Source organism: Crassostrea angulata, unplaced genomic scaffold, assembly GCF_025612915.1.
Source record: "Crassostrea angulata isolate pt1a10 unplaced genomic scaffold, ASM2561291v2 HiC_scaffold_127, whole genome shotgun sequence".
NCBI lineage: Eukaryota > Metazoa > Mollusca > Bivalvia > Ostreida > Ostreidae > Magallana > Magallana angulata.
In genome coordinates, this window is record NW_026441682.1 from 5,725 (window position 1) to 66,672 (window position 60,948).

The window sequence follows — 60,948 nt, forward strand, 5'->3', positions numbered from 1 at the left end:
ACCAGTAAAGATTGTCAATATAAGCAAATCTAACAGATTCTAAACACACAAAAACTGTAATCCACAAAAGAAGTGTTCGTATATTTTTGTATTAATAAAACTAATAAAAGATTTCGCAAAAAATAGTACACATATCAGCAGTTAAAAAAACCCAACGAAGTACGATTTTGTCAAACGTAGTAAAGAACATGTACAAATGATGAACTAATTTGTTTTTATATCAGAAGCAATCTGGCTGAAAGGTGGTTGTTACAGATACCCTATTTATCATATGCATGTGACAACCACATGCAATGAAATACACCTGCCAAAAATGCCTTCTTATACCTATCTCAACTTGATACTTTTTAATAGATACAATAATTACATAACCAAAAGATAATACGTTTGCGATGGATTATTTTTACCTCTGTTTATTGCAATTTTGGCAAAATCCCGAATTCAAATATCAAAAACTTGTCGCATCCTTGTTTACAAAATGATCGATAATTTATGTTTTCATAATAAAGCAGGATCTACACAGCTGTTATAGACTCTCGTTCAAATAACTGTAAGCAATACACTGAATCCGGATTCAGACGTGAACTTTGAGAAAGATGAAGAGTTGAATCGCATCGACACATATAAACAACGGCTATGATTAAAGTTTTACAACGGATAAACGTAGAAAAACCGACAGCATGAGTTTAGCGATCCTTTATTTCGTATTTGTGGTTCCAGCATCGGTAAGCTATTAAAACGTGTCATCATGTCTTATCATGTGTATTCTTTCTATTCATAAACGTAATACCTAAAGTATAGCGTTTCTTAAGGGAAAAACAACAGCAACAAATTAACCCCAGTGAATTACGTTATTTTTAAAAAAGCAGGAAAAATCTTTGAACTAAAAATAATGTCATTATACAATAAATGGTATGCATGAAATAAAGATGTATTTTTATCGAAGGTACATGCCATTTGGTTTCCCCGCATTACCCCAACTCCTTCATTTTCAACACCAGGTAAATTTTAAACTTGCAACATTGATCATTGAAGTTTTAATATGTCATAATACTTGCAACTTAGTCCTCAATATTTTGTTTTTGTTTGAAACTGTGTGACTTATGAACATGTTTAATACTTTTTTTTTTATTTGAAAAAAAATATATGTAAGTAAATCACAATCAGAATTTTCAGGAATTGTAAACCTTTATCGGTGGTGAATAAAAGATTGGGAATGATTATTTGCTTTGTCAGTTATGCACATAAATGAAAACATTGGCATGCAACGAAAGTATATTCTTTTCAGCTCCCCCAAATGAACCATGTGGACTTGCACCAGAAACAGGACGATGCAAAGCTCTCAAACCCATGTATTATTTCGATGCCAGTGTCGACATGTGTAAATCGTTCAATTATGGTGGTTGTGGTGGCAATGCCAACAAATTTGAAACTAAAGGTCTATGTGAATATGTCTGCAAAGAACACAGTAGGTTGAACCACTCTTTTTTTTTCTGCGGAATCGCTCAGTAATTGAGTTGTATTTGTTTTTCAGATACTCTTGAATAAGAAAGTATACAAACATTTACGATTTACAGTTATTTTCATTATATGACTCTATTGAAGAAAAAAAACCACTGTCGCTAATCAAGTTAAGATCGTTGTTTTGCAGTAAATTATTTTAAAAGTTTATGCACAATAAATTGTTGTTTATCTTTTTAATGAATTATTATTATTTTAACAGCCAATATATAGATGTCACAGTGGTTTCCATATGCCGCTTTATAGGCTAGTGATAATTTGTGCCCATTTTTTGCTAATGAAGTCGGGAAAGAAAAAAAAATAGATTTTTTATTTAATGAATCTCCAACATTTTAGAGACCACAGTATTTGCCACTCGTGAATATTTTTTTAATCAAGGTTTGATAAAACCTGTCGCAATATTAGCCTAAGCAAGCGTAACCAAAAACTTATTCTCCAATAGGAACTAAGCCAACAGCGATTTTGTGAATCCAATTTCATTTTAATATATCTATTTTGTAGGCAATTAAGCATATGATCCGTTTTGATAATATTACATTTGCATTGTTGAAAAACTCGGCATATATCCATTTTTTTCACTGTCATATGAATAAGGAGTAAGAAGCGTTAAAACTTTTTCTCTGTGTAAACAATATACTCTAAATAATTCAACGCTGTAAGTCTTTGAATTAGATGTATAGCTTTATTTTTTGGCAATATTGAAACTAAAGAAATTAATGATGTAAAGAAAAAACAATGACATTTATAACATTTTGTTGACAAGCGTTACCGTTAACAAGCGTTGTTATCTTTAATTTTTGATATTGATATTTTGCTAATCGTGAATTTATAAATAAACAGACATCCATGACATATATTACATAACATATACACACAAATAATAGCGTGTTTTCGACATTCCACAAAATTGAGTACATGTATATACAAATCATTAAAAAAACATCCCTTTGAAGTTATATATTTTTGGGGGGGGGGGGTAAAATATGCAATAAGTATTTTTTTTTTACTAAGAAAGTATACAACATTTTTGTAAACAACCCATCAATAAAATAAATAAATATATTTCTAAGAAGAATTACAACAGGCGCACTAGCAATCCTATTTCAAGGAGATTTGATGGTCAATATACTGCCCATCATAATTGCCTAAATTGTACAGTATGATTTGCTTAGATCGTTGTATAAACTATCATGCAGTAACAAAATAATGCATTTTACGTTTTGCAGTTGGGCACTTTTTTGCATTTTTAGGAAGAGAGCCGTTCTTCTTTAAGGGATCAATACAGTAAAAAAAATAGCTATGACAATTGAGCCCTCTTAAACAAATTTATGTTTCAGGCTGTTTGAAACTTGGCTGTTACAGGAAAGCATGTACAACTCAAACCTGTCCTAACCATCCTAAAGCGATTTGCTTGTAAGTATAAATAGAGTATTGTTGAGAAACATTTGATAAATAATACATTTTAGAGTTTTATAAAATCATAACACAGGGTTACCCTTCTTTTTTTTTTACCGAAAATACTATATTATAATAAATTAGATATGAACATAAGTGTAATATAATCATGACTCAAGTTTTCTTATTTTAAAATAACATAATAGCTAAGAATGCAATCCATTTGATATCATTTAAAATGCTTTTGCTCCCCTTTTCTATCTGTTTTCTCTTTTTAAAGACAATACATTTTAGAGAAAAATAATATTTGACTTCCAAATGAAAGCTTTTTCATATGATTAAAAAAAGTCTAATGCTTTACTTAGATTTTAAAACCAATTGTAGAAAAACAATAGTTATTCCTTTTTACATAATACACCATGATATCGAATGGTTATGTCTTACTACCTAATATATGTTTCCTCCTATACAGCGCCGTTTGTGAATGCTGGTCCGTGTGGATTCTCGATGGAGAAGACGTTTCAAATACATGTTACAGTAACAGCAGCTAGACTGCCCTAAATGTAATAAAGACATAGAAACAAGTATTATTAATAAACCTTCTAAATAAGTAGGCGAAGCCTTTTAAGTTATTTTATCATTTGAAAGTTTAACTGAAACTGCATGTTAAACTAAAACAAAGACAGTAAAAGGAAAATATATGCAATATATACGACTGTGTTCTCAAGCAATTGCACTAAACGCCTACAACAAAACTTTATGATAAACGCGATGATGTAAATTTTTCTATAGTCAACTTTCCTTACTTATGTAGCAATATACCTTCATCACCTGCATATGATTTTTTTGTCTCTCAGTTAATTCGATACGAAAGGGCATGCTCTTCGTATGAACATTTTCTAAGACGAGGCACGCTACTGACAAACAAGTTGATAAAACAGGACTATCAACAGTCTCGTTTGAAATCATTTTTTCGTAAGTTCTATGGTCGATAAAACGACCTCATCAGCAAAAACAATCTTCCATTGGGTCGCATGCTGACTGACGTTTTTCACACTAAGTGTTTAACCATAATTAATCACCAAATTGTCTACGGACTTTTCCGGGGTTTTGTCCCCGATTGTGACAAAGAGCACACGGCGGATGTGACCGGTCAGCAGAGGATGCTCACTCCTCTATGGCACCTGATCCTACCTCTATTTTTTGAAGTCCGTGTTGCTCTGCTTTGAATTTGTATTTTGTTTTATGGATTTTCGAGATGATTGATGGTTTGTTAGTGTCCTTTTTTCACTACATCATATGCACATTGTTTGTTCCTACTGGGCGCAAGGTGGGAAGGGAGTGTTATCGTATACATCATACTGCTCGTCAATCTATATGTTCCCAGTTCCTTTTCCATATTTGTTTTTCTCTTGTGGATTATCAAATTAATGTAAACTGTGTTTAGCTTTAAAATGAGGCCCTACCGATAAAGTATAACCTTTGCTGCTTTATTTAGGCACATGTCCGTTACTAATTTCTATATTATGCATCTTTAATTTTTAATTAGAGTATGATCAGTGCTCCAATAAATGAAGGCGAGAAAAGAAAAGACTAGTCTTTATGATTTAGATACTATTGTACAATTCCACAAAACAGCAATGATCACACCCTGAGCTAGTCCCAATTTAGTAGTCGTATACATTATTGAGTCAATTCTACGCCGGTACGTCGATTAACCGCAATGAACCCAAATAAACCTAAATAAACTCGTATAGGATGTGTAATTAATCGATTTTTTTTACCTAATTAACATATGAAATGACAACTGCTTTTTTTAAATCGAGGGTGCCCATAGGGAACATTTATAGTTCTATATATTGCTCTAATAATGCTTGTAGAAATAATTTCGATTGGGTAATCATAAGCCCAACTTTTGAATATACCTGGCCTTGTTTAGTACATATCGATGCAAGTACATATGTAAGCTACGGGAGAGACGTGACATTTATTCAACACGACGGAAAAGAAGGATTTATTGTACATACACTTCACACCTTTGTGATACTTTCTAGCCTTAAAAAGGTAGAATCAGCAGGAGTTTATATGTAGAGGCCTTTTATTTTTTTTTTCAAACAACATCATTACGGAAATATACTTAAAGATAAAAAAAAAAAGTAAAAACATATCGTATCCAAGAAAAAAAAGTAATTTATTATATTTTCTTCAGTTTCATACTGACTGTTAGACCATCATTAATCACCTAATTATGAACGGACTTTACCGTTTTTCCCGATTACGACAAAGAGCACACGGCAGGTGTGACCGGTCAGCAGAGGATGCTCACTCCTTCATGGGACCTGATTCTACCTCTATATCTTTAAGACCTCCGTGTTCGCTCTGCCGCTGTTCTGTAATTTTCCTTAAGACTTTTCAATTTGAACACTGATGTCAACACAACCCATTTTTTTATAGAACGATTCCTAACGTATAACATGTATACAAAACAATCTGTATTAAGACGTACCATTCAATGTAAGTATGTTTTATTATTATCAAGTTAAAACAATTGGTAATAAGCTTTCATAAATTCAGTCACCAGTCGTAAGTTCTTATGTAAAACGCAGCCCAGATATGCTCATCGATATTATAATTTCAAAAATGAAGATAAAAAAATAAAATAAATATACACACAAAAAAAAACCAGTTATGGCAAAGACAATACACAAATTTTTGTTTATTATTTTCTTTAAAAAACACAAAACAAGAAAAATATTAGAATGGACACGCTCAAAGTCTAAACAATCATAACGATCTTTCTTAAATTTCGAATATGATAGCTTAAGCTATAACTTATTATTAAGTAAAGAACAAGTCTTTATATTTTTAGATTTGGGCATTTTCCTTATATTTTTATACAGAGCTCTCCTTTTAAACTAGATCAATAAAGTATCAAAATGGCCATGACCATCGGGCCCTCTTAATATGTCTTTATACGTTTATTTTATAGTAAAATAAAGCGACCATTCGAGGGTTGTCGCAAAATTAGTCAACTGGGAGCGATACTAAAATTCTGTTTTTTGCAATTTCGTCCAACAACTGTATTCTGATCATTCACCCTTCTTTAAAATAGTAACCAAAAATGTATATGCGTACTTAGTATATTCTATGAAAGAAAAGATATATTTGGATGTTGCTAGGCAGTGCAATGTACGACGACGAAAATAGCCAGCCTGTATGCCTTTTTAAACCTTTTACACCGTTCACGGTAAGTATGTAATAATTCCAGAGGTGCTCGAATAAAAGTTCATGAGACTTCCCCGATATTTTTTAAGTTCCTGTGAAATTTCAAGCGGAAGTATTAGTGTTCGGATAATATTCTCAAATTATGTAAGTACTGGTCGTTTTTCTTATCATATTCTACTTTGATTTATTTTCAAACATGAAAATCTATCAAGGTATATGTCGTATTTCATCATCTAGCGGTTATCTAAACTAAACGATGGTATTCAGAACAGAGTTATTGCTTGAAAAAATCATAGCCATGTTTGAGGCTTTTGGTGTGCAAGACCATGGTTTAAAAAAAGAAAATAGAACCTCTAACATTTAAAGTATTAGTTACACAAATGTATAACAAATGTGCAGCCGAATATAAGACAGATAATGAATGGACAATGCGCATGTAAAAAACAAAAATAATGAAAGAAAAGAAAAAGCTAAAAATGAGAACATGTAAAATATAAAATGTATTTACAAGTTTAACAAGGTGAAAAAAATAACAATATTTGATTACAGATCTAGAAAAACACTGTCAATTGACAAACATAATGAATATGAAAAATAAATGAATATTTCTTGGTTGAATTGCGGAGATGGCATTTTGTTTTGTGTATATGGATTTTTGTACAGTTCATGTATTCTTACTTTTAATTTAATATAGTCATAAGCATGTCGACATATCACTATTTTTGCAACATAATTATTTCGACCATGTGCTTCGGAGGGGGGGAGGGGGGGGGGGAGTGCGGGGGCAACATAGGATTTCCATTTTGTTCAATATTTTTTTGAGAAAATGTTGATTGAAATTGATAATCCAGAAAATCAACGAAAACAGCAAACAATAAACCGCAAGATAAAGACATACTATAACATTTAAGGCATTTACAGTAATATTAAGCAAAAAATACACCCATTACATAACTAAAGGACAATTCCTTTGTATAAAGTAATGTTCATCGATGTACAATTACCCAACGCAGTTTTTCCACTGCAAGTGTAATTTAAAAAAACCTCCTACATGTAATAAGTTTGTTTTTAATTACGCGGGTATGATAAGGCAACTAACAGCGATCAAATTCCTCTGATCGATATGACGTCACAATAAGCAGCATGATGTCATATTTTACTCAGAAACATGTCGATTTTAACTTTATCGCTGGTTTATATTATAAAAATTACAGACATAAAATATCACTAGAAACTCTTCTAACTAAATATATCTTCGATTTCTCTCTATTACGTATAATTATCATTGATGACGTCACAAGCATGTTTAAAAGAGAAGATCATGTCGGGAGACAAATTATCGGAATGCAGTGTAAACAATGCCGAAATAAGACTTATATAATACAGATAACTAAGATTTAGATGAGTGTCAGTTCGAATATAATCAGGATAATACAGGCATGGATATTTTGTTTAATCAGCGAGTGTTATAAGGTAAGCGGATCGACATTTATATGGCTTGACCAGCCTTTCCTCTGTCAGTGTGTACAAAAAATGGCAAAAGTGTAACACTACCCTGGATATTAGGAAAGATGAGTTTGGTACATATCAACGGTATATGACCTAAACTACATGAAAAGTGCTGCTAGAATCCTGTGCTTTGTTGTTTTAAACGAAAAATACGTAGTATTTTCAATGAAATTTTAGAAGTTGAGAGGGTTTCCGATAAATATTTACAATATTTATTTTATGCGATGTACAATAGGATTCTAGCAGTAATACTAATAAACATGAACTAATTTCCAATCGAATTATTGTAGAAAACATACAAATGAACTTCGGGGTAGTGTTACACTTTTTGATTTTCTGTTAAGGTAAAAAAGTGATCTATTTTTAACTGTCACGTGATACCATGGCACGGCAGCTTCAAAGATTGAGTCGATTCCGAAGTAGAAAAATAATATCTTGGTGAACTCTTTCACTTGGTATTAATATCCAACGCTGTTTTCATAAAACTAAACATCATTTAAATTGATCATAATTTTGACGGTCATTAAACTATGAGTTGCCTTAACCTACCCGCGTAATGTTAATATAAATCTTCACGTATATATACAAAGTCAAACAATAACGTTAATTTATCTTATTGAAAACTGACATTTTTTAATGACAAATAGTTTGAGTAAGGAAATGTAAATTTAAAAAAAAATGATAATGATAAGTAAATAATAAAATATCAATCACACCGATGCTTTTTACAAAAAAAAATATTTAAAGAAAAGGTCAGTTTAATTTAAATTGTTTGAAACACTTCTATAATTACAGTTTAGAATGCTAAACAATTTTAATCAAACATTTAGACATACATTATACAACATATGTAAAGGGTAAACAGTTTTAAGTCGTGAGACTTTGTTCTGATTTGAATGAAAACAGTATTGATCTTTGTTTGTGCAAATGAATGTACATGTATACTCCTAGAATAAAAAAGGAACAAAAACTACAAAAGACGTCATTCCATTCATCTAAGTGATTCCTTTGTACAATATCAATGCTGAGTATAAGGCCAGGAATTATAATGAGTTTTCAGTGGTTGGATATTCATGTTCATCTTCACAAGGAATCTTCGTATGCAGGATTCTACAAATATATCACGTCCATGGATGATTAAAATATTAAAAAAAATATTAAGTATAAATAATATCAAATTTAGTATGTATTGCATTTTTAAACAATTTTAATAAGCATAGTTGTCATACAATATTTAAGTAGATTATCAATGAAAATATGTCAAGGAAAATTGAATTATAAATGTTTTGGATATTAAATCACGAGCATTAAAATATAACATAGACTTTGAGATTAAATTTCTTTATTTCAAAATATGAAATGTATTAAATTCATTACAAATATGATTAATTAATTAGTTTTCTTAAAATTTCATAAAATTTACAAACTGTTCTTGAGACATATGTGCAAACTGGTTCATCGTTCTCTCGGTAATAATAGAAAAATGCTCCTGAGGCACGGGTGGCGACTACATTGCTAGACCTTTCATCCAGTTCGTTGCAATGTTGGTCATTAAGCAACAACTTTCTTTTCGACAAACAGAAACATGAAAAATGAATTTAAAAAAAATAAACAGAGAAAACTATTACTTGTACGTGAACTACAAGTCAAAGTAGAATAAAAAGCAGATCGGTCAATATTTACCGAGTCGATATCATACGTAGTGCATATATTCCAACGATTATGACAAGGCCGAAAAAGGCGAGGACAAAAAGGAGACCGTAAAACAAAACTAGCCAGCTATCAACCCCAGTTGTTATTGTTGATACTAAAATGAACAAGAGGCCCATGGCCACATATCGCTCATCTGAACAAAATTTCTTCTATCATTTCATTTCGAAAGTGTTTATTGTGAATTGAACTCTAAAGAGGTAAAATATTGTACAACTCTCATATATTTCAAGATTTTGCCGTACATTAAACAATTCATAAAAAGAAGCCTTCTTTTTGGGACATCATATCATAAGATCTGAGATATCTCAACTGACCAATCTAAACAACCTAGGCCCCAATGTATTAAAGATAACACAATTCTAAAGAAAGATGGTTATGGATGATGATGTGACCCTTAAGCGGGGATATGAATATGTCAACTAAGTAAATTAACTAAGGAGAGCATTGTAATTTTTGAATACATTATTTTAAAAGATTTCCGAATATATTTCTATGAACTTTGAGTAATTTTTGTAAAATTTCAATAAACAAGAGGCCCATGGGCCACATCGCTCACCTGAGGAACAATGGGTATGATAAAATCAGCTTAATGAAGTCATAATACAAACAATCTGGACAATGTACAATAATACATGTAGATCCTGTAAAAATAAAATCCATTTTTCCCCCTGGATATTCTTATGTTTATAATCATTAGTCCCTTTTCTAACAGGATGATTTTATAGTCATATCACATGTTGAGTATTGCAGTCCTCAAAAAGATCCTTTACAATTGTTTATATATGGGATATTAAGCTACATCAAACTCTGAACCTTCTTGTGAGGCCAAATAATTGTCCTGGAGCCAAAGTCTTAACAATTATAAATAATCATCTGGCTGATTAGTTTCTGTGAAGAAGATTTTAAAAGATTTACTCTATATATTCCTTTGTAAACTTTAACACCCCCCCCCCCAATGTGGCCTCACCCTACACCCAGGGATCATGATTTTCACAACTTTGAATCTACACTACCTGAGGATACTTCCACACAAGTTTCAGCTTTCCTGGCTGATAAGTTTCTGAGAAGAAGATTTATAAAAATTTACTCTATATATTCTTATGTAAAACTTCGACCCCCCATTTTGCCCCACCCTTCCCCCAGGGGTCATGAATTTCACAACTTTGAATCTACACTACCTGAGGATACTTCCACACAAGTTTCAGCTTTCCTGGCTGATTAGTTTCTGAGAAGAAGATTTTCAAAAATTTACTCTATATATTCCTATGTAAAACTTCGACCCCCCCCCATTGTGGCCCCATCCTACCCCTGGGGGTCATGATTTTCACCACTTTGAATCTACACTACCTGAGGATACTTCCACACAAGTTTCAGCTTTCCTGGCTGATTAGTTTCTGAGAAGAAGATTTTTAAAGATTCACTCTATATATAAATTCCTATGTAAAACTTCGACCCCCATTGTGGCCCCACCCTACCCCTGGGGGTCATGAATTTCACAACTTTGAATCTATACTACCTGAGGATGCTTCCACACAAGTTTCAGCTTTCCTGGCTGATTAGTTTCTGAGAAAAATATTTTTAAAGATTTACTCTATATATTCCTATGTAAAAATTCGACCACCCCATTGTGGCCCCACCCTACATCTAGGGGTCATGAATTTCACAACTTTGAATTTACACTACCTGAGGATACTTCAACACAAGTTTCAGCTTTCCTGGCTGATTAGTTTCTGAGAAGAAGATTTTTAAATATTTACTCTATATATTCTTATGTAAAACTTCGACCCCCCATTGTGCCCCACCCTTCCCCCAGGGATCATGAATTTCACAACTTTGAATCTACACTGCCTGAGGATACTTCCACACAAGTTTCAGCTTTCCTGGCTGATTAGTTTCTGAGAAGAAGATTTTCAAAGATTTACTCTATATATTCCTATGTAAAACTTCGACTGACCCCCCATTGTGGCCCCATCCTACCCCTGGGGGTCATGATTTTCACCACTTTGAATCTACACTACCTGAGGATATTTCCACACAAGTTTCAGCTTTCCTGGCTAATTAGTTTCTGAGAAAAAGATTTTTAAAGATTCACTCTATATATAAATTCCTATGTAAAACTTCGACCCCCCATTGTGGCCCCACCCTACCCCCTGGGGGTCATGAATTTCACAACTTTGAATTTATACTACCTGAGGATACTTCCACACAAGTTTCAGCTTTTCTGGCTGATTAGTTTCTGAGAAGAAGATTTTTAAAGATTTACTCTATATATTCCTATGTAAAAATTCGACCACCCCATTGTGGCCCCACCCTACATCCAGGGGTCATGAATTTCACAACTTTGAATCTACACTACCTGAGGATACTTCCACACAAGTTTCAGCTTTCCTGGCTGATTAGTTTCTGAAAAGAAGATTTTTAAAGATTCACTCTATATATTCCAATGTAAAACTTCGAACACCCCATTGTGGCCCCACCCTACCCCCGGGGGTCATGATTTTCACAACTTTGAATCTACACTACCTGAGGATACTTCCACACAAGTTTCAGCTTTCCTGGTTGATTAGTTTCTGAGAAGAAGATTTTCAAAGATTTACTCGATATATTCCTATGTAAAACATCGACCCCCAATTGTGGCCCCACCCTACCCCCAAGGATCATGAATTTCACAACTTTGAGTATACACTACCTGAGGATGCTTCCACAGAAGTTTCAGCTTTCCTGGCTGATTAGTTTCTGAGAAGAAGATTTTCAAAGATTTACTATATATATTCCTACGTAAAACTTTGACCCCCCATTGTGGCCCCACCCTACCCCCGGGGGTCATGAATTTCACAATTTTGAATCTACACTACCTGAGGATACTTCCACACAAGTTTCAGCTTTCCTGGCTTTCTGGTTCTTGAGAAGAAGATTTTTGAAAATTTCTCGAAATTTTTCATTAATTACTAATTATCTCCCCTTGAAAACAAGTGTGGCCCTTAATTTTCACAACTTTGAATCCCCTTTGCCTAAGGATGATTTGTGCCAAGTTTGTTTGAAATTGGCCCAGTAGTTCTTGAGATGTTGAAAATGTGAAAAGTTTATGGACAGACGGACAGACGGACGGACGGACAGACGGACGACAGACAAAATATGATCAGAATAGCTCACTTGAGCTTTCAGCTCAGGTGAGCTAAAAACTTCTGATCGGGATTACTTCATTTTCAATTAGGATTAACTCAAAGAAGAAGGTGCATTTTATTTTAATATTTCCCTTAATTTCATTTTTTTATATAAATATGCACAAATACCATCTTGAATATGTGTGTATATATGTTTTAGAAACCAAGTTATACACTTTTATCTTGATTCAAAACATCATTATGACTTCGACATTTTTGCATATTTCTAAGATTTAGTAAAAAATGATGAAAAATGGCTCGTTTTTTAGTAGTTTTTTTAAGAGGAAAATTTGTCTCAGCCGTTGCCTACGACGAAATTAATATATTTTATGTGATATCACATGCTAAAGTTATAATATGAGTTTCATTGTGGGCGACAGATTCGGACATAGTTTTCTATTAAAAGAAATAATGAAGAATTGGTATATTCTGCTCAGTTTTATGAAAATTACAGGAAATTGCACCGTTTATGACGTCATAATTACCCTTGTGAAAAGTCTTATTATGTAACTATAATAGATTATTAGTTTATTGGTATTTTTGTGTAAATAAATATTGCATTTCCATTTTGTGTGATTTTTTTAAAAATCACTCTAAAATAGGGCAACATGTGACTGAAACCGTACCTAGTTAAGAAAAAAACTAGTTAAAAAAAACTGTTTGCATTTTTGTTTATTTAAAATTCTTTTCCAGATATCATTGTTAATAAGTGTTATATGTGAATATCTGTTATTCTTTGGATTTTATACGTAAATTTAAGAATATAAAAGAAAAACAATTTAAACTGTCAGAAACATTTTTTTTTCAAAACAGATTATATCGTTGGCATGTTGTTACATGTATTCATAGTTATTTTGTACATCAAATAAGACTGAATTTTTGAGATCTAAAATACCCTATTTGCAGTCAAAACAGTTTTTTTTATATTACACTGCAAAAATAGAGAATAATTGAAAGTTGATACTGATCTTTGATTTGTTTTCCATTAAAAGATCATTTATCGATCTAGTTTTGGTTTGTTCAGGACATATATCTTGCATTCTCATCGGTTTAAGGTGATTTTAATTGTTTTATAAAGCTGAAAATGAACTAAATATGAAAATTCTATATAAAGTTGATATATTCTATCAATGATTCCTCCTTCTTTTTTCCATACTTAACTTCCCAAGAACTGAGATCCACACCTTTAAAGTTGTTTGAATTTAGAGATCATTGATCCCGATTACTTTGATCCCGGAAAGTGTTACTAATTGATGTCGGCTTCGAAATTTGAGAGAGAAAAAAACAAACTAGTTAATAAACTAATTTCCAGATTATTTCACTATGATAAACTAATCACCTATATTAATTTATTTCTATTTTTAGAGACCTCTTTAAAAAAAACGATTTTAACATCTACACTACCTTAAAATAATTGTATAGTAGTCTCGCAAAGTGTAGCATTGTAATTTTTAAGACAAAGAATTTTAAACATTTTCACATGATATGTTTATGTTAAACTTTAAATATCTATTGGGGCTACATGCATTATTACTCCGAGGTCACGTTTTCAAAATTTAGAATCTACACGATATAAGCGTACTTGGATTGTAATCTCACTAATAGTAGCCTTGTGGTCCTTGAAAATTGTTTTTAAAATTTCACTCTATATTTCTATATTTAACTTTGAACCCATCTTTGGGCCCCAGTATTAGTCTGGGGATCACGATTTTAACTATATTTAGAATCTTCACTGTACACACATTTTGATGTAATGTTGGCATTTATGAGCGTTTTCTTTTGGAACTCGAGTTCGGTATCTAGTCGCGAGTTTTTGAGATAAACAGCGACAGTTTAAACCCGAGTTTACCTCAAGTCCGACTCTCAATCTATGGATGGTCAGGACTCTCCAACATGGCGGACACGGATGCATCAGACGGCCTTCAAGATTTTAAATTTACGTAATATATCGATGAGTACATATCATAAAAATAACCATTTTTGATGTGCATAGTTAAAGAATAAATTGAAACAAATATCTTATATTTACCATGTTTGTTTTACAACGAATTTCATATAAAAATCTTTCAAAAACAGTGCACATGCAGAAACCAATGTTTCAATATGTCCGATTTATATAAAAGTTATTGATTCTTTAAAAAATTGTTAAAACTTTTTATATTAAAATTAATTTTAATTTAAACCTATTAATTCTTTATTTTAATTATTAAAGTTTTGTTTATTACCGATACCTGATATTTCTTTCTTTAAATGTAAAACAGGGGGAAACTTTCAAATATTATATTGCAAGAATTAGTGTAAAGACAACAATATGAAGTAATATATAAAAAAAATGTTTCTTAAGGAAAAATTCGTGGAAAAGTACCTACGCATCTCATTTTAATTCCAAATTTTAAATTTCTAGCTTACGGTGTATAATTTTATTGACAACCTCCATTTTGGAGAGTACATGGAGTTAATTTTTCTGTTCGTCTTAATTTGTGCGTGCGCCACAAGAGGTTGGTATCTAGAGTCAAAACTCAAGTTTCAGAAGAAAACGCTCTATGGTGCAAAAGAAGATTTTAAAGACATCTACACGATTTTCAATGTCGTAATTTTTTCCCTTTTAAAAAAAGATTTTGCCCTCCTTTTAACAATTTAGATTCCTCTTTCAATGAATATGAATTGTTCCACATTGAGTAAAATTTGGCCCAGTGGTTCTAGACAAGAAGTCAAAAATGTGAAAACTTTACACACGGACGGACTGATGGACGGACGGACAACAGGTGATCAGAAAACCTTACTTGAACCTTCGGTTCACGTCGGCTAAATACAGTCTTTTTAAAACTAATTACTTTACATATCTTGATTTCATTGAAAAAATATATGTATGGCAAAACTACTTGCAAAAAAGAGTGTAAGTTAAAATAATTAAAAAAAGGGGTAATCGATAACAATACACAATAGTTCTAGTGATATATATTATGAAAAATCGATTTAAAAAAATCCTTACTTTCTAAACATTCATGGCCTTTCCAACCATTTTTACATCCCATGTTGCAATGTCCAGAAACAGGATTGCAGTCATGTGATATTTTGCAAAATATGCTGCATTTCTGTTGACACCCTCTTCCGTAGTATCCGATATCACATGCTTGAAAAAAAAGATGTTGCTATAATTTATACATACATAATCTGATCATAACAATGCATGTTTCATTTTTCCCAAAACAATAAAATAATAGCTGTACAAATGATTAAAAGTTGGCTTTGCATTATTACTAAATGCACGCATTAGACTATAAGAAAAGAAGCAAACGTAAGCAAAATAGGTAGTTGTGTTACCCCATGTGATATAATCATTCTTTACGTCAACTCAAACTACAAGTTAAAATTCTGAGAACATAAAAATGTTCCATGGCACGTACAATAAAACACAGGGTCTCAACTTCAGTTCTGCTATTAATATAAGTTATGTTCAATCGCTATCAGATTTCATTTGACCTTACATTGTAAGAAATATTTTCTTTTTTGTTTGATTCATACATACATTTGTTACACAAGTCCCCCAGATAACCAGCAGCACATCCAGTTAAGCACGTTCCATTGATATGGAAGCATTCATCTATATCAATGCAATGTCCACAAGTCTCGTTACAGTCGTTGCCGTACAATCCCCTGTCACAAGCTGTGAAGTTATAAGTAATATTATTGTGTATTACGATCAATCTTATTTAACACCATATTAATCATACTTACCATCTAAAAAAATAATTTTCTTACGTGATTTGCATAACTCCTCTTGGTACCCGGGTTTACACCCAGTTAAACAGCTTCCATTGCCATTAAAACATTGGGTTATGTTCTTACAATGGCCACAAGTTTCATTGCAGTTTACACCATACAATCCGCCTTCACAAGCTATCAATTAAGAATATTTTATCATAAAATTATCTTTGATATTATTCAGGGCAAATTTTTATTATTTTGGTTATGTTCTCACAATGGCCACAAGTTTTATTGAAGTTTACACCATACATTCCGCTTTCACAAGCTATCAATTAAGAATATTTTATCATAAAATTATCTTTAATATTATTCAGGACAAATTTATATTTTTTGGTCTGCTTTTCTTTTATATAAAGTGATTGTATTTTTTATGTAACAAAATAACGTTTCAGAAACCAAGTGCCAATATCCATGAATGATAATGTCACTCAAAATACTAGGTTTTTTTTAAATCACTACTCAAAAGTAAAATCAAAATAAAATATCGGCGATATGAGCAATCAATATTAGGTACAGCGTCATTTTAAAACACTAAACATACAGTACAGATCAGACCCAACCTAACTCCAGAGTAAACCCCAACTAAACCCGGGTTTACTTTTACTTTGGGTTTACTTGGAAAATGCTTATGAGGTCAACTGTTTGCACTGAAGTGTGACGCAGACCCGTTATTTTACCATCCTACTGCTTGTAATCCTAAAATCCGAGACTAATAATAAAGCTTGCGTCTGCTTTCAGTTATACGTACGATGGATACACTTATCCCCTTGAAAACCATTATCACATCCTGTTAAACATGAACCGTTAATGTAGAAACACTGGTTTAGGTCACGACAGTGTCCACATGTTTCATTGCAGTCAACACCATAGGATCCACTGTCACAAGCTATTATAAGAAAGAAAGAAAACAATCGATCAGCTTTGAACCATTTTTTTAGAACTAATATCAGAATTTCTGAGTTTGTACCATGTTTACTCTACTTTGCTTCAATTGTATAACATTAAACTTTCTATCTTTCTAAACTATCTATCTAAATAAACTGTTTGTCTGTCTGTCTGTGTCCGTCTGTCTGCTCGTCCGTCTGTCTGTATAAATGTATCTAAAATGTCTTTGAATTTAACAAAAAATCGCCGTGGTTCGCAACGTTTATTCTGAAAGCCGGATTCACAACCAATAAAATGTGTCCCATTGACGTGTCCCATTGACATGTAAACACTAATATAAATTACGACAATGTCCACATGGCTCGTTACAGTCAAAACCATACCAACCTTCTTGGCATTGAATAACAAAGATGTTCTTTTCAGTTAATTTTCCGCCTTTTTATGAATGTTGGTGCTTTTTAGCTCACCTGAACCGAAGGTTCAAGTGAGCTTTTCTGATCACCCGTTGTCCGTCGTCCGTCTGTCTGTCCGTCCGTCTGTAAACTTTTCACATTTTTGACTTCTTCTCAAAAACCTCTGGGCCAAATTTAACCAAACTTGGTACAAAGCATCCTTATGAAAAGGGGATTCTAAATTGTTAAAATAAAGGGAACAACCCTTCTTAAAGGGGAGATAATTACGAAACAGTGAAAATAGGGTGTCTGTCTTTAAAAATCCTCTTCTCAAGAACCACTGCACCAGAAATGCCAACATTTACAAAAAAGCTTGTATATATAGTGAAAATTCTAAATTGTAAAAATCGTGACCCCCAGACCAAAACTGGGGCCCCAGGCGGGGTTCAAAATTATCATGGAAATACATTGGAAAAATGTTTAAAAATCTTCTTCTCACGAACAACTGCACCAGAAATGCCAACATTTACTCAAAAGCTTGTATATATAGTGAAGATTCTAAATTGTAAAATTCGTGACCACCGGACCAAAACTGGGGCCCAATTCGGGGTTAAAAGTTTAACATGAAAATACATTGTAAAAATGTTTTAAAATCTTCATATCAAGAGCCACTGCACCAGAAATGCCAACATTTACACAAAAGCTTGTATATATAGTGAAGATTCTTAATTGTAAAAATCGTGACCCCGGACCAAAACTGGGGCCCCAGGCAGGGTTCAAAATTTAACATGGAAATACGTAGGACAAATGTTTAAAAATCTTCATATCAAGAACCACTGCACCAGAAATGCCAACATTTACACAAAAGCTTGTATATATAGTGAAGATTCTAAATTATAAAAATCGTGACTCCCGGACCAAAACTGGGGCCCCAGGCGGGGTTCAAAGTTTAACATAGAAATCCATTGGATAAATGTTTAAAAATCCTCATATCAAGAACCACTGCACCAGAAAAGCCAATATTCACACAAAAGCTTTAATTTATATACATGTATAGTGAAAATTCTAAATTGTAAAAATCGTGACCCCCGGACCAAAACTAGGGCCCCAGGCGGGGTTCAAAGTTTAACATAGAAATCCATTGGATAAATGTTTTAAAGTCTTCATATCAAGAACCACTGCACCAGAAATGCCAACATTTACACAAAAGCTTGTATATATAGTGAAGATTCTAAATTGTTAAAACAGTGACCCCCGGACCAAAATTGGGGCCCCAGGCGGGCCGGGCTACATCTTAAACATAGAAATATGTAGGAAAATTGTTTAAAAATCTTCTTCTCAAGAACTACAGTGCAACAATTTGTAAGATTACTATGCAAGCATCATTGGCTTTTGTAGATTCTAAATTGGTAAAATCGTGACCCCCGGACTAATACTGGGGCCCCAAGACCAATACTGAGGCCCTAAGTGGGGTTCAAAGTTTAACATAGAAATATATATGGAAAATGTTTAAAAAATTTCTTCTTGAGAACTACAATGCTACAGTTTGTGAGATTACAATGCAAGGATCCTCAAATAGTGTATTTGTTAAAGCCAACCATAAACCCCGGACCAATACTGGGGCCCCAGAAAGGGGTTCAAAGTTTAAAATAGAAATAGCATATGCTATGAAATAGAATGTTACAAGGAACTATTGTTCAGGTGAGCGATGTGGCCCATGGGCCTCTTGTTTCTGTTTTTCCCCTAGCGTTTTGTTTTAATCCAAAATATGAATAAATTGAAATTGCTTGTTTTTCAAGACGTATATATTTGATCATCAATTAATACGATTAAACAATACACTAGAGAAGAAAAGCATTGTATTTTAGAAAAGATAATTCTAATGTCTGAAATTCACGTAAAAATTCTTGTTGATCTTAAACAAGCATAATTCAAAAGAAAATGATTTTCTATAAAAATATTTTGAATGAATCTAACTTTTTTAAACGGATTTACCGCTCCCAGTCCTACACCCTTCAAACAGGCCGCTCCACAGCTAATTTGGTAAATGACCAACGATATATATTTATATGTGTCTACCAAAATCAACATTATAGTATAGAGAGTAAGCACATATAGATAGAAATCGTTCGTCATTCACAAAATTAGCTGGGGACGCGTCTATGCCTTCGAATGAAATATATCTATATGTAACATTTAAGAATATTCATATTTATTGAATTCACTGGGCATTTAAAGGTTCTTTCAATTTGTAACTTGTCAATATCAATGTCTATAAGGCTGTTTTTTCTGCACCACTGACGTTTAATGTACGGCATCTTTCATCATTTCGATGATTTATAAAAAGGCTGGAAGATCACGTGACGAAAAAAAACCAACTTTCGATAGCACGATATTCCAAGGGTTCGTGAGGAGCTGTGCGGGTCAGAAACCGTTGGCTAGCAAAGATGTTACATAACACTTTCCGGGAAAAAAATTGAGAAAAGACAACACTTCTTCACATTTATGGAAAACGTTTTTCAACGTGGCACTGCAAAAATTGCTAAAATACTAGAAGAGCGACAAGATGTATGGTACCTCCTAATATTCAGCGTTTACCATCCAAGAAACCATACAAAAACGTTGAGCCTTTGACTTATCTGCGCTGTACAAAGGAACATCACTCAACAGTCTTCTACTTACAGAATCAAATTTGATTAACAACTTAGTTGGTGTTCTTCGTTTCTATTCCATTATCAACAGATACTTGGCAGATGTTTTACTCATTTCTTATATGAGAAGACCACAGGGGTATGTTACACTTCCAATGGCACCTGAACAATAATCCAAGTAAGCATCTTGTGGAATATGGTATTCATGCACATGATTTTGAAAATTGTCCATCGCCAGCTGTCGCTACTTTTAGATTGCTCAAAAGTGTTTATAATTCTTAGCAAAATATTAAGGTCTTTGTTAACAACAACTTCTATGAAGATTATACCTTAACATTTGTTTTGCAAGCAATCGACCTATTGAAAATAATTCAGACTGTGTTGAAAACCAATGGTAGCATCAATCTTCATAAAAATGCTTCAAACAATAAAGAAGTGATGTTAGCTTTCTCCAAAGAAGACCAGAGTTAAGAAATCCAACAGTTGGATTTAGAGAAAGACCTTATACCTGTCAATCATAGTATTGGTCTATTATAACATTTTTCAGCTTAAAGTTTCCTAGTTTCCTGTTCGGGGCTACCTGTCTTTGCTGCACAACATATATGATCCTCTAGGATCCATTCGACTACTCGTAGTTGATGGAAAAATCATCCTTCGCGGAGTTATGACAAGATGTGATTGGGATGTCGATTTCGATTCTTTATATCTACATCGATGGACATATTGGGAAAGGTCAATTTCATCACTTCAGAATGTTTCCGTTCCTTGAATGTATATCACAAAACTCTGAAGCCTTCGTGACCATGCAAAGCTCCATGTATTTTGTGATACATCAGAACAAGCAGTGTCATACATCGAAGTCCCAGATGAGATGAGGAGTAGGGTATCATTTTGTTTGGCAAAGTGAAATTGGTCCCTTTACATGGAAATGCTATGTAAAGGTTAGAACTTTGCGCCGCTTTTATGTTATGGCAGCTGAAAAGCTGTAAAGAGACATTTAAACATTACGTTGGTCAATACATGGTTCTATTCTGACAGCAAGATTGTGCTATGCTACATTAGTAATCATACCAAACGTGTTTACAACGAAATAGCTATTGGGAAAATTATGTAAAATCAGATAAAAACATTGCTGATGAAGGAACACGGAGATTGAGTACAGTCGATGTAACTTTAAATGACTAAGAGGACCTGAATTTCTGCAGATCAACTAAGACCCTGTAAAATAATATCTTCCACACGTAAATCCTCATGAAGATAAAGAAACCGGCATAAATGGTAACAAGATAATGTTGAAAGCTGCAGACCTCACAAATCGTTTTGAGAGATTTCTACATGGAATTCCTTAATATCTGCAATTAAATGTACAGTGCTACAAAATGGTTGTAGTTGGTAGAAAATGGAAGCATACGACATTTGATTCTTTAGCCATGAAACAAGAAAGTGAATTATTTCTTGTAAGACACAGCTCATTACAGATTATATGGCCATATTTAGATCAGGACATTATTATGAGAATCGGTGGCAGATTGAACCTTAGTTTACTTCCAATTGAGCAAAAGAACCAAATTATCCTTCCTAGGAAATATTATGTTGCAAAATTGATTGTGCTACATTTCCAACTGATGGTCATCAGGGGAGGCACATTACAGATGGTGTCATAAGGAACAATGGCTACTGGGTGATTACTGCAAAAAAAACTGTTTTCATCAGTGATTCATAAGTGTGGTGTGTGTAAAAGATTACAGGGAAACTTGATGTCTTAAAAGATGGCAGATTTAACATTATCTATAGAGTAACTCCGGGACATCCGTTTAGTGTCGTAGGAGTGGTTACATTTGGTTGATTGTGACTCGCAAAACCAGAGGAGGTGTTGCTGATTGGCTAATATGTTTACGTGTTTGACGACAAGAGCTGTTCACATCGAGTTGGAATAATCCATGTCAAGCTCATCATTTATCAACGCATTACGAAAATGTATTGCCCTCCGTGAAAGCGTAAGTGAACTGCGATCTGACCGTAGCACAAACTTCATTCGAGCTACCGAAAATCTTAACAATGACGTGATGCATGGTCCAGTAAAGCACATAATAGACCAGTCAAAGAGAAAGTAGATGTTTAGCGCCTCTCACTCTTCCCACATGGGAAGCATGTAAGGAAGGATGACCAGAGTGGCGCGGCGTATCTTAGATGGTCTACTATTAGGATCAAGGGGAAACAATATCACGCATGAGCTTCTTAGTACACTGGTGGCCGAAGTGACAGCAATCATCAACTCTAGACCGGTTACTATGATATCAAGTAATCCAGGTATGTCTTTTGTGTTGAGCCCTGCAAATATCGGGACATTTCTCTACCTGTGTGAATGCTAACTTCCTGTAAAAAGAACAGCGGAGACAGGAATAAGTACTTTCCGATTTCTTCTTGAAACAGTGGAATAATCAGGATCTTCATACATTATAGTCTTGCTGTAAGTGGACTACTGAAAAACCACACTTTAAAGCTGGGTATGTTGTGATTGTCAGATATAAAGGTGGAGCGCGACGTCAGTGGCCTGTTGGACTTGTTGAAGAACTTTTCCCAAGTGCTGATGAACTTGTGCGAAAAGTCCATGTACGCCTTATTGTGAATGGGAAACCATGTACCTATATGAGACCTATTAATGAACTGAATATGAGACCTATACGTGAACTGCATTTGTCTAATTGAGTAAATGTTTATTATTGAACATTTACTTCCATATGCAGTGTTAATGATGACATTGTGATGAACAATTGGATTAGGCATAAAGGGATGATCAATATTATTATGATCATTTTTTTTCACATGTATATTTTAAGGTTAGCTTATACTGGTCACTGCACCATTTGATATTTGCTGAACATTGATTACATGTATTTATTCTATAAAATATATTATTGTTGTCTTGTTTTGTTACAACTTTTGATATAAGGGCTAATATTGTGACAGTTTTAGGTGGAGGGGGGGGGGGTGTTCTGGATTCATTTCAAAATTGCCTACTATTTTCAGTTATAATCCGGATTCATATATACATATCCGGTTCAGAGATCAGAGTACACCTCCGCTCCACGAGCGTCATGCACAAATTCACGTTCACAAACCGCGTTCTTACAGTTTGTTGGAATGTATGTATATTTGTATTATTAATATATACAGTGATTTTTCTTCATTTTATTGAGTGATTTTAACCTACTTTTTTCACATAACTCTCCAATATAACCAGCATCACATCCAGTTAAACATATCCCATCAACGTGAAAGCAGTGGTTTAAGTCACGGCAGTGTCCACATGTACTGTTGCAATTCACACCATATGAACCTTTGTCGCAATCTACAATTGGAAAAAAAAGGTAGCGGATGGTTCGACTACTCAAATGTGTTTACCTAAGTAAACGTATTTGCCATCCCTTCTCTCCCCATTTCAGTCTCTCTTCCTTTATCGAAGAACAACTAACTCACGCGTTTTGCAAATAGCCCCCTGATAGCCAGCATTGCATCCAGTTAAACATGATCCATTAGATTTTAGGCACTGCGTAAGGTTACGACATTGTCCACATGCTTCAAGGCAACCATCACCATATAATCCTTTGCCACAAGCTTAATTGGGATGAAAATAAGAAGAAAAAACACTATATATATATATCTATTATTTGAATTGATTAACTTGAAAACAGTTCAACGTATATCAAATAAATTGAAAAATGGAAAGTATTAAATACACCATTAACCGACTAAACGAGTAATTGTAATTGTTTTAAAATTTTAAAAATGACTAGTCGTTTTTCTTTGAAACACAATGAAAACTAGAGCAAATCTCGATGTAAAGCAACAAGTGGGTCTTCCGTAAATGTTGAAAGTAAAGCTAGAAGTTCCTGTTAGAAGCAGATGTCTTGACCGATAACAAGAATAACTAAATCAAGCAGATACAAAAAATCGAATAAATCTTGGTACGAATTAACATAATCCGAACGCTTTTAAGTACGACATCACAAACACCTGAACGATTTCAAGTACGACTTAACAAAAAAATCCGAATGTGTTCAAGTACGACTTAACTTTTCTTAACCCAATTTGCAGAATTAAAATTTCAGAAAAAATCAATTTATAAACGCTTAAATTTCATATATGTGTCGTCTGATTTTAAAACGGATTTCAGTGTTGGATTCAGCTAATTGAGATCTTCAAAACACGTATACATTGATCTGATCAAAAATTTCGAATTTCCGAAAAAAATAGATTTCATTCCGGTTTTTAGCTTGACTTATACACAAAAAAAAATAGTATGAGTTAACAAATTAGAATGATTCTGAGTACGAATTAACAAACACCTGATTGATTTCAAGAACGACTTGACAAGCAGACTTTCTGAAAATCGCTGAAACGTCAATCTTGAAAACGGAAATGACGTCATCAAAAAATACGTATAAATTTTAGATCAATATTTTTTATATTTTAAAGTTTGACGGTTATCAGTCGAGCCGTTATTGAGCAATTGCGGTTACAAAACAAAAAAAAAAAGAAAAATTGTGAAGACCTTATTAATAAAAAGAAACCGAAGAAAAAAAGAGGGTCTTCCTTTGAAAACAGATGACCATAATAAAAATCAACAATTAATAAAATAACAGATTAGTACATCAATTCAATATGCATGTACGTATATTTATAATAATGGTTAAAGTTTAATTTTTGATAAGTGTATTTGAATCTGTTTTGGGATTTTTTTTCAAGTTAACGTCATTTTATTTAAAGATAATTAAGCATCTAATAATATGGTTTATTATCTAATTATAAATAATCATACTTAAAGGTTTCGAACGCAAACAGTATCTTTAACTAATAAAAGTCACATTGTACGAAAGAATGAATACGAAATGTCTAATGCATTTAACCTATATAATACTAACTTAAGCAATGGTAAGGAAAGATCGCATGGTTCGGAAATTAATTGAAAATGCAAATTTGTTAGGTGTACAATAGTTTTATTACACATTTCGCATCTGTGACCTCGATACCCGGGTTTACATCCTTGACAGGTCCCCGTCCTTATGTGACAGTACTGACAGTTGACATCTGGACAGGGAATGGAGCAGTTAAATCCGTAATATCCTGTTGCTGGACAACCTAAATGTGTTTTAAAGAGTTTGAAAAAAAATAATGTAAATTTGAATAAAGACATAAAACTTAGAATTTTTCATTCTTTTATTTTTATTTTATATATAAATTGGATCAAACATTTGTGAGAAGAAGTAAACATGTTAAAGTTGAGTGAAATCATATAAATGAACGCGTCGTGCCCCCTCCCCCCCCCCCCCCTCCCAAAAAAAAAAAAACAAAAACAAAAACAACTAAAATATTCATATATGTGACAAATAAAAACATTCTAATTCCAGAATGAACAATCTTAAATTGTAAAACGGATGCATGATTTTTTTTTCGTTTTCCCTATCTTTCTTCTTTTTTTAATATGTAATAAAAATAAATATAAACAGAAATGATTATCAACATATATTTTTTTTTCTTTCTTTTCCTGAAAATTAATTTCATTTCATGTGGTCATAATATAATTTAAATGGTTTAAATATTATTTATCAGTAGAATTAAATACTTTATATATCGTAAATAATTTACAATACGCTGTTTACTTAGCGTATTGACTTTTTCTATTTATTCAAACACATGAAAAACAATCTGTTCATTGGCTAATGATGTCTTTCATTACTATTTAAACGTTGAGAATTAATGAATTATTTTAAGTGATCGATCAGAACTTTAGCAACATTGAAAGCATTCACGTCGTAGGCTTGAACGATCTGACATCAGATTTCTAGATTGAGAAATGAACCATGGTTACTTTCACTAACGTATACTGTGGAATCATTAGATTCTGCGAAGGTTCAATTTTCGTGAAATTCGTGGGTACCTTTAATCCAAGAATTAACATCCTCCACGAAATAATAAAATAGGGTAATAGAGTCATGTTTCCAGGATTTCCCACGAACAAAAAATAAATTAGGGTAATACAGTCATATTTCATTTTGTAGGTAAAAGAGATTGCACGAAATTACGTTTCCAAAAACCTGAACAATTTTAGCACTCCACGAACGAAAATTGTCCCCACGAAATTTAATGACTCCCCAGGACAAAATTGCATTCCTTCCGTATGACGTAGTGATGAACAAATACGATAACTAACGTATTTTACTTTTTTAATTTATTAAGAAAAAAAAATATTCAAAGATAAATTTGTATATAAACAGTAAAAATGATATTGCTGCTTTATTTGAATTCAGGGAAAAAATGCACACCTAGACTTACACTTATACAGAGTAAACTTACCATAAACTTCAACTTCACAGAGTTTGATGAGAGCTTCAGAATTATACCCGCTAGAATATGTAACTCCTTTAAGTCGCTCATTGTAATAAATGACATATTGTCCATGCATAGGACATACGACAGTAAAAACCGGAGGTATTGTGGTAACTGTATAATGGTTGTCCTTGAAACACAGCCTTCCTTCTGATATTTCTGTTGTGTTGGATACATATAACGAAAAACCCAAAAAACTCGACGGAAGTTTATGACGTGAACCTGGAAAACAAGATAATGATGTACTTCATGAACCCAAAATACACATAATAATTGTTAGATGTTTCTACCTGGTATATTTTTTCCTCTTTTTATATAAATATGGCAGCTATTCTATTTGAGTTTAGGTCAAGAGCGTATCAAACAAATAAAACGTGGGGTTTTTAATATATTTTTTCATAAAAATAAATAACTAATATTTTAAGGTAGTAATATGTGAATTAATTAAGGAATAAAAAGAGTTAAAAAAAGGTCACCGGGATATGAACTTGGTTGGTCACGTGATCAAATCCTGTGAAGCCCGAAGGGCTTCTCAGAACATTTGATCACGTACCAACCAAGTTCATATCCCGTTGAACTTTTTAACATTGTTGTTTATTACTTATATTTACATTTGAAAAAAGGCTAATCGTTCAGAATTGTTAAGATTACCGAGTTTTTATGTTTTTAATAATCCAACCGACACCCGTACTATAATCATTGTGACGTCATGAACAAGTTCACACAGAATTGAACGTTTTTGCTATTATAAAGGTTCATATAAGGAAACATATTTTCAAATGTAAATATATTAATTTATACTTTAATCTACATGTACCATGCAAACTTCATGCATCATAAGGATGTACAAGGAGCTTATGCTTGTATTGTGAAATGCATAACCCTTGGGTTGATGGTTCAGGTGAAACGGAAGCGGTTCTGCATGCATTGTTCCAAATCGAATATACATCGGTTTACTAAAAATATAAGGCATGTAGCAGGCAAACTGAGAACATGGTAAGGACTACCATGGAGGTCAACACAACTGTGAAATTGATGACTCTTGTGCGAGTTGTTCTGGTTTTAAAGCGTGAATTTAATAATAAGTGGAAATACATTTACTGTTGACAGTGTATTTCTAAAAAAAAATTGCAATGATAATTTCGCAAAATTACTTCTTAAAGTGAAATTTAGTGTTTGTCTACTTCTATCATTCTTTGATTATATTTATTTATGATAACTGTTGATAATGTATTTGTTTAGTCGTTTATAAAGAAATATTTACATTTTCCAGTGTCTTTGCCTGTAATAACAATACGTATCGATTTTGTACTATATAACCCATTACTTCAAATGACGCCAAATCGAGGCGCCAGCGGGGTTTGCTTATTTAAATTTAAAGATTTAATCGTATGATGTTTTAAAATTATATAAATATAAGTAATAAGCAATCATTCTTTGAATATTATGAGGTAATAATTTCTGTCGGGGCGTGATCAAATCTATTATAAAGCCCTTCGGGCTTTATTGGATTTGATCACGCCCCGACCAAAATTATCACCTCATAATACTCAAAGAATGATTCCTTATACCTTAAATAAAATATGAAAAAGAGTGTTCTAGTATCTCAGTGCTTGCTTAAGTTTTTAAGTTAATTTGATATACACAACCATATTTAGCAAAAAAATTGTTGCCTTAGATATCGTTTTCTTCTTACTCCTTGCGTTCATGGGCATTTGGCATTTTAGGCCGATTCTCGTCCTTACATAATTCAAATCAAATATGCGACATCTTTAACCTGTCTACTGGCTTGTTTATATCACTAATGAGAGTTATATTTCTTAGATTTTCAGAATAATACACCCACTTTTTTATTCATGTTTTTTTAGCTTTTTCAAAAATTTAACCCTATTAATCTTACAGTGGTAGCAACGTTATTGTTGATAAAAAACACGCACAATTATGATACAGGAACGATATCTCACGATACACGAACGATTACGCTGGATACGGACGATCACTAACTTACTGCATTTTTACGTTACACGAACGATAACGATAAAACACGCAAACCATTAAACACCATCAAAAATCAAATTTAATTTTTAAGATTAGAATTAAGGAAACGTATTGCTATAATTTGTACAACATTGTGCTTGTATTTTATGGAAATGCGGCATGTATAGTAGCCATGCACTGGTTTTTTTTTTTCGAGTAAACAATAATATATAGGGTTGATACACAAATTAATTTGTTTGTCTCCATACCGAATATTAACTTTTATCACAAGTTAAAGATAATTAAGTGGAAAGGAAATAAAGATAATGCATAAACTTCACGAAATTATTACCGCCTTCCTTGGAAGACGTTATAAAGAGTTGAAATAATTTACAGTCTCCGGGTTATGAACCTCCTCTCCTTTGTAATGGGTAGGAAATACATAATGTGAAAATTTACATTTATTTAATTGGTTATAATACTGTTCAATGCAAGAGAGATAATTTTCTGATAATCTTTTTTATGTACGACTTAACAGTTTTCGCAGATTTGAAATCTAAAAAAGTTAGAAAACGAAAAAAAAAACCAAAAAAAATTCCTATGGATGAAATTAAGGCTTTAATTTTCCACTACAACTAGTTGAAAGCAATATTCTATAATATCAATTGAAATCATTTGTTCTTTTCTTTTTGTTTTGTTTATGCAAATACGAAAAATGTAAACATTTGATATGGTATGGCTAATATCTGTAAACAAGTTTGCATATTAGATACGGTAAAAGATATGCTTAAGATACGCTTAAAAGGCACACATAAAAAATTTCCACACGCCATGGCATATAGAGGAAGACGATATTTATTTTAAAAAGAAAAAGAATTAAATTTTCTTTGAAAACTTATTGCTGTTAAGAGTTTGCTTTAAAGACGGTAAGCTTTTTTAAAAAAAGAAGAAGCTAAACCTGTTTACATACGAGTTGATGTTAATGTAATCCGATTCCCTTACGTACGATTTAATTATGCAAGATGCAGGTAAATTTGTTAACTTGTTCCAAAGAATTTCGATTTTACATATCTCATATTTTCATAATTTACGGTACATATTTGAGTGAATTCTATTTATTCTAAATTTTAAAGCGTCTAAATACATTTTATTTCTAACGAATGTTTATACAATGTACCAGAGAGGAATGCGTATCGTATTCTAAATTGAAAGAAAACGGGGAATGGGTAAGCTTAACCGCTTCATTCAACATGTCTCTCTTGCTAATATAATTAATAATATTTTGTGTCAAGATACAATGAATGCTTGATATAGACTGATTAAAACATTATGCAAAACTAACTAGACCGAACAAAGGATTGAATGAGTTGTTGAAATACTTAATAAATGTATTTAACGACGAAAGAGAGAATATTTTAAAAAGATTAGCGCTGACATGATACATGAATGTTAACAATTGTTAATGTTTTTCTAAAAAAACTGTTTTAAATACACATTGTTGCATTGTTCAAAAAACTACTTGTCGTTGTTTTAAAATAAATCCTGGCATTCCCTAAAAAAGTTACAAAACAAAAAAAAAAAACCGCACGATCACGCGCGGTAAAAAAACGGAAACCAATTTTTCTGACACACGCACGATCCCGCATATTACACGAACGAACACCCACATTACCCGAATTATTAACACGATTGGCTTGCCGAAAATAACGTTTTTACTACTGGATAACGGTTAAGAAGTTTTAGTTAATAGAGAAAATATCTAATTCAGCACAGAGTTTAAAATACGTTCGTCATTTAAGTAATCTAGAGAGCGTGTTTTCACTCCAAACAATCAAATTTCAAATTAAAAAAATGTTATATTCATGTCAAATCCAACAAAATTTGAATTAACGATGTGAAATATTACTATGGTAGTTTTACTTTTTTATCTTTGAAAAGATATATTAAAAAATAACCATACTGGGCCATGGCTTGTTGTTTGTCCTGTAGTAGATGGTAATGTGATGAATGCTACTGATGCTGGACAGGTTCACCCACCAGGTGGCGGTTTCCATTTTTTCCTTTGATGAAGCACATTGACCACCTTTTAACGTGAGGTTTGTTTTACGTCCGTCTACAGCGTTACTAGCGTCATATAGTTCACCAATCTTCGGGTTCGTCTGGGATGCTGATTTGTTCAAAGCAATGTTAACTGTAAAGACAGACATGCATTCTTTCTTAACATTTCAATATCTAAAACTAAATAAATGTACACAGCTAAAACAATTATTATTTTAAAAAAATGCAGCAGTTTGGTTCCGTTAAAACGTTATGTCTTAGAAATAAATCAAGGCTCTCGACCTAACAAAAGGTGTTATAAAACAAACATATTCTAGATATACTGGTTTTTAAAAATGAATTTAAATTTAAAACGAAATGATAGTTTGATGTGTATCATATTCTTATCTTAACCGAAAAAATAGAAATTAATATAAATATATATCTGTCTAAAAGCTGAAACAGCAAATTACACGGCATATTATTGAACATATCTTATGTTGCTTACCTTTTTTCCAAAATATTCAAATTAAATCACATTTGAAATTATATTTTTTAAACCAAAACTTAAGGAAAACCAAATGCAATTTATATAATTGTATTACGTGAAGTCCTTCATTCTAACGTATACGCATGTTTGATTGGTCATTTTCAGAAGTAATCGTGTCCAATTCTCTTAATTATTAATTCTAAAATATCAGTCTAATTTAATTGAGATCTGAAGTTTAAATAAACGCAATAATAGCGCATATTTGAGCTTGTCTCGTAATATGCGCTGTTATCAAAGCTCTCCCCCGCAATAATCATCTTCATTTTATATCTACATAATGTGTCCGGGATTTTATTATCCGATCGCATAGGGTTTGGTATTTAGGCACTTTATTTCCCGATTATCTCCCCTTTTTCATACAGCAGCGGAAAAAAAGGTTGGTAATTTAGGAGCCCAAAATATTTTTAAAATATCTAAATAGTTTTGAGCATTTATTATATTTATAACAGTTCATCAATGCAAACATGTATCGAAGTCTAAAGCGGTTACTTTATTTCGCTCGATGACATAATTTTAGATTGATTGGAATAGATTTAAATGGGTATGGATGCTAGCCATTAGACCAGCCCTTTAACACGAGGACATTTGTCTAGATATGTGTACATATTCTATATTTTAACTGTGAAAAGAATTAGTTTATCGTTTTAATAATTGAATTTGAAGTTTAAATTAAAATAATTGGGATATTTTTTGAGCGAACATGCCAAAGGTCAAAAAAGGTCAAACTGAGGGGACAAAGAATAAGAGGAAGAGAACTGAAAAAACCCGCGACGTGGGACATCGTCCGCACAGGCAGAGAGTCTCTCCGAAGAAGTTCCGCAGATGATGGCACCAGTGACACTTCATGGTGACGCAGCCCCAGGAGCCCCTGGTGGCTTGGATGCTGCACCCATTCCAGGTAATGCACTCGCAACAGTTGCGTGTATTGAAGGTTGCATTCCGCCCCAATTGAACTCTGCGAAGTTTTCGCTGGGTCACAATGTTAACGCACAAATTAGACAGAGAATCATTCAGGGCAAATACATTGATTTGGCTACATTGTTAAAAAATTCTAACACGGATGATAGTGCAAGTGACAGGGTTTTTGTCATGGGCAATGACGGTCAGCTTTGTTCAAGGTCAAAGTCTAGCATAAAAATTGTTACAATTGAAAAGTGGACCGATGCATTATTAGTTTATGTGAGTATATTTACTGCTGTGCACAGTGACAAAACTCAAGATTTGTTGAAATACATGCATGACATTAGAGTAGGGGCAGGGAGATCAGTGGGGTGGAAGCAGTACGACGAGCAATTTAGGCTTAAAATGGCAAGGACCCATCCAAGTCATGGGCAGTAGTAGACTCGGAACTTTGGGTTATGTACATGGTGGGCCCTAGCAATTCTTCTCCAGTTTCAGGGTTCTATGGTGTCAAAAAGTGCTATGCGTTCAATTTTCAAGGGTTTTGCATCAGAAATCCATGTTCATATTCACTTGTGTGTATAAAATGTGGGCACGAGCATTCTATGTTGAACTGTCCAATGTTGGCTCATCAACGTAGACATGTGTCAAATTTCAGCCAACGCCTGCCTCGCCCATCAGGATATGGCTCTCCTCAAAGGTTTAGACAAGCGGGACCTCAATCATTCTCCACCACCAGACCAGCTCAGCAATTCTCGGGGTACAGGAATTTGGGACCTAGGGCATTCACCAATTAGGGTTGATAAAATCTTTAGAATTTTACAAGACTATCCAGTAAGGGAAGCTGCTAAGGAATTACTTGAGGGTTTATCAAAGGGGTTTAAATTAAATTATGTGGGGCCAAGGTTAGGTAGTTTTTCTAGAAATCTCGTGTCAGCAAATGAGCACAAAGATCAATTAGAAGAAAAGATTAACAAAGAAGTTGATGCAGGTCGGGTTATGGGTCCATTTTCTAATCCACCACTACCAAATATGCACATTTCCCCAATATGTTTAGTACCAAAATCAAGTGGAGGCTGGAGGATGATCACACATCTGTCTTACCCTCCTTCTCTTGGTATCAATGCATTTATAGATCCTCAATTATGTTCAGTAAAATATTCATCTTTTGATTCTGTTGTGGATATGATTGCAGAGTTGGGACAGGGTGCAGAACTGGGCAAAGTTGATATTAAAAATGCTTTTAGGTTACTTCCAATTTATCCTGGGGACTTTGAGCTGTTGGGTTTTAAATTTCAAGGAAAATATTACTATGATAAATGTTTGCCAATGGGCTGTTCATTATCCTGTGCCATTTTTGAAGTTTTCAACATTTTTAGAGTGGGCTACAGTTGGAAATTCAGGTTTAGATACTTTGTCGCATTATTTAGACGATTTTATTTTTGCAGGACGTAAAGGTACAATTTGATGAGTTCATTTCAGTCAATTTGCACAGAATGTGGTATTCCTTTGGCAGTTGAAAAAACTCAAGGCCCAGTCACTTGTTTAATTTTTTTAGGTATAGAGATAGACACAGATCAAATGTGTATTAGGATACCTAGGGAAAAAATACTAGAGCTGAGAGGTTTATTAGAAGCCCTCATTGTTAGAAAAAAGGTCAAAGTTCGTACATTAGAATCGTTGGTAGGAAAGCTTAATTTCTTTAGCAAACCAGTCAGAGGTGGCCGAGCTTTTAACAGAAGGTTTTATGATGCAATGATAGGTATTTCAAATCCAGATTTTTATATTCGACTCAATTCAGCTGTTAAACAGGATATGACAATGTGGCTAAGTTTCATGGTTGATTTTAATGGAAAAGCTTATTTCCCCCAAAGGGAATGGACTAGTTCTAGGGTTCTTCAGTTGTTTACAGATAGTGCTGGCTCAGCAGGACTGGGATGTGGATGTTATTTTGGGGGTAGATGGATTTATTATCAATGGCCTTGTTGGAATAATCAGGCTATTATGAGAGACATAACTTTTCTAGAGCTAGTGCCTATAGTTTTGTCAGTGATGGTTTGGGGGGAGGCATTAAGTGGGGAAAAGGTGCAATTTCATACAGATGTATGGCTTTAGTTGCAATTCTGAACTCACAGTCATCAAAGTCACCAAGAATTATGTGTTTGCTAAGGCAACTGGTTTTATTTGTTATGAAATATAATATTACATTTAAAGCTAAGCATATAGCATGTCAAGATAACAGTATAGCAGATGCAATTTCTCGTAAGCAGTGGAGGCGTTTTCGGAACCTTGCTCTTGTAGCCAGAAAAGACCCGGATCCAATTCCAGCAAGGTTTCACAGTTTGATCTTGGAAGTGAGGCCACTAGATTGTTAAATGCAGCAAATACAGTTAACACCACATCTACATACATCACTGGAATTTCTGCATTTGAAAAGTTTAGGGTTCTAACCAAGTTGTCAGTTACCTGGCCCCCTCCTCTTGATCAGTTAGTAAATTTTATAGCATACCTGTCCCTAAATGGCTATTCAGATGCAACAGCAAGAGCTTACATATCTGCTATTGGGTACAAATGCAAGATTGAAGGTTTAATGGATAATACAAATAGGTTTATCGTAGCAAAACTCCTTCAGGGTTTTAAGCGTCTTAGAAATAGGGTGGACGGTAGATTACCCTTGACTGAGCACATGCTTGCTCAACTGATTAGGGTGCTGACTAGCATATGCCATAACAAGTATGAAGCCATTTTGTTTTCGTCTGCCTATACCTTAACATTTTTTGCATTTCTAAGAGTTGGGGAACTGACTTTATCAAAAGGTAACAATTCAGAAGTTATATTAGGGATTCAAGATGTCAAGATTAAAGATAAGAATTTACAAATAGTGTTAAGGCATTCCAAGACTGATCAGTTCAACAAGGGGGTAACAATTGTATTAAATAGTCATGCAGGCATTACATGTCCAGTGCATTGTATGATTGATTACATGCAAATTCGTCCAAAAATATCAGGCCCACTGTATTGTCATTTTGATGGCAAACCAATTACTAGGTATCAGTTTTCAGCAGTAATGGGTAAAGCTTTGGCAGTGTTGGGTTATAATAGTAAGTTATATACAACCCATTCCTTTAGGATAGGTGCAGCAACTGCTGCAGCTGAGAAAGGTTTATCAGATGAGGAAATAAAGCTTGCAGGGAGATGGAAGTCAAGTGCATTTCAAACTTATATCAGGTCTCCACTTACATGTTCCAAATTAAATTTGCAGGGCTAAGATGTTCAGTCTGGATAGTGGGATCCTCCATTGTAAGAAATGCAGGAATTGCAGCATTAAGCAGGCCAGGGGGACAGGGCTTAGGACTCCAGACAAGAGGGATCGACATTTGGTGGCAGGGCTATGGGGGTTGCGATTTGTTGATCTTGCCTGCAAGCTCAGATGGTTGGCCCAGTTTGAGAATCCACCTAATTTTATAGTTATCCATTGTGGTGCCAATGACATAGGGCAAGTAAAAACCCAAAAGTTGTTAGATAGGGTAAGGTGGGATTTACGTTTACTTGCTTCTATCTTCCCGAACACAAAACTCGTTTGGTCGTTCTTGCTGCCCAGGGTAGCATGGCGTTACTCAAAAAACGTCAGGGCGATGGAGCAGTCACGAAACAGGGTCAACAGGGCAGCAGCCAAAGAAATCCTAGGTTGTGGGGGGAGGCTTCTTAGGCATACACAGTTTTTAGGAAAACCTAAACAACTGTACAGCCGGGATGGTGTACATCTGTCGGGTCTGGGGAACGACATTTATTTAAATAACCTACAGGGGGCATTGGAATATTTTGTCAAAAACAAGGAGGGAGGGGTTTTCCCAGTGAATTAAATTCTAGGGTCCTTACAAACATGTCCACAGTGGTGTTAAATTGAAGTTGCCTACCCCCACAAGGTGGCGGTGGGCACCTTTGGTGCCCAAAGGTGCCCATGTGGCGTAATTGTCACCTTCAATTTAACCATCCAACTGATCTTAGTTTGTAGCGAGTTTGTTGTGGTTGATGTTGATGTATATAGATATATTATATGGACTAATAAGACATTTGAGTAAAGAAAATCTAAATTATGTAATACAAATATATTATCAAATTTTGTGTTGAATTGTGTCCGTAGCACGATTGCGGTCAACCCAGCGTGCTACTTTTCCCAGCAGGGAGGGCATAAAATGTTGATGTAGGGGGTATGCCATGTTGTCGGCTACCCCATTGTTGTAACAATTTTTTGACCACTGTGGACATTACCTGCCAACTTAATAAATCAGTTCATAAACACTTGTGTTGTTGAAAATATACTTATATAAGGTCTTTGATAATAGCGCATATTTGAGCTTGTCTCGTAATATGCGCCGTTATCAAAGCTCTCCCCCGCAATATTCATCTTCATTTTATATCTACATACTGTGTCCGGGATTTTATTATCCGATTGCATAGGGTTTGGTATTTAGGCACTTTATTTCCCGATTATCTCCCCTTTTTCATACAGCAGCGGAAAGAAAGGTTGGTAATTTAGGAGCCCAAAATATTTTTAAAATATCTAAATACCCGCCCAACCCAACCCTTGTTTTTTCATGTATTGTGGTATGTTTTGTTTTTTACAAATTATAAGGACATAGTGCATGTACCGTAAGTTTATTCAGTTAAGGTTATGAAATAGTTTGCTGCCGTTTGGTTTTTTGCTTTCTCTTTTCAGCAGATAGCTGGGTAAATAGTCCGATGATGGTGACCTGGATAGCAGCTCCCTTTTGGGTTACTGCTACGTCACAGTGGTCGAGAAGGCGTAATTGTCACCTTCAATTTAACCATCCAACTGATCTTAGTTTGTAGTGAGTTTGTTGTGGTTGATGTTGATGTATATAGATATATTATATGGACTAATAAGACATTTGAGTAAAGAAAATCTAAATTATGTAATACAAATATATTATCAAATTTTGTGTTGAATTGTGTCCGTAGCACGATTGCGGTCAACCCAGCGTGCTACTTTTCCCAGCAGGGAGGGCATAAAATGTTGATGTAGGGGGTATGCCATGTTGTCGGCTACCCCATTGTTGTAACAATTTTTTGACCACTGTGGACATTACCTGTCAACTTAATAAACCAGATCATAAACACTTGTGTTGTTGAAAATATACTTATATAAGGTCTTTGATAATCACTTCTGATATTGCATGGAAAATCAATACATGTATAATGTATGGCAAAGCAGTCGTCTGTCAAGTTAAATATCTCGATTATTTACCTCTTGCTTTAAATCCATTACAAATCCATTAAGAAAGAGTTGTCTGCAATGCAATATTCACTTTACAAATGCCGGTATAATGTGGGCTGATTATTGGGAATACCTTACCAAAGTATTGTAAACATTTAAGTAAAATTTAGAAATAAAGGCTGACAATGTGTCCAAGGCTACAGTATTAATACGAAATATTTAACAGCTTCTTTACTATGCAAATGCTGTCCACAACGGATGACAGTGTTTAAGTGTTTGAATAGTTCCGAATAAAATTTTTATGATTAATTTACCTAAAATGTAATTCATTTTTTATTATATAAAAATAAATCTTTTAAAATAGCCAACGAAAGGTTTTTACTCTTCAATGGTGTTTTTGAAATTCAGTTTAAAAACGACTTTTCATAAAACCATGGAAAAAATACATTGTTTTTTAAGAAAGAATCTTTTCTTAAAAGTAAATATTGTCATATAAAGTGACTTTATGTCATATGCAATTTATTATACCCCCCGCAAACAAAGTTTGGGGGGGTATATAGGAATCACCTTGTCCGTCCGTCCGTCTGTCCGTCTGTCTGTCTGTCTGTCTGTCTGTCTGTCCGTCTGTCTGTGCAATCGTGTCCGGTCCATATCTTTCTTATGGAGAAACATTGGAAGTTCTTACTTCACACAAAGATTGCCTTTGACCTAAGGGTGTGTCATGACCTTGACCCAAGGTCATTCAGGCAAGGTCAAGGTCACTGGCAGAAAAAATGCAAAATTCGTGTCCGGTCCATATCTTTCTTATGGAGAAACATTGGAAGTTCTTACTTCACACAAAGATTGCTTATGACCTAAGGGTGTGTCATGACCTTGACTCAAGGTCATTCGGGCAAGGTCAAAGTCACTGGCAGAAAAAGTGCAAAATTCGTGTCCGGTCCATATCTTTCTTATGGAGAAACATTGGAAGTTCTTACTTCACACAAAGATTGCTTATGACCTAAGGGTGTGTCATCACCTTGACCCAAGGTCATGCGGGCAAGGTCAAGGTCACTGGCAGAAAAAATCCAAAATCCGTGTCCGGTCCATATCTTTCTTATGGGGAAACATTGGAAGTTCTTACTTCACACAAAGATTGCTTATGATTAAAGGGTGTGTCATGACCTTGATCAAGGTCAATTGAGAAAGTTCAAGGTCATTGTTTCAAAAAAGCTCAATTCTGTCTGTGTCATGTCTTGTATTAATGGAATTATTAGAAGCTAAAAATTAACAGTTTTCAAAGATAAAGCAGTTGTTATTTATAGAAAATGGACAGTGAAATAGATTCATCCAATATTTTCTATAATAGCAAAAATACACTCGTTATGATTTTTTTCTTAGCGGGGGGTATCAATTGTGAGCTTGCTCACAGTACCTCTAGTTAAATTTGAGAGTACGCTATGCTTGCTGCTATATGATGAATTCGTCGTATCGTTCATTATTCTATCATTTGCTAGGTTGTACATTTGATAATTTGGTTGTATTGTAAATTCGCACATAAAATTATTTGGATTGATATGAATCAAAACTACAAAATACCATGATTTCAAATATAGTCGGTATATAAAACCTAAACGCTGAAAAAAAAAATTACATGAACTTTATCATTGTTTTTCAAATGTGCGATTCTAGAGCATAGTAGTTAGATTTAAAACATTTGCATTCGCCCTTCTAAAATTAATCGAATTAATTATAAGCAATAACATGCCTGTTAAATGAGAAAGACAAACCAGCTAAAACTATAAAATATGCCGCTGAATATCTAGTGTACGTGAGTTAAATTATATCCTTAACACTTACCAGCTTTAATAAGCAATAGATAACATACAATGTAAGGAAGTATATATTTTTTCTTTGTTTTAGTTTGCTTATGCCTTTTTCATGTATCAGGAATTTGATAAAATTTAGACTTATTAGAGATTGATTTAATGACTCATTAACTAAGCTTAGAAATGATAAATGTGCCACATGTATCTATGTTGATCATTGCATTGGTCTTTGGTGCCACATATCAAAAAGATTCCAACTGTTTTTGATCTGAACATAAACACGTGTAAATGACATTATATATGCATGTACTTACCATATGCACTTGAAAATACAAAAAGTCCGAAACATAAACACAGTGAATACATTACTGCGAAAACCAATCAAGACTGAAGCTTTAGTATCATATATTTACATCTCCCAAGTATTATTCCCTCTATTTGTTACGGGAACTTATAGTTAATTCATAGCTCTATAGAAACAGCCAGACTGAAATCTACACACCCCATTTATCGATTGGTTGAAATCTACAGCGGCAGAAACTGACAACAAAAAATGACAGGACAGATATCGACACGCCCTCTTTATCGATTGGTCCAAACCTATAGCGACCTAGGAAAAATCACGGACTGCACGAAATAATCATAACAATGTCAGACTCAAGGTCTCTCAGGAGACGATTTGGCTGTCTCTTTTAGCTAACTTACTTACGTACATCAACAGTAATTTAGTGCATTTTACTTACTTTTCCTAATCAATTTATCGATTAGCTTAAAGAAAGATGTTAATATAAACAATAAAATGCTTTCTTTAATGATTCATTCGGGTTATGAAGGTAGTGATCATTGCAGAATTTTTTTTATATTTTCTGCAATGTCACTACCTCATATCCCGAATGAATCACTAAACAAAGCATTTTATTGTTTAAATGACACATATTTCGGATATTTTACAGGAAGTAAATGAATTTAAATAGACAATAAAAAGTACATTATCACACTTCTTCCCTCATAACCATTAACAGAGTCTAATTGTTATACCATTTACCAAACTGATCTCAGAAATAAAATATGTACCATAATGTTAAAAACCATAGTCAGATCGAGAATATAAGTAATTGTTAGTCTAATAAATAGAAAGTCTTCAAAATAATCATTTATTTCATCATACATTGGAGTGGGGAGAAGGACTTTAAGAACTTTAGTTATTAGATACAAAGACATCCTTTTCAACTTAAGCAAAGTCTATATCAATGTTGTGAAGCCGTAAAAAAGTTATAAAAGATCTACAAGTACAGTCGATTATTAATATATTTTATCTTATTGTTAAAAATAATTGTGTGCGCTCATTTTTGATGTCAAAAACTGATAGTAAGTATATTAAGATAAAAATCAGAAATATGCTTTAAATGAATTATTTGTACGTGGAACAAACACTCACCAGGAAGTGTTCAACAAACTTAATAAAGTAACAATCATTTCAAAAAAGAATACGTAGTTGTATTGTACCATCGTGTGTCAATGCTTTTTGAAAATAGAACTAAACAGGGAACTGAATAAATTTGTTTGACAACGTTAAAGTCAGATTGTAGAACATAAAAGTGTTCCTTGAGCCCATATAGCACCGGTCCAAGTGTCTATTTACAGGAGTTATGGACAATAGTTTAGTTACATGTACCTCTTGGTTTGTATCCAATTGGACACCAAAATGTTCTTCAATTTATACCTATGATACCTCTTGCACTTTCACTCTCAGTATCCACATACAGTTTTATTTTTAAAGACATGTTTTGGGGTTTTTTTTTTTTTTAGAAAAGAGAATATCCTTTATGATAACAGAAAAACCTTTTACATTGTCAGCGAATAAATAAAGCCAGTAATTTAATGATAACCTGTTTAATCACAGTCTGCGAAATAACTCTCGAAGTGATGTTTTACTGAACATTGTGTTAATGCATCTCAGTTTTTCCCCCATGCCTTTATTACTCTATGCAAACTCAGTCAACAATATACAATTACCTACTGTTTTGTTACTAGACCTGCTAATAAGTAATGTTTCAAAGGAAATGAATATTGTTTATATAATTGTACAAACATATTTACAGAAAAAAAAATCATCATGACATGCATTTGATCGGCATACGATATACAGATTAGCTATCTCACGTTTCATATATAATTTGCTACACGGGCTATATTCAAGTTTAGTAACATCACGGTCGTCTCCCGACCTGGGTCGTTAGGAATGATGCTGCCGCCTTAATGGTTTATTGAAGGCGATATTTTCTGTCAACAAATATATATACAATTTTGATATGCTATTAAACTGTCGATCATTTTTTCCCCGAGATTATAAAATAAAATTATCATATTTTGTAAGGTTGAAATACATTTTCTTGATGCATATTATACAAAAACTTCAATTTTTTATAATGCAATATTTTTAAAATTTGCAAACATGTTTCCTTAATTTATTCTTTAGAATAGAGAATTTTTTTAACTTGCTGTTTAAATATTTAACAAAAAAAAATACCCAAAAGGGAAACAATACATAACACACGGAACCTGATTTTAAGTTTACATTTTCATTTCATTTAAATGAGATCAAGTCCAGTTATTGTGCTAGATAAATGTAAACTGATAGCCTTTCATTTTTTTTTTTTGAAATGCATGTACAACATTTCATTAGTATTAGTTTATCTGCTAGAATCCTCTTGTTAATCGCATAAAATGAATATTGTCTTTATTTATCGGAAACCCCCTCGACTTAATAAATTTCATTGAAAATACTTCGTATTTTTTATTTACAGCAACGAAGCACGGGATTCTAGCAGCACTTTTCAAGTAGTTTAAGTCATATGCTTCTGTTATTTGCCTAATTCAACTTCCATTATATTCGGGGTAGTGTTACACTTTTGCCTTTTTTGTACACACTGACAGAGGAAACGCCGGTCAAGCCACATAAATGCCTATCTGCTTACCTTATAACAGTCGCTAAGAAAACAAAATATCCATGCCCGTATTTACTGATGATATCCAAACTGACATTTATCAAAATCGTGTATATCAGTATACAAATAAGACATTCGGCAATGTTTTCACTGCATTTCGATGATTTGTTTTCCGACATTGATCTTCTCTACTAAACATGCATGTGATGTCATCAACGATAAATATACGTAATGCATTTATAACACATCGAAGATATACTCAATAGTATACAAGCGTTTCTAGTGACATTTTACGCCTGTAGTTTTTATAATTTATTTCAGAGATAAAGTTAAAATCGACATGTTCCTGAATAAAATATGACATCATGCTGCTTATTGTGACGTCATATCGATTAGAGGAAATTTGATCGCTGAGAGTTGCCTAATCATACCTGCGTACTGTTGGTACCTCTGTTGTAGTCGGTGCTCTGTTGGTGTCTCTGTTGTAGTCAGTGCTACTGTTGATACCTCTGTTGTAGTCAGTGCTACTGTTGATACCTCTGTTGTAGTCGGTGCTATTGTTGGTGCCTTTGTTGTAATCGGTGCTTCTTGAGATACATGCATCTCTGTAATAGTTGGGGTTATTATTGATGTCTCTTCTGTAGTCGGTAATACTGTAGACGTCTTCATTGTAGTCAGTGCTACTATTGATGTCTCTGGTGTTGTGGGTCCTACTGTTGGTGGCTTTGTTGTAGTCGGTGCTACCGTTGATACCTCTGTTGTTGTCGGTGCTACAGTTGTTGCCTCTGTTGCTGTTGGTGCTACTGTAGACGTCTCTATTGTAGTCGGTACTACTGTTGATGTGCTGCTGTTGTCGGTCCTACCGTTGGTACCTCTATTGTAGCTAGTGCTATTGTTGATGCCCCTGTTGTGGTCTGTGCTACTTTTGATGCCTTTGTTGTTGTTGGTGTTTCTATCGATGCCTCTGTTGTAGTTGTTGCTACTGTTGGTGCCTATGTTGTAGTCGTTGCTACTGTTGGTACCTCTGTTTTAGTCGGTGCTACTGTAGATACCCCTATTGTAGTCGTTGCTACGGTTGATACCTCTGTTGTTGTCGGTGCTATTGTTGGTGCATATGTTTAAGTCAGTGCTACTGTTGGTGCCTCTGTCGTAGTCGGTGATTCTGTATTTATCTCTGTAATAGTCGGTGTTATAATTGATGTCTCTTCTGTAGTCGGTAATACTGTAGACGTCTCTATTGTAGTCGGTTCTATTGTTGATGCCCCTGTTGTAGTCGGTGCTACTGTTGTTGCCTTAGTTGTTGTTGGAGCTATTGCAGATGTCTCTGTTGTTGTCGTTTCAACTGTTGCTCTGACGACGGTTTTGTTTCTGTTGTTATAGTTTGTGATGTTGTACTTGTCTCGTTCATACTCGTTGCTACTGTTAATGTTCTGTTTGTAGTCTGTGCTACTGTAGTAGTCGTTGCTACTGTAGATGCTGCTGATGTATGGTTAATATAAGTTAAGTCAACTGATGTATCCAAAAATGTAGGGGGCATTACCGTTGTTTGCACTGATGCATGAATTTCAAAATGATAAAAACGAAATATAAAATGATATTTTTGCCAAAGATTTTTATCTCATAGTCAATTATTATTTGTTCATTACTTTAAAAAAGTGCATACTGCTGAATTTCTTATTAAAAGGGATTTACTTTACTCATAAAGCTTAGTTTAAATTGAGACACATGTTTTATACTCTTAGCTAAACACATTTTCCCCTGCTGCAATTGTCGTTGATACATGTTGCAAACTATATGCTCTTATTTAACATTGAGGTAACTTTTTCTTTATAACTTCAAACAACTCACAACAAAAACACTGCTCACATCACACTATTGGCATCCTTGACACGAGGAACAATCTTCAATATATTTGCCACTTTTGCGACTTAAAAAGAAAACTATCATCCAAACTTTGAAAAAGAAGCCTAAGGGACACATCGCTTACCTGAGTAACATTGGCCATAATCCTAATCAGCAAGCGGCAACATTTGAAATCAGACAAGGTATCTACTCAAATACAAACAATGAAATCTTAGTACAGTGTCAATTTATTTGTTTCAGCTGATTACCAGCCACAAGCAATTTCTCATTAAAGCTATTCCATCTGAATAATTATAATTTAATTCAATTTAATTATTATATGTGTGCACCTAACACCCCCCCCCCAACAAAAAAAAATAACAAAAAAAAAACAACAAAAACACCCCCCCCCCTCCTAGAAAAAAAAACAAAAACAAAAATAAAACTTGCATCATTATAATGTTAATGACTCCACAAAAAATGTTAAATAATAGAATTATTTTCTGTCATTATTTACAGGGCGCTTGCACTCGTACTCAATGAAAGCAAACCAGCTATTAAATTGTTTGAACGCATATGAAAATTTTGATCCCGACTTTGATTTGACTTTAGTATTAAAAAATGTGTATTTCAATTTCTGTATCTATCTGTTTTCATTAATGTATTTTTTTTAAAAATATAATTTCAAAAATATCATTATTACAAACCTACAAACCTAATTTCCTGACCCTCTGTGGTCATGGTTTGAACACATTTAAATGTGAATGTACCATATATTAGAAAGCTAAAGTTTGATTTTTACGGACTTTTTAATTCTGGAGAAGGATATTAAATTTCCTCATCGTATCTTCACTCTTTCCTAATTATCTATTCTTTGAACGGAAACTGTGACGTATCTTATTCCTAATCAGTCGGTAACAATAGCAAAAAAAGCATTCCAACTGTTATAATAATACGTACCATATACCTCTATTTCACACACTTCAAAGAAAGCACTTCTGGGTATTCTGTAGAGTTACTGTAACATCGGGTTCCCTGTGTAGTTGTTGAAATTGATGCAGATGAGTTTGATGCATCCATATAGAAGTGCCTTAATCTGTGCATTTCCTTCAACGATTGAATTTTGTTTTCAGTTTTTTTTAGTCGTAATAGTAATCTATCATAATGAAATAAAAAAATGAAAATACCTTTTTTCTATAATACATTTCAAAGTTATTGATACTGTAAGGTTCTCCAAGATCGACTTCAAACCAAACTATATGTTTGTTTACATCGGTAAGATGAGATGTTGTTGGACTACCATCATTGGCAAAATTTGCAAATCGATTGCCGAAGGTTGAACTTAACGATACAATTGTGGAGCTTTTTCGACTGAGATTTTCTTCAAATACAATCACAAAACTTAACAAACACCAAAGCCATGAATCAAACCCGAACCCGAGTTGACCGTCTCGTAGACAAGTGTGAGCCCGGGAGGAGGCTACATCAAGCATGCTAAAATTAAAATTAGTCAAGACACAACTTTTTTCATAGTGACGGTACTCACCTGTCTACGTTGGGGAACGACCTTTTTCTCAACAATTTAAAAGGGGCTATTGAACACATAATGGGGGTCAAAAATGATAAAACCAAGTAAGTGCAATCCCATCCTCATTGGCATTGGTCGGTGGTAATTATTTGATGTCTGGATATGACGCCGTCACTAATATGTAGGACCTTTGTTGGCGGATGCATATGGCACTTACGTCAAACCCCACCTCAATTTTGAACAGTGTTTTCTACACCGTGTGTCATTTTTGTGGCACAAATAGTGTCTTACAGTATGGCAAATTTGAACCACGAAAATGATTATTTGTTTAATTATGCACTTGTGTATTGAATGGGATATTGACCCATTACATGTAAACCCTACTGCACTTTTATGCAAGATTGGAATTTCAATTATGAATGAACGTTGGCCTCTGATTGAACATCGATTGACAAATGTTGCTTTTTGAGTGGTTTGGTGCATTTGTGACCTACCCAATGCACAACTTAGCCCGTTTTGTGGTCTCTGCATTTGTCTGTTTCTTGTTGGGGAATTTTGTTCATTACATCACCGCGACGAAATAAAACAATAACAACAAAAATAATTCCATCTTAGTCATTTACTTTGCCTCTTATATCTGTGATAAATAATTTGGACATTAATTTGGTCATAATTGTTTTTCCTATAAAGTAATTTAAACTTCTTCTCGAGAGTTACAGTCAGCATTGATCCAAATTGATGTACTGATACCTTGCTGAATAAAAATCCATTGTCGTTTGATAAGAACAACTTGCTGACTTCATCAGCTGTTCATGGACTTGAGCTATTATTCCTTAAGGGTCATGTTTTTGTTTTGAATTAGTACATGCTATTCTCATTGATTTTGGCCTCAGATCCTTGGGCAACATAGTGGTAATGTTATGTTCCATACAATAAACAATTGTTAAGATAGTTAGACTGAAACCTTTTGCAAAATATTGTTTTGGAATTTTTTCCGAATAAATGAACAGATTGATATGCATACCAAGTACGAAAATATGATGTTTATGTTACATGTAATTACAGTATCATTCTATTATCAGTTTCTATGCAAAGTTGTTTCATATATGAATACATTTAAGAAACAAACAATTTTCCGAATTTGGCATTTTTGTACCATTAAATATTGTTGTTAACTCAAACAACGGTAAAAATGCAGTCACTCCGAGTAATACAATACAGAAATAATTGTTCTTTATCGATAAACAAAAATGCAAGAAAACGTACATTGGTGTTGGCCTTGTGACGCAACAATTCATATTGTGCTAAATCGGCTTGCTTCAAAAACCGTTCAGGGGTGATATAGGCTTTTCCCCTAAATTAGTTGTACGTTCGAGGTAACATTTTCAGAATGTTGCTTTTTTTTTAAAAATAGATCTCCATAATATCAAAAATTGGCCGGTGTTGAAGGCATCCTTACATACATGTACAATATCGATGTACTACTTGGCTATAAAAAAGTCTTTGATAACCAATAACTTATTTGTCTTTTTGAGCCAATGTTCAAAATTTTACCAACAAATTGAATAAATACACTGAAGATTGCGTGAAATCTTGTATGATTCTTTGTCGTTTTAACTAGTGTTTGTTTACGCGTTTAACCTTCGTAAAAGTACTTCAGTTGTAATATTTAAAAAAAAACAACCAAAGATACGGTTTGTTGTATATGTATACTGTTATATTTGTCTAAAATGATGATGACTTAAAAAAAATTTCCATATCAGACCACTTAAAATCTAACATCTAAAAGGAATATAAACAAGTTCTCGACAGGACAGGTTCTCATACAAAAGTGTAGACATACATGCAATCGTATATGCCTGATATTTTGCAAACACTTTTGGTCCCTTTAAATGCATATCACAACGATCTGTTGGCAATCTTTGTTGACTTGATTGGTTTCAAATTTCCTTGTAAGGTTTAATTAAAACTTGTCCTCGTCTGCGACGAAGGCAGAAATGTACGAAAGCCGAGAAGGATCATTCGAGATACGAGATTCGAAATACGAGATTCGAAATACGAGATTCGAGATTCAATATCTAATCAACCAATCAAATCAAGGATCTGAAAACACATATCCTAGCGACATCAAACTGTTCTAAATAAAGATTATTAGTACATGCTCTTATATACAAATAAATGCTACGTTCACTTCTCCCTAGCTAACTAAATAATTGTTTGTATTTATTTTTACACAGAATATTCAAGTAGAATAGTAATAATGCAGTGTGTTTCGCAGATCTATGTGATTTTGTTTGCCCTTGTGCATTTCCACCTGATGCGTTTGAACCCTGGGGTATTTCACCACCAATAGTTTAAACCCCGGCTTTATTAACCCTTTTTGTGTACAAATGCGGTTATGGTAGAGAGCTTCATTTATAAGCGGAGCCAATTTTTTTTTGGTAGGGGGGTCCTAGGCCAATTTTCAATAATTTTACTATGTATATTAAGCTACAATTTTCCCGAGAAAAATGTCCAGACCCCCTGACCCCCTCCTTTATAGACCTCCTCCGCGCATGAAGATTAGTATCTAAAATACGTTTTAATCTAAATATAAATAATCAGTCCAGGTTTCACCAATAAATATAAGCATTACTTATCGTTTTTTATGTATACAGGCATATACTAGTACTATGATTATAAACTAATCATTGAAATAGTATCACATCATACGGAATTATTAATATATATACAATTTTTTTCCCTTTTCTTGAGTAAACAACCTCTTATGAGTCTTACTTTTGGCATTGTTTTCAATATAGAAGGATACATATTCTGTACAATTAAAGGTAGGGATAATTAATAGGGTGCCAATTTGTTCACATTGCCGGTTTCGTGTGCAGAGAACAGTAAAATTTTAAAAATTGATTGTGCATGAATTTTTCAAAATCTATTGTTGTAGTTTGTTATAATTCATTCATTGATATATCAACAAGAAAGAATAGAAGGTATAGACAGGCATATGTATCACACCCAAGTTGAGTGTCTCTGTAGTTTCCTACCCCCCCCCCCCCCCCCCCCCTCAACGCATCAAAATTGACAATAATTGCATATAAATCATACAAAAGTTGACTTTGTATGTAAGTAACTCTCTAAAGATGTAAATAAGCACTGCAAAGATGTGTGTACTTAATATACTACTACATTACACTTAGCCAGATAAAATGTAATCAGGGTGATAGCTACAAGGGGCGAGAAGTGCAAATTTACCAATTTGTCGCCATACACACAGAACACCAAATAAAGAAACTGTGTGTGGTGTGGGGAATGCATAGAAGATGGAGGCAAATTATCTCAAATAACCAGTGCGAAAATCAACAAATAGGCTGTTATTTGTTACCTTTCCTGCAAATACATTGATAAAAAATAACGTAACATAGCCGATTAAGTTAATGTTTACATATTATGGTCAACGTACATGTAATTCTAATGTACATGGAGGCGGACGTATCAGGCGGGGATCCAGAATTTTTTTTTCCAAAAATGATCGGTTGAATTACATTAAATGCTTTGAAAATTGTCTTAAAGTATCACGTGGGTCAAAATGCATGATAGAAGCTATGTACAGTGTAATTGGAAACTTTCATTTTATATCAATATTTAGTAATACCTATTATAACAAATGAGAGTATAGCCCAACTGCCACAAACAATACATGTCTTTTACCGGCACCACCCCCTCCCCATAAAAAAATGAAACAATTGTCGTTTTATTTGAAAAACGTGTGTGGTTCAAGATTTTTCTAAAGGACATACCCGATTAGAATTGAAAAATGAGTCGTTTAAAACTAATTTTGTCAACTTTTTTAGATTCATTTACTTATATTTTGGTCCATTTGGGTAAATAGATGCACCAGCGCAGCTCTAATTTATATATAATCAGGCCATAAATTCGAAATATTTTCAAAAATTAATAGCTTTAAAACCAGTGGATAAAAAAATGAAAGTCGAACTCGATGAGTGCTAATATCTGTGTTGAATGAATGGTACAGTAGATTATGCGCAAAAAAGTCCCGTCTACTCTTTCCTACCCTATATTTATTGGAGCATTAAATACGATTATAAGAGTCAAATTTAATTAAGTACGGATATATTTTGCCGAGCCAAATAAAAAAAAAGCCTGGAAAACGAAGAGAGAACGAAGTGGGGACAGAATAACTGACAAATTAGATTAGGACTATATAGCCCCCCCCCCCCCCCCCCCCCTGAAATTTATATGCTGAAAACAGATTATTGAGTACAACATCCACACACAATTTAAAGAAAATTCCATGGTTTTTTTTAATCATTTTTGCTAGCTAATGTAAGAAATCACAATTACCCCAAACCCCTTCACGGAAAAGGAAATGCTAGGTGATGAGAGAGAGAGAGAGAGAGAGAGAGAGAGAGAGAGAGAGAGAGAGAGAGAGAGAGAGAGAGAGAGTCGATGTAAATCACACGTGCGTTAACACCGTTCAAATTAAAGCTTGCTAGTTGGTCTGCCCTATCCTAGCTACCTCCTCTCTTTTCTCCTTTGAGTGGCTTAACTATCTGTATATGCTTGTATCAAATCAAACAATTTCAAATTCTAAATCAAAATTGAATATGACACTACAAAACTCTCTCTCTCTCTCTCTCTCTCTCTCTCTCTCTCTCATATCGACAATGACATTGATACCCAACAATACACTATTCCTATCTGGATTGTTGTCGTTGAGGTTGTAAATCATTATATCTCCTATGGTTTAAAACTTTATCATAACCTATATTTTGACATGTCGATTATTTCATTGAATTTCGCTTCATAGCTAAAACCACACTCAGTTTTAATTATTTAAATCAAACAGATCTTTTTTCGCGAGCCGATTTTTACACAGTTGGAGCGAATACACTACGGGTTAAAATGGTTCGGGGGGAAAATACATACAGGACAAACAAAATCACATAGATTCGCAAAGCCAACAGTGTTATCACTCATTTAATTGTTTATATTGTGTGGGGTTAATTCATTAATGTTAATTTAACCATTTTTTACCATTACATAAGAGCTAGTAAGACATTTATTTGTAGGAAAGAGCATGTACGAATGATCTTTATTTAGAACAGTTTGATGTTGCTAGGATACAGGTTTCAGATCCATGATTTGATTGGTTAATTTAGATATTGAATCTCGAATTTCGAATCTCGTATTTCGAATCTGGTATTTTGAATCTCGAATCTCGAATGATCCTTCTCGGCTTTCGTAGAAATGAGTTTTGTTACGTTCATATTCAACTGTTTCAGTGTGTTTATTTGCATTGTGAACTCTTATGGCAAGTGATATTTACAATATCGTCAACCAGTTCTCACAACAATAGGTATATGTTTTGTTAAGAAGTTCCTATGGTTGGTCCGCCATCTTACTGACAGACACACAAATCAGACTTCAGTGTATGTGCAGTTGGTTAGAGAATAGTTAATATAGCTCATCTCAATTAACCGGAAGAAATTGAAATTTCGTAGATTTTAAATTCTCGTTAAATCATTGGATCAAAACCGTAGTTCATTCTCATTTTATTTTGTATAATTCCGAAAAGTATGAATGGGTGTGGCAAAAACTTACAACATGTAGATTATGCAGCATCAGTGAAAAGAGAAACACAAAGGAAAGTTTATACATTTGGCATACAATATCTTTACTTTCTGAGAAAGGCTAGTCTGGCATCTATGGCAGCTACATTGGATATTTTTTTTCAGTGTAAATTATTTAGTGTTAAATACTTCAAAATGTATCTTTCTTTAAAAGTTGTTAAAGATATAAAAAAAAAAATTGAGGTGTACAAGACAAGAGGTTAATGGGCCTTTGCGGTCACCCAAGTACCAAAGTCCGTAGATGGACCTGTCAGGGAGTCAAATAATTGCATTTTAAGCTTCAATTTGGATTGTAAACCATACTTTGAGACTCCTCTGAGTTTTACCCCCACTTTTGTTATTTGATGCAGGGCGCCATTAGTCGAATGAATCTTGATTTACGTTTACCCTAGCACCAGGGCCATGTTTCAGAGCCTAAACCCTAAACTCGTGAGCAATGCATTTTAAGTTTGGTAGAGGGCTTCATTTATAAACACGCATCCTGTTTATATTTCACATATGTAAATGTATAGGCTACTTTTTTCTGAGATTTAACACATTGTCCTCCCTTAAGACCTTGGATTTTACCAATAAGAAGATTATTTTATTAAAATCATAACCATGTAGTTAGTTTTTCTTTTTATATGGGATTAAAGAAGCAAGTTATTTCACAATCATGGTACATCGCTTCATGATTATTTTGGTTTTTTTCTTACAGGGGAGTAAGGAAGGATATGCTTGAAAATTGTTTGCATATTCGATCCCACTCATGAGGCCCGGTGATTGTAAACGTCATGAATTTTCCAATTTATATTCCTTAAATTATATTGTTCCTTTAACAAAAGACGTCGTACCATTAGACTTGTAGTTTTGAAGAAGTTAAACAATTAAAAATTGTTAATAAATGACGACGCACGACGGACAGCACACCACGACGGACGAAGACCAATGGGGTGACTCAAATAAACTAAAAAAAGACTCAAACAATATGCTGTACCTGGACATTTCATTAAATAAAATATATAGCTAACATTGATTTAACATTTATATTAACATTAGCGATGCGTCTTTTTGGTTTTTAGAAAATGTGGCTCTGAATAAACCAGCATGGCAGCTGTATCCCTATCCCGGTAAACCAGAATGGGGTGCACATCATGCAGTAGATTGACCGTATTCTAACCTGTCTTATTGGGGAGAACAGTGCACAATATCAGACAACTACCAAAACACAGCAGAATGGCGGGTAGATTTAGGAGACATAATCGGCATATACAACATATTTATACAGTGCAGGACGGAAAATGATGCATGGGGTAAGGTTTTAACATTATTACATCCATGCATTAATTATTTCTACAAATTTAGTAATAAAAACACACATTTAAAAGATGAAGATCTGTCTTTTTTTGACTTAACCTTCTTGTTATTATTTGAAGAAAAAAACATAACATAATTTAACCTATAAATGGTGGGGACTATTTGTAATTAATTGTTCGACAACAAAGTGTCTCTTTCAATTACCGACCTTTTAAACTATGTTTTGATTGCGTGTACATGTACCAGCATAATACTTTATATATCTGATAACTTGATAATGAAAATCACATGTTGATACTATTCTTTTAACATGTATTTTATAGAACGGGTTATTAAAAATGAGTAAATTGAAAGGTTAGGATAAGAACACAGTTAAATGAACGGCTATTGTTCATTTTTATGATTATTTTATAAATAATTTGATTATGTTTGATTTTTTCAATATCTTTTTCAGTCGTTCTGTTGTCTTTTTCATGAATGCATTTATATAAAACGTAATATGATGGAATGACGTTAATTTAAAAAAAAAATTATCTGCGTTAATAGGTTAAATATTCTAATTATAATTGTTTTATTACTTCTGATGCCAATTGTTTGCAAATATATATTCATTAATATAGCTTTTATTTATTTTCTTTCTTATTATGACAGATGAAAACAACATTTTCACAGCAAGATTTTTTGGATTTTCGGTTTATGTATCAAACACTACTAGTAAGGAGGACGGAGTGTTGTGTTTTAGGGACACTATATATACCAGTACAACAATACCTAATCAAATGAACATCAAGTGTGTCACACATGGAAGATATGTCATTTATTACAACAACAGAACTGGCCCTTTATATCCATTAGAGTATAGTCAGTATGCACACACGGATCTCTGTGAAGTTGAAGTATACGGTAAATTTACAAGTTCTCAACACTGTAAACGACTGTCATATGTTGAACAGCTGTTTTTATCTAGTTGCATTTTTTTGCTGAAGGAAAAAATAGAGTTGCTTAATCATGAAACAAAAACATAATTTTAATCAAACTGCATTAAGATGCAATAGTTGTCAAACATGTTTGATTAATATTAAAATTGCAAGATGCCTTCAAAAGATTTGTTATACTGGCAACATCACTACCGTGAACAATTACATACTTTGATGAGCAATACAATTGTGGGAACAAGTGAACACACTTTAACAAAAAGAAAGTTTATGTGATTGTTTTTAATTAAAAAAAAAATAAAAGGTTATGTTAAATTAAATGATTCTTTAGAATTTCATAACTTATCATTTTCATCTTACAAGCCTAAGGATTAAAAAATAACAAAAAAAACAAAAAAAAAACAGGGTGATTTTTTGCATGTACCGTAAATTAAAGACTCACCCCTCTTCAATTGTTACAACAAAATTATTCATCAAAATGTAATTCTATTAATGTAATAAAAAACATCTATGTTTAAAAAAAAAATAAGAAAACACTAAAATTGATGATTTTCACTTGTATTATATTTTGTACTAAATACCACGATTCAAACGCCAAACAGAACAATTTTCTAAATTTGTTTAATCATTTATGAGATAAGCCATTTAAAAAAGAAAATTATTCGATAAAACAAGTCGTTTGGTAGCCCGCTTTGTGAGTAATATTCCAAACCGTATTTAAATGATTTTATAGGATGTCCCACAACAGGATATTATGACGTAAATTGTTCAACACCTTGTCCACAAAACTGCCAGGAAGTACGATGTCACACCCTTGACGGAACGTGTCTAGGTTGTGTTGATGGGTACATCGGATCGTTTTGCAATGAGTGTGAGTGTTTTAGCAGTCTTGAGACATGCATAGGTTGAGTTAATGGAAACAATGAACAGAACTGTAATCGAGTAAAATGCAAATATATATATATATATATATATATATATATATATATATATATATATATATATATATATATATATATATATATATATAAACAACAACTAGATATCCTTTCTATTTATAGTCAATTTACGTATTTATATAATTATGTATTTTTTTTTCCTAAACTGGCTTAGCAACAATGAACAGTTTAATTTGTTTAATATCAATTTGAGTTAATTTTAAACGTTTTAGTTGCAATTTTAGTAGTATGTTTTTATATTGATGCATGTAAACAAACTGAGATAAATTCTTATAAGATGATGGATGAATGGACGTTTGAATGTTTGAGTTGACAACAATAAATGTATAAATATTTTGTGTACTATTATGTAAAAAAAAAAGTATTTCCTGTCTACTAACAAATTGTCATTTGTTTTCTGATATAAATGAAGATGCTAGTTTTGGCAAATTGCAACATTTATAATTGTAAAATTACAATTATTATTCATTGGTTTACATGTATGTTTAGTTAGATATTTTAGTAATGTTGCAGTTTCAAGTCATGTGAGTATGAAGTCTAATTTGTATTCATTAATATCGATCTGTTTGCACACCCTCCTTCCCCAATTTGTTTGTATACTGAGATGTGAATATATAGAAAGTTTTACAGTTTTGATATTTATAACAGTAACAGTTCGCATTTCCGTCGGTGCGTGCATATAACTGTAATATAAACAACAGTTCAGAACCATTAATAGGTACTCAAAAGTATACAGACAAATGCATGAGTTATAAGAACGCATAATTGAAGGAAAAATACATGATGTTATCAAATTGACAGATTTATTTAAATGGACGTTTATTAAAGTGCAGTTTTCGTGAAAATGTATGACATTAAACACATTGCATTTTTTTCAGAGATCTGTTGTCAATTGACCAAATATTGCATCAACCATTGCAAAAACGGATGACATAGGGTTGCAGTATTTAGAAGGTTAACCTGAAGTATGTTACGGTATATTTCTTAATACTGTGGAATCATTAGAATTCGTGGGGGCCAATTTTCGTGGATCTCTTCAGTTTTCAGTTTTATTAAGAAAGATAACTCTGGAAAGTTTGTTTGCTTACACGAGTTATCTTTTTTTGCGATCGTACAGGTACATGCTGTTTATACCGATACTAGGTATTAAGTCTTCAGTAAAACCTAGCAATAAATTCGCCAGAAGGCAAATTAATCTATTCAAAGTGTGATTTTGTTCTCGGTCTGGTCATTTTTTTCGAAGATGTTGTTGAAACAGTTGTTCACTACAGGTAAACTCAAAACAACAGCACCAACAGTTCCTGGTCTGCCCGACCCCGGGGACTGTACAGAACCTCGGAAAGCGGCAGTATTCCAAGCTGCAAATGATGCAGTTGAAACTATTGTTACAAGTACTACCGAAAGTCCTCTCTCGACACCTAGGAAAAGAAAGCAGGGTGAACATAACCACCTGGACGAAGAACAAAGGGCTACAATTGGCAGACTCGCTGTTGAAGACGGTGTTGCAATGGCAACAAGGCACTTTATGTCAAATTCTGGTATTAAAGTGTCAGAAGTCAGAATCAACAGTAAGAAGCATCCTAGACCGATATCTAAGAGCAAGAAAAGCATCTGGTATGTCATAGTATTTATATAACTTTTATATAACGTAAATATTAAATTACATTAAGCATTGCCGCACTTTTTTCCGTAAGAAATAAATATAAATACGCAATAAAATGATGCATTAATTTTTAAGGGGATTCACATCTCGCTGCTCTTATAAATCCCCTCGAGGAAACACTTTAATGCTTGCTTCCTTGGATAGTGAGGTACAAAACTGGATCCGCCAAATACGGCTCAACGGGGGTGTTATCAATTTGAAAATCGTTATGGCGGGGACGGATGCTTTTGTGACCAAGTTCGACGGAAAAATATTAGCCCGGTTTGGGGGCCACATCGAAATCACTAAGCATCTTGCTAGGTCGATTATGCGCCGTATGGGTTTTGTAAAACAGAAAGGGACAAAACCTGTTAAAACTTTACCAAGTGATTTTGACGACATCAAATGTGAATTTGTAAAAAAGTCAATAATATTGTGAGTGAGTATTCTGTTCCGGATTCTCTTATAATCAACTGGGATCAAAGTGGATGCCAGCTCGTTCCCGGGGGTGAGTGGACAATTGAGGAAAAAGGATCAAAGCAGGTTACAGTCGCCGGAATTAAATGATAAGATAACACTTCTTTTAGGAATAACGAAATCGGGAACTTTACTTCCCCGCAACTTATATATGCAGGAAAAACATGGCGCTGTCTACCTCAAAGTGTAGAGTTTCCATCTGATTGGGATATCACGTTCACCGAAACTCACTGGAGCAACGAAAGTTCGATGCTTCGATATGTGGATAAAGTGATCGTGTCCTAGGTTAACGAGATTAGAGAGGAACTTCCGTTAGATCGAATCAACCAGAAGGCCATTGCTATTTTCGACATTTTTGCCGCTCACCGCACGAATTTTTTAATTGAGAAATTAAAGAGCCACAACATTCAGCCCCTGTATGTCCCAGACTCGTGCACTGACAAGCTCCAGCCGTTGGATTTGGCCGTAAACTACGATAACAAGGAAAAATTAAAAGCAGAATTTCACGAATGGTATTTCACCCAAGTTTTAGAATCGCTTGACCGTGACGGTCCTGGGAGTTCCAATATCGATCTAAGAACATCGACACTGAAGCCTTTACACGCTAACTGGATAATTAACACCCATTATAACATGCCAAAACGCCCCGAGCTGTTAAAGAGCGGCTTCCAAAAAGTGGGACTGTGATTAGTCGATCTATTATTCCACTGAGTAGTAATTAATATTGAACTGAAATATTAAATGTTTAAAAAAAAACCTTTCTTCTTCACACTGCGTTCTAATATTTTTTGCTGTAATATACAAACGTTATCTTTATGCACTCTGCGTTCTTTGCACTGAAATATGAACATGGAAATGAAAAATGCATTTACTTTTACTTTAAGCGTACATATAGAGATTTGTTTATTTTTTAAAAAGTACAAATTCGGTGTCTTTATTCGTTGAGGATGTAAATTCGTGGGGAAGGGGTATCAACGAAATCCACGAAAATTTAGCCACCACGAATTCTAATGAGTCCACAGTACCCATATATCTGCATGTTATCATAAATTATAGAAAGGTGACGTAGTAGCAAAGCTATGTCATTCAGTCAATTTTTTATTATTAATCAGCGATATTTTATTCAGCGTTTCAATGATTGAATGATTGAAAGTCATTTTGTGGGAGTCTCCGACAATTGTTTTGCATTCCTTCGAGTTCCCGCCAAAGTATTCTGTTCCATTCTTGTTGTAACTATTTGTGTTTTTGGTATTCGATGTTTAACGATAACGGATGATACAAAGCAAACAAATTGATAGTCCGCTAATTTAATCTTGGTAATTTTTTAAATGATTTAAGATCAATTCTAAAAAAAAAAAAAAAAAAAAAAAGATTTATAAAAGGGTCTGGCCACTCATAGTAATCAGTTTTCCTTATATCTCATACATACACACCCCTAGGTGTAAAACGCAGAAAAAATACCAAAAGTTGGTTGCTCGTGGTAACCGTGTTCGCCATGGTAATTCAGGCTAAAGATGGAAAAATAGCAAAACGTACCTACTTTGAAGCCATATTTAAGGTTTGGTCCACTAATGTAAACTATCAAAGACATAAAACAGTTTTTATCTCATTTTCAATTTTTAAATCTTATGATAAAATTGATGGAGAAACCAATACTTTTAAAATGTTACCATGGAAACCGTTACAAAGGCTTAAAAAAAGTTTTTTTGTGATTTTTTGGGAGTTGATTTTACTCAACTCTCCTATGCAGTTACTTGGACAAACCGAAAGTGAAGCAGTGTTTGGACCTCAGCACAAATCATCGCGGCTGACAAGACTTAGTTCTTGAAAATAATTGATAAATTCGATGTAATGTATGCTAAAGCATTGATTTTCAAGGAAACTTATCTATAAATACCTTGAAAACAGTCAGATTTTAAATAGAACGAACAATTTAGATATTTTTTGTAGTCGTATGTATTCCTACGCTAGAGTTCAATATGGTCTCGTTCAACTCGACGCTCGGCTGTCTCCGTAAATCTCCGGCAATCAGAAAATCTCCCTTGTTTGTCGGAGATTTACGGTGTCAACCGAGCGTTTGGTTGAACGAGACTAGAGTTCAATATTGCTTGGATCCATACAATTTTCGAGAAATATTTCTATTACTGATACATAGTTTGATTGAATTAATTTTATCTTTTAATAATATTTAACATGATTCCTATGGGGGTTGCTCGACAATCTTGTCGAAAAAGTCCAAAAATTCATATAATAAAAATGTGCGTAATTCAAATACAAATTTAAAACTACATGTACTTGCCATGCAAAATAACATATCATTGATTTTGAAATATAAAAAAAACATCGACAAAATCAACTCCCGTCAGTTCTTCAGTACTTTGATTTCATAGGCCGAAATTGGAAACTATAAATTTGTTACATTCTTATCAACGTCAATGCAATATATATATTATTATGAAAATGGACATCTGTTGCTATGGTAAGAAGGTGAAAAATCGTAAAAATTGAGAAATTGAAGATGATTTTGATATGCGTTAGTTCATAATATTAGAATTGTTTTAGCTATTGTTTTAGTTGGAACTTGTAAAATATATCTTATTTTTACTATATACCAAGAAAAGCTATTTTATGCAACAGAAAAGTGTTGATGCTATGGAAAATTGAGTTGCAGGAAAATCACACAGAAATTCCTACCTTTTGAAAATCCATAACAACGGTAGTTATGTTTAGAACTAAGTGTTAGTTTAGTGTAATTAAAGTTTAGGACATACTTGATTTTATTCTCACCAATTGATTTCATATATGAATTCAATCTAAAATACCTAAAAATATGATAATTTACCTTATTTTTTTAGCTTGTTACCAAAGCAACGGTTTTCAATTTTCATATTTTAATTCTTGATTGCACATAATAGCGTTTGCAAAAAAAAATCCAAGTTTTGCTTTTCAAATGAAATCAAGAAAACATGTTTTTAAATTTCTGTTTAGTAACCGTAGAAACCTTTTAAAAACATGCATATCTCCATGAATCTTTGTCTTTTTTTTTTTAAATGACAACTATTTTTAATAATATAGTCTATCCTGGAAACTCCAGGTTGTGCATATTACTCACAATATGTTCTCAAATAAACATTAAAATGCCATTTTTACATCTTTACCCTCTGCTACCATGGCAGCGGGACCAAATAGCAACAAATGAATGGTGTTAGGCTTTTTTACTTATCAAAGTCTATCAAATTGTCCAGTATGAAGAAAATCCATGACTATATGCGTGGCCACCAAATGTTGATTCTTACATAGAATTGATCTTATCAATTATCTTTTAGATCAGATAATTGTACACCACCTAATTAGTTTTCAATATGTTGATAAATGCTCGATTGTCCAATTATAGTGATGTTATACTAAGATACTGAAAAATATATTCTTTTTTCTGCATAAATATATGTGTAATGATGCATATAATATATGTCTTTTTAAAAATGTGACATAAACAAAATCATCTGCAGTCATTATTTCGACAAAATTAAAATACTTCTTATTCTGTTAAGGGAATAAACTACTTGATTGCCATGCACAATATTGAACTCTTTTAACTCTTTTAACTTTTATCGAAGTGTTTCTTCTTTCAAGAAAATCAATTTACTGCTTGTTTAATATAAATAAATTTCATTTTGTCTATAATCATTTTAAAACTATCTAAACTCCCCGAGTTCGATGTTGGTTCAGAAAATATTATCATTGTTATTTATACCTGCATCACGTCATGTTTGGAAAATCAATAACAATGACTGTCGTTTGTAAACATGAATTGTATGAGGAGTGTTGATAAATAATTCAATATTTATATAACACAGCCTTTTTAGCTTTCTAAAAATACCATTTCACGAACGCAAGCAAAATAAAAAAGAAAACGAAATAATAATTCAATATATTTATCAACATGTATCATGCACAGGTATCATTAAAATTCATACTACAACCTGTACCTATAACATAAACATGGTATTACATTAGTACCATGAATATTATATAATATTTTACTTAGAAATATGTAACAAATGGTTTTGTTCTACTTTAAGGAGTACTGTTGAGGTGTGGTTCTTTTGGATTAATAACATATCTTGTTGATTAGACTTAGAAATTGTTTTTATAAGTAAATTGAAAGGCAAAACAACAAAAACTGTTGAGCACGCTACGTAAAAGATCAATTTAGCCTGGAATGCAGTGAAGCAAACGCTAGTAATAGCGAATTCAAGAGCCTCAAGACAAAACAATTCGTTATAATTGTTGTTTTTTTTATATTCGTCAGCTGTAATAAATCATGCATCGGGTTTATTTAAAAGTTTGTTGAAAATAAACTCTAGTCTGTTGACTCTAATGATGAAGTCGTTAATTTCGGCTCAATTCAGGGTTACCTTAACACAAGAATCCTGACCCTAAATTAAAAGAAACATTTTTATTATTCATCTATTTTTCATATATATCAATGAAGTAAGTCCATCATGTTCCTATTAAAAAAATGACTATCAACTAAAAAAAGCTCCTT

General features: G+C 33.4%; 3 protein-coding genes and 2 pseudogenes across 5 annotated transcripts; 4 read left to right on the plus strand and 1 right to left on the minus strand.

The window, feature by feature from the left end:
- Positions 1–672: 672 nt before the first annotated feature.
- LOC128169403 (kunitz-type serine protease inhibitor Bt-KTI-like) lies at positions 673–3,493 on the plus strand. Its single transcript, XM_052835553.1, has 5 exons — positions 673–725; positions 947–1,001; positions 1,289–1,468; positions 2,859–2,934; positions 3,389–3,493. The coding sequence occupies exons 1-5, from the start codon at positions 681–683 to the stop codon at positions 3,465–3,467; spliced, it is 435 nt and encodes a 144-aa protein (XP_052691513.1). The 5' UTR covers positions 673–680; the 3' UTR covers positions 3,468–3,493.
- Positions 3,494–8,373: 4,880 nt separating this feature from the next.
- On the minus strand, positions 8,374–39,571 carry LOC128169401 (multiple epidermal growth factor-like domains protein 11). Of its 3 annotated transcripts, none has more exons than XM_052835550.1 (13): positions 39,439–39,571; positions 30,551–30,781; positions 26,581–26,835; positions 25,231–25,365; positions 23,704–23,841; positions 23,438–23,575; positions 17,044–17,181; positions 16,290–16,427; positions 16,057–16,194; positions 15,520–15,660; positions 9,334–9,457; positions 9,078–9,216; positions 8,374–8,760 (listed from the first exon to the last, which is right to left on the minus strand). In XM_052835550.1, the coding sequence occupies exons 1-13, from the start codon at positions 39,488–39,490 to the stop codon at positions 8,734–8,736; spliced, it is 1,794 nt and encodes a 597-aa protein (XP_052691510.1). In that variant the 5' UTR covers positions 39,491–39,571; the 3' UTR covers positions 8,374–8,733. The 3 variants fall into 3 exon arrangements, with proteins under 3 accessions (XP_052691510.1, XP_052691511.1, XP_052691512.1); XM_052835551.1 differs by having other exon boundaries at positions 9,074–9,216; XM_052835552.1 differs by lacking the exon at positions 15,520–15,660.
- On the plus strand, positions 31,651–35,940 carry LOC128169402 (uncharacterized; annotated as a pseudogene).
- Positions 39,572–50,707: 11,136 nt separating the features above from the next.
- LOC128169404 (uncharacterized) lies at positions 50,708–54,259 on the plus strand (annotated as a pseudogene).
- Positions 54,260–55,332: 1,073 nt separating this feature from the next.
- On the plus strand, positions 55,333–56,744 carry LOC128169421 (uncharacterized). The gene is made up of 2 exons (XM_052835572.1): positions 55,333–55,894; positions 56,019–56,744. The coding sequence occupies exons 1-2, from the start codon at positions 55,524–55,526 to the stop codon at positions 56,359–56,361; spliced, it is 714 nt and encodes a 237-aa protein (XP_052691532.1). The 5' UTR covers positions 55,333–55,523; the 3' UTR covers positions 56,362–56,744.
- Positions 56,745–60,948: the final 4,204 nt, after the last annotated feature.

Bases quoted from the DNA above. Each gene is read 5' to 3' on its own strand.
- LOC128169421 (XM_052835572.1), top strand. From the start codon at position 55,524: ATGTTGTTGAAACAGTTGTTCACTACAGGTAAACTCAAAACAACAGCA. The intron at 55,895-56,018 runs GTATGTCATAGT...TTAATTTTTAAG, and splicing joins AAGAGCAAGAAAAGCATCTG to GGGATTCACATCTCGCTGCT.
- LOC128169403 (XM_052835553.1), top strand. From the start codon at position 681: ATGAGTTTAGCGATCCTTTATTTCGTATTTGTGGTTCCAGCATCG. The intron at 1,469-2,858 runs GTAGGTTGAACC...TTTATGTTTCAG, and splicing joins ATATGTCTGCAAAGAACACA to GCTGTTTGAAACTTGGCTGT. The intron at 2,935-3,388 runs GTAAGTATAAAT...CCTCCTATACAG, and splicing joins CATCCTAAAGCGATTTGCTT to CGCCGTTTGTGAATGCTGGT.
- LOC128169401 (XM_052835550.1), bottom strand. From the start codon at position 39,490: ATGTATTCACTGTGTTTATGTTTCGGACTTTTTGTATTTTCAAGTGCA. The intron at 25,366-26,580 runs GTAAGTTTACTC...AAACACATTTAG, and splicing joins CTGTGAAGTTGAAGTTTATG to GTTGTCCAGCAACAGGATAT. The intron at 9,217-9,333 runs GTAAATATTGAC...TTTGTCGAAAAG, and splicing joins CTACGTATGATATCGACTCG to AAAGTTGTTGCTTAATGACC.